This window comes from Spea bombifrons, chromosome 5, assembly GCF_027358695.1.
Source record: "Spea bombifrons isolate aSpeBom1 chromosome 5, aSpeBom1.2.pri, whole genome shotgun sequence".
Classification (NCBI taxonomy): Eukaryota; Metazoa; Chordata; class Amphibia; order Anura; family Pelobatidae; genus Spea; species Spea bombifrons.
Window position 1 is genome coordinate 64,874,210 of NC_071091.1, and position 72,089 is coordinate 64,946,298.

General features: G+C 46.7%; 1 pseudogene; it reads left to right on the forward strand.

Moving 5' to 3' along the window:
- The first annotated feature begins 33,073 nt into the window (after positions 1–33,073).
- On the forward strand, positions 33,074–59,938 carry LOC128497684 (mas-related G-protein coupled receptor member H-like; annotated as a pseudogene).
- Positions 59,939–72,089: the final 12,151 nt, after the last annotated feature.

Here is a 72,089-nt window from a genome sequence, read left to right on the forward strand (position 1 = left end):
ACCCAGGACCTCAAGACACCAAGCCCAACACCTTAGCCATTAGGCTACAGAGACTGAGTGAGAAAAACGGGAAAAACAATCCTTTAGTTTTTCACCCCAATACAGTCCTCTAGGCGGCATCAAACCTCAGGGAATCACCTAAGCCTAAACTAAAATCACGCTAACACCTAAACCAATACGCAACAGAGACAGATGCTATCCAGTATCTCTGACTTGGAGTGGTGGTTAAGGTGCTGGACTTCCACCCCGTTGCTCGGAAGTTCAAATCCAGCTACTGCCGACTCGCTTTCGGTGGTGACTGTTAACCATGTTGCGAATACCTTGGTGCCCATAAATTCAAATGGCAAAAAAATAAATCTCATTATGAATGATTCCTTTAACAATTTAATAAATAATAATAATTCATAAATAATAATAACGTGCCATGCAATATGATGCCTTGCACCAATGCTGAGGGGCAGCCCCTGATTGGCTGAGCCTAGTCAGCTGACTCCAGCAACCAATCAGCAGCCGGCCCAGGTTTCCCTCTCTCTGATTGGTCATCCCTGGTCAGGTGACACCACCCACCAATCAGGAGGCTAGGGCTGAGGGGCAGCTCCTGATTGGCTGAGCCTAGTCAGCTGACTCCAGCAACCAATCAGCAGCCGGCCCAGGTTTCCCTCTCTCTGATTGGTCAGCCCTGGTCAGGTGACACCACCCACCAATCAGGAGGCTAGGACTGAGGGGCAGCTCCTGATTGGCTGAGCCTAGTCAGCTGACTCCAGCAACCAATCAGCAGCCGGCCCCGGTTTCCCTCTCTCTGATTGGTCAGCCCTGCTCAGGTGACACCACCCACCAATCAGGAGGCTAGGTCTGAGGGGCAGCTCCTGATTGGCTGAGCCTAGTCAGCTGACTCCAGCAACCAATCAGCAGCCGGCCCAGGTTTCCCTCTCTCTGATTGGTCAGCCCTGGTCAGGTGACACCACCCACCAATCAGGAGGCTAGGGCTGAGGGGCAGCTCCTGATTGGCTGAGCCTAGTCAGCTGACTCCAGCAACCAATCAGCAGCCGGCCCAGGTTTCCCTCTCTCTGATTGGTCAGCCCTGGTCAGGTGACACCACCCACCAATCAGGAGGCTAGGGCTGAGGGGCAGCTCCTGATTGGCTGAGCCTAGTCAGCTGACTCCAGCAACCAATCAGCAGCCGGCCCAGGTTTCCCTCTCTCTGATTGGTCAGCCCTGGTCAGGTGACACCACCCACCAATCAGGAGGCTAGGGCTGAGGGGCAGCTCCTGATTGGCTGAGCCTAGTTAGCTGACTCCAGCAACCAATCAGCAGCTGGCCCAGGTTTCCCTCTCTCTGATTGGTCAGCCCTGGTCAGGTGACACCACCCACCAATCAGGAGGCTAGGGCTGAGAGGCAGCCCCTGATTGGCTGAGCCTAGTCAGCTGACTCCAGCAACCAATCAGCAGCCGGCCCAGGTTCCCCTCTCTCTGATTGGTCAGCCCTGGTCAGGTGACACCACCCACCAATCAGGAGGCTAGGGCTGAGGGGCAGCTCCTGATTGGCTGAGCCTAGTCAGCTGACTCCAGCAACCAATCAGCAGCCGGCCCAGGTTCCCCTCTCTCTGATTGGTCAGCCCTGGTCAGGTGACACCACCCACCAATCAGGAGGCTAGGGCTGAGGGGCAGCTCCTGATTGGCTGAGCCTAGTCAGTTGACTCCAGCAACCAATCAGCAGCCGGCCCAGGTTCCCCTCTCTCTGATTTGTCAGCCCTGGTCAGCTGACACCACCCACCAATCAGGAGGCTAGGGCTGAGGGGCAGCCCCTGATTGGCTGAGCCTAGTCAGCTGACTCCAGCAACCAATCTGCAGCCTGATCCACCTACTTTTGGGGAAGTGTTGGTGACACTCACATATTTATCAGATGGAGAGGATGACCAAGTGTATAAACCATACAATGGTTCAAATTTGATCTAACATGGCACTTACGGGCATTTTGGATTTTCTTATGTTTCAAATCTGTACTAAATCCCCCCCTGGGTCTCAATCCCAGTACCTGGTTGGCTGGTAGAGTCACTTGACCAGATTCAGCCAATCAGACTCATCTCACTGCAACCACAGCACCTGGATTTCTCAAAGAAAATGGATGAGGACAATACACAAGGGTGTGGGGGGGCAATGGGGCATTCATTTACATGCAGGGCTGGCTGAGGGTCATCACATAAATCAATACACAATGTGGGGCTGTCTGGTGGGATAAATGCACAATGTGGGGATGTATGGTGGGATAAATATACAATGCAGGGGTCATTTTTAAGTTGATGATTTTGTATGGCCTGTGAATGCTGATATAAATATCCAAATGTGGGCAAAATGGCTAATGCTGACAGAGTGACCCAAATCCCTTTGACTAAATCATTCAATTTTAATGCATGAACTGGGTGGCTTGTGTTTTGGTCTACCTGGTTGCTAACAATAGCTTTTTTCTCCCTCACCAAACAAAAAAAAAACACAATGAAGAAGAGAGCTTAGAAGAAGTTCAAGATGGAGCACAAGGGAATTGAACCCAGGACCTTAAGCACTCTAGCTCAGCTCCTTAACCATTACTCTACAAAGCCATATGGGGACAGCACCCAGCTTGCCTCTCACACAAACACAATTAATAAACGAAAGAAGGGTAGCATGTACACTACAGACACTAGAAAACCTGTCCCCTGCAAACAATCCATTGTTTTTTTACCTCATTGCAATCTTCTAGCGTGCCTTCCTCCCAAACAAACACAACAAATAAATCAATTGGAGTGAATTAAACCCAGAACCTCAAAAACTAAATCCAACATCTCAACCATTGCACCACAGAGAACAGGTATAAGGCTCTACAGAAACAATCCTTTAGTTTTTACACCCCTTTAGCTAGCCTGACTCCCAAACAAATGCACTAAATAAACTAAAGAAGGGTGGCTTGTAAGGGCAAAGACAAAATGGCTTACGTTTTGGTCTATGTGCCTACTTAAAAACCAAAAAAAAAAAACAAACAGAATGGACACAGCTGAAGCCTAGGGGAATTGAACTCAGGACCTCAAGACACCAAGCCCAACACCTTAGAAATTAGGCTACAGAGACTGAGTGAGAAAAACGGGAAAAACAATCCTTTAGTTTTTCACCCCAATACAGTCCTCTAGGCGGCATCAAGCCTCAGGGAATCACCTAAGCCTAAACTAAAATCACGCTAACACCTAAACCAATACGCAACAGAGACCGACGCTATCCAGTATCTCTGACTTGGAGTTGTGGTTAAGGTGCTGGACTTCCACCCCGTTGCTCGTAAGTTCAAATCCAGCTACTGCCGAATCGCTTTCGGTGGTGACTGTTAACCATGTTGCGAATACCTTGGTGCCCATGTATTCAAATGGCAAAAAAATAAATCTCATTATGAATGATTCCTTTAACAATTTAATAAATAATAATAATTCATAAATAATAATAACGTGCCATGCAATATGATGCCTTGCACCAATGCTGAGGGGCAGCCCCTGATTGGCTGAGCCTAGTCAGCTGACTCCAGCAACCAATCAGCAGCCGGCCCAGGTTTCCCTCTCTCTGATTGGTCATCCCTGGTCAGGTGACACCACCCACCAATCAGGAGGCTAGGGCTGAGGGGCAGCTCCTGATTGGCTGAGCCTAGTCAGCTGACTCCAGCAACCAATCAGCAGCCGGCCCAGGTTTCCCTCTCTCTGATTGGTCAGCCCTGGTCAGGTGACACCACCCACCAATCAGGAGGCTAGGACTGAGGGGCAGCTCCTGATTGGCTGAGCCTAGTCAGCTGACTCCAGCAACCAATCAGCAGCCGGCCCAGGTTTCCCTCTCTCTGATTGGTCAGCCCTGCTCAGGTGACACCACCCACCAATCAGGAGGCTAGGTCTGAGGGGCAGCTCCTGATTGGCTGAGCCTAGTCAGCTGACTCCAGCAACCAATCAGCAGCCGGCCCAGGTTTCCCTCTCTCTGATTGGTCATCCCTGGTCAGGTGACACCACCCACCAATCAGGAGGCTAGGGCTGAGGGGCAGCTCCTGATTGGCTGAGCCTAGTCAGCTGACTCCAGCAGCCGGCCCAGGTTTCCCTCTCTCTGATTGGTCAGCCCTGCTCAGGTGACACCACCCACCAATCAGGAGGCTAGGTCTGAGGGGCAGCTCCTGATTGGCTGAGCCTAGTCAGCTGACTCCAGCAACCAATCAGCAGCCGGCCCAGGTTTCCCTCTCTCTGATTGGTCATCCCTGGTCAGGTGACACCACCCACCAATCAGGAGGCTAGGGCTGAGGGGCAGCTCCTGATTGGCTGAGCCTAGTCAGCTGACTCCAGCAACCAATCAGCAGCCGGCCCAGGTTTCCCTCTCTCTGATTGGTCAGCCCTGGTCAGGTGACACCACCCACCAATCAGGAGGCTAGGGCTGAGGGGCAGCTCCTGATTGGCTGAGCCTAGTCAGCTGACTCCAGCAACCAATCAGCAGCCGGCCCAGGTTTCCCTCTCTCTGATTGGTCAGCCCTGGTCAGGTGACACCACCCACCAATCAGGAGGCTAGGGCTGAGAGGCAGCCCCTGATTGGCTGAGCCTAGTCAGCTGACTCCAGCAACCAATCAGCAGCCGGCCCAGGTTTCCCTCTCTCTGATTGGTCAGCCCTGGTCAGGTGACACCACCCACCAATCAGGAGGCTAGGTCTGAGGGGCAGCTCCTGATTGGCTGAGCCTAGTCAGCTGACTCCAGCAACCAATCAGCAGCCGGCCCAGGTTTCCCTCTCTCTGATTGGTCAGCCCTGGTCAGGTGACACCACCCACCAATCAGGAGGCTAGGTCTGAGGGGCAGCTCCTGATTGGCTGAGCCTAGTCAGCTGACTCCAGCAACCAATCAGCAGCCGGCCCAGGTTTCCCTCTCTCTGATTGGTCAGCCCTGGTCAGGTGACACCACCCACCAATCAGGAGGCTAGGGCTGAGGGGCAGCTCCTGATTGGCTGAGCCTAGTCAGCTGACTCCAGCAACCAATCAGCAGCCGGCCCAGGTTTCCCTCTCTCTGATTGGTCAGCCCTGGTCAGGTGACACCACCCACCAATCAGGAGGCTAGGGCTGAGGGGCAGCTCCTGATTGGCTGAGCCTAGTCAGCTGACTCCAGCAACCAATCAGCAGCCGGCCCAGGTTTCCCTCTCTCTGATTGGTCAGCCCTGGTCAGGTGACACCACCCACCAATCAGGAGGCTAGGGCTGAGGGGCAGCTCCTGATTGGCTGAGCCTAGTCAGCTGACTCCAGCAACCAATCAGCAGCCGGCCCAGGTTTCCCTCTCTCTGATTGGTCAGCCCTGGTCAGGTGACACCACCCACCAATCAGGAGGCTAGGGCTGAGAGGCAGCCCCTGATTGGCTGAGCCTAGTCAGCTGACTCCAGCAACCAATCTGCAGCCTGATCCACCTACTATTGGGGAAGTGTTGGTGACACTCACATATTTATCAGATGGAGAGGATGACCAAGTGTATAAACCATACAATGGTTCAAATTTGATCTAACATGGCACTTACGGGCATTTTGGATTTTCTTATGTTTCAAATCTGTACTTTGATTACATTGCCTATGGTATACTGAACAAAACATTGTATAATTTATGTGACATGTTTCATTATCTGGAATATGTACAATGATTATTAACTCATGCTGATCCAACAAGATTCTAACAACAAAAACCTCAACAACAAAAAGTTATAAGCCAAAAAAAGGGTAAAAAGTGAATTGCAAACCAGAGAATATGGGTAATAGGAGGAAAACAATGAGAGAGGATAGGCTAAAAGAGTAAGAGATACCGGCCTTGGGAAAAGGGATGAAGACAATGGCGAAAAGAAAAGAAGAAGAATTTTTTTTTAAAAAGGGAGAAACGCTGAAACGACAATTCAAAACCAATGAACTATATGTATCTCTACATGTAAAAAAGCAACACAATTCTCTGCGGAAACTATGAGTACTAGATGAGTTACAGTGAAAGGAAATGGTCAACATACCATTGTAGATAAGAATAATGCAGGCGCAGGAAAACTAGGGAATCTTGATATGTATAAGATTGGAGAAAATACTTGAAATCCTTAAAGGCATTTAACAAATCACAGGAGGGATGTTTGTTTCAAAAGAGGAGAAATGGTTAAACAAGGTCATAATCTGAAACTAGTGAGTTAGAGACTTAGATGTAATGTAAAGAAGTTTTACTCCTTGAGTTGTAGAGAAATGGAACAGCCTCCCAGCAGAAGCGGTAGAGACTAATAAAGTAAGGGAATGTTAGCATCAAAGACACAACATAACAGAAAAGGGATTGAACAGGACACGTTAAAGCTATGGAAAGAAGAAGAACTACTCATGATAAGTGAAGGAAAAGGCATTAGTATTATTGGAGACGATAGGGTCTGAGACACCTTGTGCCTTCAATAACAGCAAAGGTGGAAGCAGGAAAAAAAACGGGACAATGGCAATGCAAAAACAGAGACAGGGGAAATAATGTACAAAGATAAGCCCTGGCCTGGCCTGGCCTGGACACATCCCACTGCAACCACAGCACCTGGATTTCTCAAAGAAAACGAACATCAAAAGAACCAAGGCCTGCAAGTGAAGCTTAAATCCCCCCCTGGGTCTCAATCCCAGTGCCTGGTTGGCTGGTAGAGTCACTTGACCAGGTTCAGCCAATCAGACTCATCTCACTGCAACCACAGCACCTGGATTTCTCAAAGAAAATGGATGAGGACAATACACAAGGGTGTGGGGGGGCAATGGGGCATTCATTTACATGCAGGGCTGGCTGAGGGTCATCACATAAATCAATACACAATGTGGGGTTGTCTGGTGGGATAAATGCACAATGTGGGGATGTATGGTGGGATAAATATACAATGCAGGGGTCATTTTTAAGTTGATGATTTTGTATGGCCTGTGAATGCTGATATAAATATCCAAATGTGGGCAAAATGGCTAATGCTGACAGAGTGACCCAAATCCCTTTGACTAAATCATTCAATTTTAATGCATGAACTGGGTGGCTTGTGTTTTGGTCTACCTGGTTGCTAACAATAGCTTTTTTCTCCCTCACCAAACAAAAAAAAACACAATGAAGAAGAGAGCTTAGAAGAAGTTCAAGATGGAGCACAAGGGAATTGAACCCAGGACCTTAAGCACTCTAGCTCAGCTCCTTAACCATTACTCTACAAAGCCATATGGGGACAGCACACAGCTTGCCTCTCACACAAACACAATTAATAAACGAAAGAAGGGTAGCATGTACACTACAGACACTAGAAAACCTGTCCCCTGCAAACAATCCATTGTTTTTTTACCTCATTGCAATCTTCTAGCGTGCCTTCCTCCCAAACAAACACAACAAATAAATCAATTGGAGTGAATTAAACCCAGAACCTCAAAAACTAAATCCAACATCTCAACCATTGCACCACAGAGAACAGGTATAAGGCTCTACAGAAACAATCCTTTAGTTTTTACACCCCTTTAGCTAGCCTGACTCCCAAACAAATGCACTAAATAAACTAAAGAAGGGTGGCTTGTAAGGGCAAAGACAAAATGGCTTACGTTTTGGTCTATGTGCCTACTTAAAAACCAAAAAAAAAAAACAGAATGGACACAACTGTGCCTACTTAAAAACCAAAAAAAAAACAAAACAGAATGGACACAGCTGAAGCCTAGGGGAATTGAACCCAGGACCTCAAGACACCAAGCCCAACACCTTAGCCATTAGGCTACAGAGACTGAGTGAGAAAAACGGGAAAACAATCCTTTAGTTTTTCACCCCAATACAGTCCTCTAGGCGGCATCAAACCTCAGGGAATCACCTAAGCCTAAACTAAAATCACGCTAACACCTAAACCAATACGCAACAGAGACAGATGCTATCCAGTATCTCTGACTTGGAGTTGTGGTTAAGGTGCTGGACTTCCACCCCGTTGCTCGTAAGTTCAAATCCAGCCACTGCCGACTCGCTTTCGGTGGTGACTGTTAACCATGTTGCGAATACCTTGGTGCCCATAAATTCAAATGGCAAAAAAATAAATCTCATTATGAATGATTCCTTTAACAATTTAATAAATAATAATAATTCATAAATAATAATAACATGCCATGCAATATGATGCCTTGCACCAATGCTGAGGGGCAGCCCCTGATTGGCTGAGCCTAGTCAGCTGACTCCAGCAACCAATCAGCAGCCGGCCCAGGTTTCCCTCTCTCTGATTGGTCAGCCCTGGTCAGGTGACACCACCCACCAATCAGGAGGCTAGGGCTGAGGGACAGCCCCTGATTGGCTGAGCCTAGTCAGCTGACTCCAGCAACCAATCAGCAGCCGGACCAGGTTTCCCTCTCTCTGATTGGTCAGCCCTGGTCAGGTGACACCACCCACCAATCAGGAGGCTAGGGCTGAGAGGCAGCCCCTGATTGGCTGAGCCTAGTCAGCTGACTCCAGCAACCAATCAGCAGCCGGCCCAGGTTTCCCTCTCTCTGATTGGTCAGCCCTGGTCAGGTGACACCACCCACCAATCAGGAGGCTAGGGCTGAGAGGCAGCCCCTGATTGGCTGAGCCTAGTCAGCTGACTCCAGCAACCAATCAGCAGCCGGCCCAGGTTTCCCTCTCTCTGATTGGTCAGCCCTGGTCAGGTGACACCACCCACCAATCAGGAGGCTAGGGCTGAGAGGCAGCCCCTGATTGGCTGAGCCTAGTCAGCTGACTCCAGCAACCAATCAGCAGCCGGCCCAGGTTCCCCTCTCTCTGATTGGTCAGCCCTGGTCAGGTGACACCACCCACTAATCAGGAGGCTAGGGCTGAGGGGCAGCTCCTGATTGGCTGAGCCTAGTCAGCTGACTCCAGCAACCAATCAGCAGCCGGCCCAGGTTTCCCTCTCTCTGATTGGTCAGCCCTGGTCAGGTGACACCACCCACCAATCAGGAGGCTAGGGCTGAGGGGCAGCTCCTGATTGGCTGAGCCTAGTCAGCTGACTCCAGCAACCAATCAGCAGCCGGACCAGGTTTCCCTCTCTCTGATTGGTCAGCCCTGGTCAGGTGACACCACCCACCAATCAGGAGGCTAGGGCTGAGGGACAGCCCCTGATTGGCTGAACCTAGTCAGCTGACTCCAGCAACCAATCAGCAGCCGGCCCAGGTTTCCCTCTCTCTGATTGGTCAGCCCTGGTCAGGTGACACCACCCACCAATCAGGAGGCTAGGGCTGAGGGGCAGCTCCTGATTGGCTGAGCCTAGTCAGCTGACTCCAGCAACCAATCAGCAGCCGGCCCAGGTTTCCCTCTCTCTGATTGGTCAGCCCTGGTCAGGTGACACCACCCACCAATCAGGAGGCTAGGGCTGAGGGGCAGCTCCTGATTGGCTGAGCCTAGTCAACTGACTCCAGCAACCAATCAGCAGCCGGACCAGGTTTCCCTCTCTCTGATTGGTCAGCCCTGGTCAGGTGACACCACCCACCAATCAGGAGGCTAGGGCTGAGGGGCAGCCCCTGATTGGCTGAGCCTAGTCAGCTGACTCCAGCAACCAATCAGCAGCCGGCCCAGGTTCCCCTCTCTCTGATTGGTCAGCTCTGGTCAGGTGACACCACCCACCAATCAGGAGGCTAGGGCTGAGGGGCAGCCCCTGATTGGCTGAGCCTAGTCAGCTGACTCCAGCAACCAATCTGCAGCCTGATCCACCTACTATTGGGGAAGTGTTGGTGACACTCACATATTTATCAGATGGAGAGGATGACCAAGTGTATAAACCATACAATGGTTCAAATTTGATCTAACATGGCACTTACGGGCATTTTGGATTTTCTTATGTTTCAAATCTGTACTAAATCCCCCCCTGGGTCTCAATCCCAGTGTCTGGTTGGCTGGTAGAGTCACTTGACCAGGTTCAGCCAATCAGACTCATCTCACTGCAACCACAGCACCTGGATTTCTCAAAGAAAATGGATGAGGACAATACACAAGGGTGTGGGGGGGCAATGGGGCATTCATTTACATGCAGGGCTGGCTGAGGGTCATCACATAAATCAATACACAATGTGGGGCTGTCTGGTGGGATAAATGCACAATGTGGGGATGTATGGTGGGATGAATATACAATGCAGGGGTCATTTTTAAGTTGATGATTTTGTATGGCCTGTGAATGCTGATATAAATATCCAAATGTGGGCAAAATGTCTAATGCTGACAGAGTGACCCAAATCCCTTTGACTAAATCATTCAATTTTAATGCATGAACTGGGTGGCTTGTGTTTTGGTCTACCTGGTTGCTAACAATAGCTTTTTTCTCCCTCACCAAACAAAAAAAAAACACAATGAAGAAGAGAGCTTAGAAGAAGTTCAAGATGGAGCACAAGGGAATTGAGCCCAGGACCTTAAGCACTCTAGCTCAGCTCCTTAACCATTACCCTACAAAGCCATACGGGAACGGCACCTAGCTTGCCTCTCACACAAACACAATTAATAAACGAAAGAAGGGTAGCATGTACACTACAGACACTAGAAAACCCGTCCCCTGCAAACAATCCATTGTTTTTTTACCTCATTGCAATCTTCTAGCGTGCCTTCCTCCCAAACAAACACAACAAATAAATCAATTGGAGTGAATTAAACCCAGAACCTCAAAAACTAAATCCAACATCTCAACCATTGCACCACAGAGAACAGGTATAAGGCTCTACAGAAACAATCCTTTAGTTTTTACACCCCTTTAGCTAGCCTGACTCCCAAACACATGCACTAAATAAACTAAAGAAGGGTGGCTTGTAAGGGCAAAGACAAAATGGCTTACGTTTTGGTCTATGTGCCTACTTAAAAACCAAAAAAAAAAAAAAAACAGAATGGACACAGCTGAAGCCTAGGGGAATTGAACTCAGGACCTCAAGACACCAAGCCCAACACCTTAGCCATTAGGCTACAGAGACTGAGTGAGAAAAACAGGAAAAACAATCCTTTAGATTTTCACCCCAATACAGTCCTCTAGGCGGCATCAAGCCTCAGGGAATCACCTAAGCCTAAACTAAAATCACGCTAACACCTAAACCAATACGCAACAGAGACCGACGCTATCCAGTATCTCTGACTTGGAGTTGTGGTTAAGGTGCTGGACTTCCACCCCGTTGCTCGTAAGTTCAAATCTAGCTACTGCCGACTTGCTTTCGGTGGTGACTGTTAACCATGTTGCGAATACCTTGGTGCCCATATATTCAAATGGCAAAAGAATAAATCTCATTATGAATGATTCCTTTAACAATTTAATAAATAATAATAATTCATAAATAATAATAACGTGCCATGCAATATGATACCTTGCACCAATGCTGAGGGGCAGCCCCTGATTGGCTGAGCCTAGTCAGCTGACTCCAGCAACCAATCAGCAGCCGGCCCAGGTTTCCCTCTCTCTGATTGGTCAGCCCTGGTCAGGTGACACCACCCACCAATCAGGAGGCTAGGGCTGAGGGACAGCCCCTGATTGGCTGAGCCTAGTCAGCTGACTCCAGCAACCAATCAGCAGCCGGCCCAGGTTTCCCTCTCTCTGATTGGTCAGCCCTGGTCAGGTGACACCACCCACCAATCAGGAGGCTAGGGCTGAGAGGCAGCCCCTGATTGGCTGAGCCTAGTCAGCTGACTCCAGCAACCAATCAGCAGCCGGCCCAGGTTTCCCTCTCTCTGATTGGTCATCCCTGGTCAGGTGACACCACCCACCAATCAGGAGGCTAGGGCTGAGAGGCAGCCCCTGATTGGCTGAGCCTAGTCAGCTGACTCCAGCAACCAATCAGCAGCCGGCCCAGGTTTCCCTCTCTCTGATTGGTCAGCCCTGGTCAGGTGACACCACCCACCAATCAGGAGGCTAGGGCTGAGGGGCAGCCCCTGATTGGCTGAGCCTAGTCAGCTGACTCCAGCAACCAATCAGCAGCCGGCCCAGGTTCCCCTCTCTCTGATTGGTCAGCCCTGGTCAGGTGACACCACCCACCAATCAGGAGGCTAGGGCTGAGGGGCAGCTCCTGATTGGCTGAGCCTAGTCAGCTGACTCCAGCAACCAATCAGCAGCCGGCCCAGGTTTCCCTCTCTCTGATTGGTCAGCCCTGGTCAGGTGACACCACCCACCAATCAGGAGGCTAGGGCTGAGGGGCAGCTCCTGATTGGCTGAGCCTAGTCAGCTGACTCCAGCAACCAATCAGCAGCCGGCCCAGGTTTCCCTCTCTCTGATTGGTCAGCCCTGGTCAGGTGACACCACCCACCAATCAGGAGGCTAGGGCTGAGGGGCAGCTCCTGATTGGCTGAGGCTAGTCAGCTGACTCCAGCAACCAATCAGCAGCCGGCCCAGGTTTCCCTCTCTCTGATTGGTCAGCCCTGGTCAGGTGACACCACCCACCAATCAGGAGGCTAGGGCTGAGGGGCAGCTCCTGATTGGCTGAGCCTAGTCAGCTGACTCCAGCAACCAATCAGCAGCCAGACCAGGTTTCCCTCTCTCTGATTGGTCAGCCCTGGTCAGGTGACACCACCCACCAATCAGGAGGCTAGGGCTGAGGGGCAGCCCCTGATTGGCTGAGCCTAGTCAGCTGACTCCAGCAACCAATCAGCAGCCGGCCCAGGTTCCCCTCTCTCTGATTGGTCAGCTCTGGTCAGGTGACACCACCCACCAATCAGGAGGCTAGGGCTGAGGGGCAGCCCCTGATTGGCTGAGCCTAGTCAGCTGACTCCAGCAACCAATCTGCAGCCTGATCCACCTACTATTGGGGAAGTGTTGGTGACACTCACATATTTATCAGATGGAGAGGATGACCAAGTGTATAAACCATACAATGGTTCAAATTTGATCTAACATGGCACTTACGGGCATTTTGGATTTTCTTATGTTTCAAATCTGTACTTTGATTACATTGCCTATGGTATACTGAACAAAACATTGTATAATTTATGTGACATGTTTCATTATCTGGAATATGTACAATGATTATTAACTCATGCTGATCCAACAAGATTCTAACAACAAAAACCTCAGCAACAAAAAGTTATAAGCCAAAAAAAGGGTAAAAAGTGAATTGCAAACCAGAGAATATGGGTAATAGGAGGAAAACAATGAGAGAGGATAGGCTAAAAGAGTAAGAGATACCGGCCTTGGGAAAAGGGATGAAGACAATGGCGAAAAGAAAAGAAGAAGAAAAAATTTTTAAAAAGGGAGAAACGCTGAAACGACAATTCAAAACCAATAAACTATATGTATCTCTACATGTAAAAAAGCAACACAATTCTCTGCGGAAACTATGAGTACTAGATGAGTTACAGTGAAAGGAAATGGTCAACTTACCATTGTAGATAAGAATAATGCAGGCGCAGGAAAACTAGGGAATCTTGATATGTATAAGATTGGAGAAAATACTTGAAATCCTTAAAGGCATTTAACAAATCACAGGAGGGATGTTTGTTTCAAAAGAGGAGAAATGGTTAAACAAGGTCATAATCTGAAACTAGTGAGTTAGAGACTTAGATGTAATGTAAAGAAGTTTTACTCCTTGAGTTGTAGAGAAATGGAACAGCCTCCCAGCAGAAGCGGTAGAGACTAATAAAGTAAGGGAATGTTAGCATCAAAGACACAACATAACAGAAAAGGGATTGAACAGGACACGTTAAAGCTATGGAAAGAAGAAGAACTACTCATGATAAGTGAAGGAAAAGGCATTAGTATTATTGGAGACGATAGGGTCTGAGACACCTTGTGCCTTCAATAACAGCAAAGGTGGAAGCAGGAAAAAAAACGGGACAATGGCAATGCAAAAACAGAGACAGGGGAAATACTGTACAAAGATAAGCCCTGGCCTGGCCTGGCCTGGACACATCCCACTGCAACCACAGCACCTGGATTTCTCAAAGAAAACGAACATCAAAAGAACCAAGGCCTGCAAGTGAAGCTTAAATCCCCCCCTGGGTCTCAATCCCAGTGCCTGGTTGGCTGGTAGAGTCACTTGACCAGGTTCAGCCAATCAGACTCATCTCACTGCAACCACAGCACCTGGATTTCTCAAAGAAAATGGATGAGGACAATACACAAGGGTGTGGGGGGGCAATGGGGCATTCATTTACATGCAGGGCTGGCTGAGGGTCATCACATAAATCAATACACAATGTGGGGTTGTCTGGTGGGATAAATGCACAATGTGGGGATGTATGGTGGGATAAATATACAATGCAGGGGTCATTTTTAAGTTGATGATTTTGTATGGCCTGTGAATGCTGATATAAATATCCAAATGTGGGCAAAATGGCTAATGCTGACAGAGTGACCCAAATCCCTTTGACTAAATCATTCAATTTTAATGCATGAACTGGGTGGCTTGTGTTTTGGTCTACCTGGTTGCTAACAATAGCTTTTTTCTCCCTCACCAAACAAAAAAAAACACAATGAAGAAGAGAGCTTAGAAGAAGTTCAAGACGGAGCACAAGGGAATTGAACCCAGGACCTTAAGCACTCTAGCTCAGCTCCTTAACCATTACTCTACAAAGCCATATGGGGACAGCACCTCATTATAGATCTCATTATGAATGATTCCTTTAACAATTTAATACATAATAATAATTCATAAATAATAATAACGTGCCATGCAATATGATACCTTGCACCAATGCTGAGGGGCAGCCCCTGATTGGCTGAGCCTAGTCAGCTGACTCCAGCAACCAATCAGCAGCCGGCCCAGGTTTCCCTCTCTCTGATTGGTCATCCCTGGTCAGGTGACACCACCCACCAATCAGGAGGCTAGGGCTGAGAGGCAGCCCCTGATTGGCTGAGCCTAGTCAGCTGACTCCAGCAACCAATCAGCAGCCGGCACAGGTTTCCCTCTCTCTGATTGGTCAGCCCTGGTCAGGTGACACCACCCACCAATCAGGAGGCTAGGGCTGAGGGGCAGCTCCTGATTGGCTGAGCCTAGTCAGCTGACTCCAGCAACCAATCAGCAGCCGGCCCAGGTTTCCCTCTCTCTGATTGGTCATCCCTGGTCAGGTGACACCACCCACCAATCAGGAGGCTAGGGCTGAGGGGCAGCTCCTGATTGGCTGAGCCTAGTCAGCTGACTCCAGCAACCAATCAGCAGCCGGACCAGGTTTCCCTCTCTCTGATTGGTCAGCCCTGGTCAGGTGACACCACCCACCAATCAGGAGGCTAGGGCTGAGAGGCAGCCCCTGATTGGCTGAGTCTAGTCAGCTGACTCCAGCAACCAATCAGCAGCCGGCCCAGGTTCCCCTCTCTCTGATTGGTCAGCCCTGGTCAGGTGACACCACCCACCAATCAGGAGGCTAGGGCTGAGGGGCAGCTCCTGATTGGCTGAGCCTAGTCAGCTGACTCCAGCAACCAATCAGCAGCCGGCCCAGGTTCCCCTCTCTCTGATTTGTCAGCCCTGGTCAGGTGACACCACCCACCAATCAGGAGGCTAGGGCTGAGGGGCAGCCCCTGATTGGCTGAGCCTAGTCAGCTGACTCCAGCAACCAATCTGCAGCCTGATCCACCTACTATTGGGGAAGTGTTGGTGACACTCACATATTTATCAGATGGAGAGGATGACCAAGTGTATAAACCATACAATGGTTCAAATTTGATCTAACATGGCACTTACGGGCATTTTGGATTTTCTTATGTTTCAAATCTGTACTAAATCCCCCCCTGGGTCTCAATCCCAGTGCCTGGTTGGCTGGTAGAGTCACTTGACCAGGTTCAGCCAATCAGACTCATCTCACTGCAACCACAGCACCTGGATTTCTCAAAGAAAATGGATGAGGACAATACACAAGGGTGTGGGGGGGCAATGGGGCATTCATTTACATGCAGGGCTGGCTGAGGGTCATCACATAAATCAATACACAATGTGGGGCTGTCTGGTGGGATAAATGCACAATGTGGGGATGTATGGTGGGATGAATATACAATGCAGGGGTCATTTTTAAGTTGATGATTTTGTATGGCCTGTGAATGCTGATATAAATATCCAAATGTGGGCAAAATGTCTAATGCTGACAGAGTGACCCAAATCCCTTTGACTAAATCATTCAATTTTAATGCATGAACTGGGTGGCTTGTGTTTTGGTCTACCTGGTTGCTAACAATAGCTTTTTTCTCCCTCACCAAACAAAAAAAAAACACAATGAAGAAGAGAGCTTAGAAGAAGTTCAAGATGGAGCACAAGGGAATTGAGCCCAGGACCTTAAGCACTCTAGCTCAGCTCCTTAACCATTACCCTACAAAGCCATACGGGAACGGCACCTAGCTTGCCTCTCACACAAACACAATTAATAAACGAAAGAAGGGTAGCATGTACACTACAGACACTAGAAAACCCGTCCCCTGCAAACAATCCATTGTTTTTTTACCTCATTGCAATCTTCTAGCGTGCCTTCCTCCCAAACAAACACAACAAATAAATCAATTGGAGTGAATTAAACCCAGAACCTCAAAAACTAAATCCAACATCTCAACCATTGCACCACAGAGAACAGGTATAAGGCTCTACAGAAACAATCCTTTAGTTTTTACACCCCTTTAGCTAGCCTGACTCCCAAACACATGCACTAAATAAACTAAAGAAGGGTGGCTTGTAAGGGCAAAGACAAAATGGCTTACGTTTTGGTCTATGTGCCTACTTAAAAACCAAAAAAAAAAAAAAAAACAGAATGGACACAGCTGAAGCCTAGGGGAATTGAACTCAGGACCTCAAGACACCAAGCCCAACACCTTAGCCATTAGGCTACAGAGACTGAGTGAGAAAAACAGGAAAAACAATCCTTTAGATTTTCACCCCAATACAGTCCTCTAGGCGGCATCAAGCCTCAGGGAATCACCTAAGCCTAAACTAAAATCACGCTAACACCTAAACCAATACGCAACAGAGACCGACGCTATCCAGTATCTCTGACTTGGAGTTGTGGTTAAGGTGCTGGACTTCCACCCCGTTGCTCGTAAGTTCAAATCCAGCTACTGCCGACTCGCTTTCGGTGGTGACTGTTAACCATGTTGCGAATACCTTGGTGCCCATATATTCAAATGGCAAAAGAATAAATCTCATTATGAATGATTCCTTTAACAATTTAATAAATAATAATAATTCATAAATAATAATAACGTGCCATGCAATATGATACCTTGCACCAATGCTGAGGGGCAGCCCCTGATTGGCTGAGCCTAGTCAGCTGACTCCAGCAACCAATCAGCAGCCGGCCCAGGTTTCCCTCTCTCTGATTGGTCAGCCCTGGTCAGGTGACACCACCCACCAATCAGGAGGCTAGGGCTGAGGGACAGCCCCTGATTGGCTGAGCCTAGTCAGCTGACTCCAGCAACCAATCAGCAGCCGGCCCAGGTTTCCCTCTCTCTGATTGGTCAGCCCTGGTCAGGTGACACCACCCACCAATCAGGAGGCTAGGGCTGAGAGGCAGCCCCTGATTGGCTGAGCCTAGTCAGCTGACTCCAGCAACCAATCAGCAGCCGGCCCAGGTTTCCCTCTCTCTGATTGGTCATCCCTGGTCAGGTGACACCACCCACCAATCAGGAGGCTAGGGCTGAGAGGCAGCCCCTGATTGGCTGAGCCTAGTCAGCTGACTCCAGCAACCAATCAGCAGCCGGCCCAGGTTTCCCTCTCTCTGATTGGTCAACCCTGGTCAGGTGACACCACCCACCAATCAGGAGGCTAGGGCTGAGGGGCAGCCCCTGATTGGCTGAGCCTAGTCAGCTGACTCCAGCAACCAATCAGCAGCCGGCCCAGGTTCCCCTCTCTCTGATTGGTCAGCCCTGGTCAGGTGACACCACCCACCAATCAGGAGGCTAGGGCTGAGGGGCAGCTCCTGATTGGCTGAGCCTAGTCAGCTGACTCCAGCAACCAATCAGCAGCCGGCCCAGGTTTCCCTCTCTCTGATTGGTCAGCCCTGGTCAGGTGACACCACCCACCAATCAGGAGGCTAGGGCTGAGGGGCAGCTCCTGATTGGCTGAGCCTAGTCAGCTGACTCCAGCAACCAATCAGCAGCCGGCCCAGGTTCCCCTCTCTCTGATTGGTCAGCCCTGGTCAGGTGACACCACCCACCAATCAGGAGGCTAGGGCTGAGGGGCAGCTCCTGATTGGCTGTGCCTAGTCAGCTGACTCCAGCAACCAATCAGCAGCCGGCCCAGGTTTCCCTCTCTCTGATTGGTCAGCCCTGGTCAGGTGACACCACCCACCAATCAGGAGGCTAGGGCTGAGGGGCAGCTCCTGATTGGCTGAGGCTAGTCAGCTGACTCCAGCAACCAATCAGCAGCCGGCCCAGGTTTCCCTCTCTCTGATTGGTCAGCCCTGGTCAGGTGACACCACCCACCAATCAGGAGGCTAGGGCTGAGGGGCAGCTCCTGATTGGCTGAGCCTAGTCAGCTGACTCCAGCAACCAATCAGCAGCCAGACCAGGTTTCCCTCTCTCTGATTGGTCAGCCCTGGTCAGGTGACACCACCCACCAATCAGGAGGCTAGGGCTGAGGGGCAGCCCCTGATTGGCTGAGCCTAGTCAGCTGACTCCAGCAACCAATCAGCAGCCGGCCCAGGTTCCCCTCTCTCTGATTGGTCAGCTCTGGTCAGGTGACACCACCCACCAATCAGGAGGCTAGGGCTGAGGGGCAGCCCCTGATTGGCTGAGCCTAGTCAGCTGACTCCAGCAACCAATCTGCAGCCTGATCCACCTACTATTGGGGAAGTGTTGGTGACACTCACATATTTATCAGATGGAGAGGATGACCAAGTGTATAAACCATACAATGGTTCAAATTTGATCTAACATGGCACTTACGGGCATTTTGGATTTTCTTATGTTTCAAATCTGTACTTTGATTACATTGCCTATGGTATACTGAACAAAACATTGTATAATTTATGTGACATGTTTCATTATCTGGAATATGTACAATGATTATTAACTCATGCTGATCCAACAAGATTCTAACAACAAAAACCTCAACAACAAAAAGTTATAAGCCAAAAAAAGGGTAAAAAGTGAATTGCAAACCAGAGAATATGGGTAATAGGAGGAAAACAATGAGAGAGGATAGGCTAAAAGAGTAAGAGATACCGGCCTTGGGAAAAGGGATGAAGACAATGGCGAAAAGAAAAGAAGAAGAAAAAATTTTTAAAAAGGGAGAAACGCTGAAACGACAATTCAAAACCAATAAACTATATGTATCTCTACATGTAAAAAAGCAACACAATTCTCTGCGGAAACTATGAGTACTAGATGAGTTACAGTGAAAGGAAATGGTCAACTTACCATTGTAGATAAGAATAATGCAGGCGCAGGAAAACTAGGGAATCTTGATATGTATAAGATTGGAGAAAATACTTGAAATCCTTAAAGGCATTTAACAAATCACAGGAGGGATGTTTGTTTCAAAAGAGGAGAAATGGTTAAACAAGGTCATAATCTGAAACTAGTGAGTTAGAGACTTAGATGTAATGTAAAGAAGTTTTACTCCTTGAGTTGTAGAGAAATGGAACAGCCTCCCAGCAGAAGCGGTAGAGACTAATAAAGTAAGGGAATGTTAGCATCAAAGACACAACATAACAGAAAAGGGATTGAACAGGACACGTTAAAGCTATGGAAAGAAGAAGAACTACTCATGATAAGTGAAGGAAAAGGCATTAGTATTATTGGAGACGATAGGGTCTGAGACACCTTGTGCCTTCAATAACAGCAAAGGTGGAAGCAGGAAAAAAAACGGGACAATGGCAATGCAAAAACAGAGACAGGGGAAATACTGTACAAAGATAAGCCCTGGCCTGGCCTGGCCTGGACACATCCCACTGCAACCACAGCACCTGGATTTCTCAAAGAAAACGAACATCAAAAGAACCAAGGCCTGCAAGTGAAGCTTAAATCCCCCCCTGGGTCTCAATCCCAGTGCCTGGTTGGCTGGTAGAGTCACTTGACCAGGTTCAGCCAATCAGACTCATCTCACTGCAACCACAGCACCTGGATTTCTCAAAGAAAATGGATGAGGACAATACACAAGGGTGTGGGGGGCAATGGGGCATTCATTTACATGCAGGGCTGGCTGAGGGTCATCACATAAATCAATACACAATGTGGGGCTGTCTGGTGGGATAAATGCACAATGTGGGGATGTATGGTGGGATGAATATACAATGCAGGGGTCATTTTTAAGTTGATGATTTTGTATGGCCTGTGAATGCTGATATAAATATCCAAATGTGGGCAAAATGGCTAATGCTGACAGAGTGACCCAAATCCCTTTGACTAAATCATTCAATTTTAATGCATGAACTGGGTGGCTTGTGTTTTGGTCTACCTGGTTGCTAACAATAGCTTTTTTCTCCCTCACCAAACAAAAAAAAAACACAATGAAGAAGAGAGCTTAGAAGAAGTTCAAGATGGAGCACAAGGGAATTGAGCCCAGGACCTTAAGCACTCTAGCTCAGCTCCTTAACCATTACCCTACAAAGCCATATGGGAACGGCACCTAGCTTGCCTCTCACACAAACACAATTAATAAACGAAAGAAGGGTAGCATGTACACTACAGACACTAGAAAACCTGTCCCCTGCAAACAATCCATTGTTTTTGTACCTCATTGCAATCTTCTAGCGTGCCTTCCTCCCAAACAAACACAACAAATAAATCAATTGGAGTGAATTAAACCCAGAACCTCAAAAACTAAATCCAACATCTCAACCATTGCACCACAGAGAACAGGTATAAGGCTCTACAGAAACAATCCTTTAGTTTTTACACCCCTTTAGCTAGCCTGACTCCCAAACAAATGCACTAAATAAACTAAAGAAGGGTGGCTTGTAAGGGCAAAGACAAAATGGCTTACGTTTTGGTCTATGTGCCTACTTAAAACCCAAAAAAACAAAAAAAACAGAATGGACACAGCTGAAGCCTAGGGGAATTGAACTCAGGACCTCAAGACACCAAGCCCAACACCTTAGCCATTAGCCTACAGAGACTGAGTGAGAGAAACGGGAAAAACAATCCTTTAGTTTTTCACCCCAATACAGTCCTCTAGGCGGCATCAAGCCTCAGGGAATCACCTAAGCCTAAACTAAAATCACGCTAACACCTAAACCAATACGCAACAGAGACAGATGCTATCCTGTATCTCTGACTTGGAGTTGTGGTTAAGGTGCTGGACTTCCACCCCGTTGCTCGTAAGTTCAAATCTAGCTACTGCCGACTCGCTTTCGGTGGTGACTGTTAACCATGTTGCGAATACCTTGGTGCCCATATATTCAAATGGCAAAAAAATAAATCTCATTATGAATGATTCCTTTAACAATTTAATACATAATAATAATTCATAAATAATAATAACGTGCCATGCAATATGATACCTTGCACCAATGCTGAGGGGCAGCCCCTGATTGGCTGAGCCTAGTCAGCTGACTCCAGCAACCAATCAGCAGCCGGCCCAGGTTTCCCTCTCTCTGATTGGTCAGCCCTGGTCAGGTGACACTACCCACCAATCAGCAGGCTAGGGCTGAGGGACAGCTCCTGATTGGCTGAGCCTAGTCAGCTGACTCCAGCAACCAATCAGCAGCCGGCCCAGGTTTCCCTCTCTCTGATTGGTCATCCCTGGTCAGGTGACACCACCCACCAATCAGGAGGCTAGGGCTGAGAGGCAGCCCCTGATTGGCTGAGCCTAGTCAGCTGACTCCAGCAACCAATCAGCAGCCGACACAGGTTTCCCTCTCTCTGATTGGTCAGCCCTGGTCAGGTGACACCACCCACCAATCAGGAGGCTAGGGCTGAGGGGCAGCCCCTGATTGGCTGAGCCTAGTCAGCTGACTCCAGCAACCAATCAGCAGCCGGCCCAGGTTTCCCTCTCTCTGATTGGTCAGCCCTGGTCAGGTGACACCACCCACCAATCAGGAGGCTAGGGCTGAGGGGCAGCTCCTGATTGGCTGAGCCTAGTCAGCTGACTCCAGCAACCAATCAGCAGCCGGACCAGGTTTCCCTCTCTCTGATTGGTCAGCCCTGGTCAGGTGACACCACCCACCAATCAGGAGGCTAGGGCTGAGAGGCAGCCCCTGATTGGCTGAGCCTAGTCTGCTGACTCCAGCAACCAATCAGCAGCCGGCCCAGGTTCCCCTCTCTCTGATTGGTCAGCCCTGGTCAGGTGACACCACCCACCAATCAGGAGGCTAGGGCTGAGGGGCAGCTCCTGATTGGCTGAGCCTAGTCAGCTGACTCCAGCAACCAATCAGCAGCCGGCCCAGGTTCCCCTCTCTCTGATTTGTCAGCCCTGGTCAGGTGACACCACCCACCAATCAGGAGGCTAGGGCTGAGGGGCAGCCCCTGATTGGCTGAGCCTAGTCAGCTGACTCCAGCAACCAATCTGCAGCCTGATCCACCTACTATTGGGGAAGTGTTGGTGACACTCACATATTTATCAGATGGAGAGGATGACCAAGTGTATAAACCATACAATGGTTCAAATTTGATCTAACATGGCACTTACGGGCATTTTGGATTTTCTTATGTTTCAAATCTGTACTAAATCCCCCCCTGGGTCTCAATCCCAGTGCCTGGTTGGCTGGTAGAGTCACTTGACCAGGTTCAGCCAATCAGACTCATCTCACTGCAACCACAGCACCTGGATTTCTCAAAGAAAATGGATGAGGACAATACACAAGGGTGTGGGGGGGCAATGGGGCATTCATTTACATGCAGGGCTGGCTGAGGGTCATCACATAAATCAATACACAATGTGGGGCTGTCTGGTGGGATAAATGCACAATGTGGGGATGTATGGTGGGATGAATATACAATGCAGGGGTCATTTTTAAGTTGATGATTTTGTATGGCCTGTGAATGCTGATATAAATATCCAAATGTGGGCAAAATGTCTAATGCTGACAGAGTGACCCAAATCCCTTTGACTAAATCATTCAATTTTAATGCATGAACTGGGTGGCTTGTGTTTTGGTCTACCTGGTTGCTAACAATAGCTTTTTTCTCCCTCACCAAACAAAAAAAAAACACAATGAAGAAGAGAGCTTAGAAGAAGTTCAAGATGGAGCACAAGGGAATTGAGCCCAGGACCTTAAGCACTCTAGCTCAGCTCCTTAACCATTACCCTACAAAGCCATACGGGAACGGCACCTAGCTTGCCTCTCACACAAACACAATTAATAAACGAAAGAAGGGTAGCATGTACACTACAGACACTAGAAAACCCGTCCCCTGCAAACAATCCATTGTTTTTTTACCTCATTGCAATCTTCTAGCGTGCCTTCCTCCCAAACAAACACAACAAATAAATCAATTGGAGTGAATTAAACCCAGAACCTCAAAAACTAAATCCAACATCTCAACCATTGCACCACAGAGAACAGGTATAAGGCTCTACAGAAACAATCCTTTAGTTTTTACACCCCTTTAGCTAGCCTGACTCCCAAACACATGCACTAAATAAACTAAAGAAGGGTGGCTTGTAAGGGCAAAGACAAAATGGCTTACGTTTTGGTCTATGTGCCTACTTAAAAACCAAAAAAAAAAAAAAAACAGAATGGACACAGCTGAAGCCTAGGGGAATTGAACTCAGGAACTCAAGACACCAAGCCCAACACCTTAGCCATTAGGCTACAGAGACTGAGTGAGAAAAACAGGAAAAACAATCCTTTAGATTTTCACCCCAATACAGTCCTCTAGGCGGCATCAAGCCTCAGGGAATCACCTAAGCCTAAACTAAAATCACGCTAACACCTAAACCAATACGCAACAGAGACCGACGCTATCCAGTATCTCTGACTTGGAGTTGTGGTTAAGGTGCTGGACTTCCACCCCGTTGCTCGTAAGTTCAAATCCAGCTACTGCCGACTCGCTTTCGGTGGTGACTGTTAACCATGTTGCGAATACCTTGGTACCCATATATTCAAATGGCAAAAGAATAAATCTCATTATGAATGATTCCTTTAACAATTTAATAAATAATAATAATTCATAAATAATAATAACGTGCCATGCAATATGATACCTTGCACCAATGCTGAGGGGCAGCCCCTGATTGGCTGAGCCTAGTCAGCTGACTCCAGCAACCAATCAGCAGCCGGCCCAGGTTTCCCTCTCTCTGATTGGTCAGCCCTGGTCAGGTGACACCACCCACCAATCAGGAGGCTAGGGCTGAGGGACAGCCCCTGATTGGCTGAGCCTAGTCAGCTGACTCCAGCAACCAATCAGCAGCCGGCCCAGGTTTCCCTCTCTCTGATTGGTCATCCCTGGTCAGGTGACACCACCCACCAATCAGGAGGCTAGGGCTGAGAGGCAGCCCCTGATTGGCTGAGCCTAGTCAGCTGACTCCAGCAACCAATCAGCAGCCGGCCCAGGTTTCCCTCTCTCTGATTGGTCAGCCCTGGTCAGGTGACACCACCCACCAATCAGGAGGCTAGGGCTGAGGGGCAGCCCCTGATTGGCTGAGCCTAGTCAGCTGACTCCAGCAACCAATCAGCAGCCGGCCCAGGTTCCCCTCTCTCTGATTGGTCAGCCCTGGTCAGGTGACACCACCCACCAATCAGGAGGCTAGGGCTGAGGGGCAGCTCCTGATTGGCTGAGCCTAGTCAGCTGACTCCAGCAACCAATCAGCAGCCGGCCCAGGTTTCCCTCTCTCTGATTGGTCAGCCCTGGTCAGGTGACACCACCCACCAATCAGGAGGCTAGGGCTGAGGGGCAGCTCCTGATTGGCTGAGCCTAGTCAGCTGACTCCAGCAACCAATCAGCAGCCGGCCCAGGTTCCCCTCTCTCTGATTGGTCAGCCCTGGTCAGGTGACACCACCCACCAATCAGGAGGCTAGGGCTGAGGGGCAGCTCCTGATTGGCTGTGCCTAGTCAGCTGACTCCAGCAACCAATCAGCAGCCGGCCCAGGTTTCCCTCTCTCTGATTGGTCAGCCCTGGTCAGGTGACACCACCCACCAATCAGGAGGCTAGGGCTGAGGGGCAGCTCCTGATTGGCTGAGGCTAGTCAGCTGACTCCAGCAACCAATCAGCAGCCGGCCCAGGTTTCCCTCTCTCTGATTGGTCAGCCCTGGTCAGGTGACACCACCCACCAATCAGGAGGCTAGGGCTGAGGGGCAGCTCCTGATTGGCTGAGCCTAGTCAGCTGACTCCAGCAACCAATCAGCAGCCAGACCAGGTTTCCCTCTCTCTGATTGGTCAGCCCTGGTCAGGTGACACCACCCACCAATCAGGAGGCTAGGGCTGAGGGGCAGCCTCTGATTGGCTGAGCCTAGTCAGCTGACTCCAGCAACCAATCAGCAGCCGGCCCAGGTTTCCCTCTCTCTGATTGGTCAGCCCTGGTCAGGTGACACCACCCACCAATCAGGAGGCTAGGGCTGAGGGGCAGCCCCTGATTGGCTGAGCCTAGTCAGCTGACTCCAGCAACCAATCTGCAGCCTGATCCACCTACTATTGGGGAAGTGTTGGTGACACTCACATATTTATCAGATGGAGAGGATGACCAAGTGTATAAACCATACAATGGTTCAAATTCGATCTAACATGGCACTTACGGGCATTTTGGATTTTCTTATGTTTCAAATCTGTACTTTGATTACATTGCCTATTGTATACTGAACAAAACATTGTATAATTTATGTGACATGTTTCATTATCTGGAATATGTACAATGATTATTAACTCATGCTGATCCAACAAGATTCTAACAACAAAAACCTCAACAACAAAAAGTTATAAGCCAAAAAAAGGGTAAAAAGTGAATTGCTATCAGGGTTACTGGACTGCAACGACAGTAATGGAGCGGAGACCAGTATGCAGGAGAAACAGGCACGGAATAGATAATAAGTTCCAAAAACGAAGTCAAGGAGAAGCCAAAAATCGGTACACGGGTGAAGCAGCCGTTTAGACGCCAAGGCCAAGGAGGAACCGCAAGGATAAACGTAGGCCAGCCGGGTCTGGTACACGAAGGGTCAATCAATAGAGGAATCAAGGCAAGCCGGGTCTGGTACACGAAGGGTCAATCAATAGAGGAATCAAGGCAAGCCGGGTCTGGTACACGAAGGGTCAATCAATAGAGGAATCAAGGCAAGCCGGGTCTGGTACACAAAGGATAGGTAAGTAGAGGAGTCAAGGCAAGCCGGGTCTGGTATACGAAGGGTCAATCAGCAGGAGAGAGCACTCAGAAGGTACGTATAGGAAGCACAATAAGTGAGCACTGAGCAAAGCTCAGTGCTTGGTTTTAAACTTGCCGCTCGGCTACGCCCCACCCCTAGGGGCGGGACAGTCTCCGAGCGTGCACACAGTGTTCCCAGAATGGGAACAATAAAGTTAAGCTAGAGGGCGCGCGCTCGCCCCTAGCTACACACGCCGGAGGAAGAACAGAAGATGGATGTCGCGGCGATGGAACCCGTACCCGCGGGCAGCGGGTACTCCGGTGAGTCGCTGCGGCGAATCCTTCCTGCAGGACCCTGACAGATCCCCCCCCTAACGAGAGGCCTCCGGCCTCTCACAGAACCGGGGCGTCCAGGATGGAGGTCATAAAAAGAAGAGACTAGGTCAGGTGCATGAACTGTGGCGGCCGGTTCCCAAGAGTCCTCATCTGGGTCATAGCCCTTCCAGCGTATAAGATACTGTAATTGGTTGCGGTGGTAACGGGAATCCAGAATTTCTTCTATCTCATATTCCGGAGTGTCATTGATTAAAACAGGAGGGGGAGGAGTGGGATGCCGGCCCGGGAATGGATTGGTCAGCCCTGGTCAGGTGACACCACCCACCAATCAGGAGGCTAGGGCTGAGGGGCAGCTCCTGATTGGCTGAGCCTAGTCAGCTGACTCCAGCAACCAATCAGTAGCCGGACCAGGTTTCCCTCTCTCTGATTGGTCAGCCCTGGTCAGGTGACACCACCCATCAATCAGGAGGCTAGGGCTGAGGGGCAGCCTCTGATTGGCTGAGCCTAGTCAGCTGACTCCAGCAACCAATCAGCAGCCGGCCCAGGTTTCCCTCTCTCTGATTGGTCAGCCCTGGTCAGGTGACACCACCCACCAATCAGGAGGCTAGGGCTGAGGGGCAGCCCCTGATTGGCTGAGCCTAGTCAGCTGACTCCAGCAACCAATCTGCAGCCTGATCCACCTACTATTGGGGAAGTGTTGGTGACACTCACATATTTATCAGATGGAGAGGATGACCAAGTGTATAAACCATACAATGGTTCAAATTCGATCTAACATGGCACTTACGGGCATTTTGGATTTTCTTATGTTTCAAATCTGTACTTTGATTACATTGCCTATTGTATACTGAACAAAACATTGTATAATTTATGTGACATGTTTCATTATCTGGAATATGTACAATGATTATTAACTCATGCTGATCCAACAAGATTCTAACAACAAAAACCTCAACAACAAAAAGTTATAAGCCAAAAAAAGGGTAAAAAGTGAATTGCTATCAGGGTTACTGGACTGCAATGACAGTAATGGAGCGGAGACCAGTATGCAGGAGAAACAGGCACGGAATAGATAATAAGTTCCAAAAACGAAGTCAAGGAGAAGCCAAAAATCGGTACACGGGTGAAGCAGCCGTTTAGACGCCAAGGCCAAGGAGGAACCGCAAGGATAAACGTAGGCCAGCCGGGTCTGGTACACGAAGGGTCAATCAATAGAGGAATCAAGGCAAGCCGGGTCTGGTACACGAAGGGTCAATCAATAGAGGAATCAAGGCAAGCCGGGTCTGGTACACGAAGGGTCAATCAATAGAGGAATCAAGGCAAGCCGGGTCTGGTACACAAAGGATAGGTAAGTAGAGGAGTCAAGGCAAGCCGGGTCTGGTATACGAAGGGTCAATCAGCAGGAGAGAGCACTCAGAAGGTACGTATAGGAAGCACAATAAGTGAGCACTGAGCAAAGCTCAGTGCTTGGTTTTAAACTTGCCGCTCGGCTACGCCCCACCCCTAGGGGCGGGACAGTCTCCGAGCGTGCACACAGTGTTCCCAGAATGGGAACAATAAAGTTAAGCTAGAGGGCGCGCGCTCGCCCCTAGCTACACACGCCGGAGGAAGAACAGAAGATGGATGTCGCGGCGATGGAACCCGTACCCGCGGGCAGCGGGTACTCCGGTGAGTCGCTGCGGCGAATCCTTCCTGCAGGACCCTGACAGATCCCCCCCCCTAACGAGAGGCCTCCGGCCTCTCACAGAACCGGGGCGTCCAGGATGGAGGTCATAAAAAGAAGAGACTAGGTCAGGTGCATGAACTGTGGCGGCCGGTTCCCAAGAGTCCTCATCTGGGTCATAGCCCTTCCAGCGTATAAGATACTGTAATTGGTTGCGGTGGTAACGGGAATCCAGAATTTCTTCTATCTCATATTCCGGAGTGTCATTGATTAAAACAGGAGGGGGAGGAGTGGGATGCCGGCCCGGGAATGGATTGTCGTGCCAAGGTTTAAGTAGTGATACATGAAACACTGGGTGTACAGACATGGAGCTTGGTAATTGTAGTGCTACAGCCGAGGGCGAGATGAGGCGTGAGATGGAGAAAGGCCCGATATATCTAGGGCCTAGTTTTGTTGTGGGGCATGTCAATCTAAGATGTTTGGTAGAGAGCCAGACCTTCTCTCCAAGCTGATAGGTTGGAGCCTCTCGTCTATGACGATCTGCAAATGCCTTATAGGAACGTTGAGCATCGAGTAACGTGGAACGGAGTAACTGGAAGTTTTTCGATAGATGAGTGACGTGGTCAGTAACAGAAGGAACAGTACTGTGAATGGGTGCACCGGGTAACATAGTCGGATGATATCCATAATTAGCAAAAAACGGTGACATCTGGATGGAGCGGTGTAAGTGATTATTATAAGCGAACTCTGCAAGGGGTAAATAGGAACTCCAATCATCCTGTAAGTATGTAGTATAACATCTGAGGTATTGTTCCAGTGTTTGGTTCGTACGTTCCGTTTGGCCATTGCTTTGAGGATGATATGCTGACGATAGGAAACGACGTACATGAAGTTGTTCACAAAACGCCCTCCAGAATCGCGAGGTGAATTGAGACCCCCTGTCGGACACCACTGTCTCAGGTAAACCGTGTAAGCGAAAGATATTCCGGATAAATAAAGTGGCAGTCTCTGTGGCAGAAGGGAGATGATTATACGGAATAAAGTGAGCCATCTTGGTAAATCTGTCCACAATCACCAATAAAGTAGTAAAACGATCAGAGGTTGGTAGATCCGTAACAAAATCCAGAGAAATCTCCGTCCATGGTCTAGCCGGAGCGGGAAGGGGTTGAAGAAGACCTGCTGGACGTTGAGGCATCCCCTTAGAACGGGCACAAGTGTCACATGAAAAAACGTACTTGGTCACGTCATCTTTCAGAGTGGGCCACCAGAAGGAACGTTTTATTAAGTCCAAAGTCTGATGAAGACCCCCGTGACCTGCAACAGGTGAGTCATGGTGTGCTCGTAGGATTTGGAGCCGGGCTGCAGGAGGCACGTATACCCGGTCTTGGTGGTAATAAAACCCCTGTCGTTTCTGTAATCCTGGGATTTTGGAGGAGTCAGCATGAGTGGAGTATCTCCGAACTGACTCCCAAATAGAGTGGGTCAAAGCAAGGAAGTGTGAGGGAGCTAAAACGGTATCTTGATCAGGAGGGGAGACAGGTGCTCCATCAAACATACGTGACAGGGAATCAGCTTTAGTGTTGCGGGACCCTGGGCGATACGTGATGTGCAGCTGAAATCGGGTAAAAAACAGTGCCCACCTAGCCAGGCGGGGTTGCAGGCGTTTAGCCGAGCGTAGGTACTCCAAGTTCTTATGGTCGGTATAGACCGTGACAGGATGTAATGCCCCCTCGAGATGGTGCCTCCATTCTTCTAAGGCCAGCTTAATAGCCAGCAATTCTCTCTCTCCTACACAATAATTCCTCTCAGCAGGAGAAAGGGTCCGAGAGAAGTAAGCCACGGGGTGCAGTTGACCATCAGTCTCCTGCCTCTGTGATAGTACTGCACCTACCGCGGTATCCGAGGCGTCAACCTCGAGGGTAAATGGGTTGTGGGGATTAGGTAGCTGGAGGATAGGAGCAGAAACGAATTTGTCCTTTAGAAATTGGAAAGTCTTTTGAGCACCCTCTGTCCAGACAAACTTATTGCTTGTAGATGTGAGAGCTGAGAGAGGCTGTATGTGCTTTGAAAAGTCTCTGATAAATTTACGATAATAATTAGCGAAGCCAATGAATCGTTGCACCCCCTTCCGGTCAATGGGTGGCGGCCAATTAAGAATCGCCTCCACCTTTTTGGGATCCATCTGGATGTTTGTGGGGGACAAGATATACCCTAAAAACTCGATGCTTTGGACTTCGAACATACACTTTTCAAGTTTTGCATACAGTCCATGGGTTCGTAGTCTAGCGAGTACTTGGTTAACATGTGATCGATGAAGCTCTAGAGATGGAGAAAAAATTAAAATATCGTCCAGATACACTATAACAAAGTGATCCAAGATGTCGCAGAAGACGTCGTTAATAAAATGTTGGAATGTGGCGGGGGCGTTGCATAGCCCAAATGGCATTACAAGGTACTCATAATGACCGTAGCGACATCGGAACGCTGTCTTCCATTCATCTCCTTTGCGGATCCTCACTAGGTTATAAGCTCCTCGTAAATCGATCTTGGTGAAGAAATTCGCAGAACGAGCATGCTCGAGAAGTTCAGGGATCAACGGAAGGGGATATCTATTTTTTACAGTAATATTGTTAAGATCTCTGTAGTCAATGCAGGGACGTAAGCCTCCGTCTTTTTTGTGTACGAAGAAGATGCCTGCACCGGCTGGAGATGTGGAGTGACGAATAAAGCCTCTAGCGAGATTGTCGTCAACGTATTCTTTTAAGGTAGTCAATTCAGGTTCAGACAATGGGTAGATTCTGCCGAAAGGAATGGGTGCCCCAGGATAAAGTTCAATAGGACAATCGTATGACCTAGAAGGTGGAAGTTCCTCAGCGGCCTTCTTTTCGAAGACGTCCGCGTACTGTCTGTATTGGTCTGGTAAACCGGCAGTGGACTGGGTGAGACAGACCGTAGTACGCTGTAAACAGTTCTGGTTACAATGATGCGAGGTAAAACGAAAAACCCCCGTCTCCCAGTTAATGGAGGGATTGTGTAGGCGCAGCCATGGGAGACCGAGAATGAGGGGAGAAATAGGGGATGGAACGACGTCAAAGCGGAGAGTTTCCACATGCTTGTCGCCGATCTTAAGGTGCAGGGTGCAGGTTTCTTGGATGATAGGCCCAGTCTTTAGAGGACTACCGTCCACGAGCAGGATGGAAATAGGGTGTCTCTTGCGATGTGTAGGAATAGAGAGGGACTGAACATATTTTTGATCAATAAAGTTTCCACTTGCTCCGGAGTCAATCATTGCAGAAAGGTTAGCGAAGCCCTTCCTCCACTGTAAAGATACGGAGAGGGATAGGTGAGAAGGGTTACTTGTAGCAGGATCAGAGCGAATGTGCAGGTGTGCTAAAGATCGCTTACCCTTGTTGGAACGGGGTCGAGCTCTACAGTCCTGGAACGCGTGGCCAGCTTTGCCGCAATAGAGACAAAGTCCTAGGGAGCGACGACGTTCTTTCTCCGCCGCAGTTAAGGGACCTCGAACAATCCCAATCTGCATTGGTTCCTCCTGAGGTAGAGACACCAGGGAAGTTGACGAGGATCTGGCCGAAGTCCAGGAGGGAGAGGTGGATAACCGTTCTTTACGTCTCTCACGGAGTCGGCGATCAATGTGAGTGGCCAAGGTGATAAGATCTTCCAAGCCAGTAGGAGTGGTGGTGCGAGCCAGTTCATCCTTCACAGCCTCCGAAAGCCCCCAACGGAACTGATCATGAAGCGCTGCCTCATTCCAGGAGGAGTCAAGAGCCAAACGCCTGAAATCTGTGATGTATTCTTCAACTTGCCGTTTCCCTTGTTTAAGTATTCTCAAGGAGGTAGTAGCAGAGGAAGTACGAAAAGGATCATCGTAGAGAGCATCAAAGGCTTGACGAAATGATGGCCATGAATCCAGGAGAGGACTGCCGGAGTGGATGAGATTGTGGGCCCATGCTTGCGGTTCATCAGACAGGAGAGCAATCACGGTATGAACCCGGATGTAATCAGTAGGAAAAGTTCTGGGTTTAAGTGTAAACAAAATCTGGCAGGAGGTGATAAAAGCACGATATTTAGTGCGGTCACCTGTGAAGCGTTCAGGGAGTGGAATTGGGGGTTCAGGGGCGGAGGCCCCCTCGGGAACTGGAGCAGGATTTGCTTGAGCCGGAACAGGATTTTGTTGAAGTTGCAGCTGAATTTGGTGAATCTGCTGTCTCACATGGTTTTGATTGCTCTGCAATTCTTGAAGGGTCTGGTGAATCGCTGCTACCTGTTGCGTCAGTGCAGCGATAGCATCTGAGACTCCTGCGGCCTCCATCGGGCTCAGTTATTATATCAGGGTTACTGGACTGCAACGACAGTAATGGAGCGGAGACCAGTATGCAGGAGAAACAGGCATGGAATAGATAATAAGTTCCAAAAACGAAGTCAAGGAGAAGCCAAAAATCGGTACACGGGTGAAGCAGCCGTTTAGACGCCAAGGCCAAGGAGGAACCGCAAGGATAAACGTAGGCCAGCCGGGTCTGGTACACGAAGGGTCAATCAATAGAGGAATCAAGGCAAGCCGGGTCTGGTACACGAAGGGTCAATCAATAGAGGAATCAAGGCAAGCCGGGTCTGGTACACGAAGGGTCAATCAATAGAGGAATCAAGGCAAGCCGGGTCTGGTACACAAAGGATAGGTAAGTAGAGGAGTCAAGGCAAGCCGGGTCTGGTATACGAAGGGTCAATCAGCAGGAGAGAGCACTCAGAAGGTACGTATAGGAAGCACAATAACTGAGCACTGAGCAAAGCTCAGTGCTTGGTTTTAAACTTGCCGCTCGGCTACGCCCCACCCCTAGGGGCGGGACAGTCTCCGAGCGTGCACACAGTGTTCCCAGAATGGGAACAATAAAGTTAAGCTAGAGGGCGCGCGCTCGCCCCTAGCTACACACGCCGGAGGAAGAACAGAAGATGGATGTCGCGGCGATGGAACCCTTACCCGCGGGCAGCGGGTACTCCGGTGAGTCGCTGCGGCGAATCCTTCCTGCAGGACCCTGACAATTGCAAACCAGAGAATATGGGTAATAGGAGGAAAACAATGAGAGAGGATAGGCTAAAAGAGTAAGAGATACCGGCCTTGGGAAAAGGGATGAAGACAATGGCGAAAAGAAAAGAAGAAGAAAAATTTTTTAAAAAGGGAGAAACGCTGAAACGACAATTCAAAACCAATAAACTATATGTATCTCTACATGTAAAAAAGCAACACAATTCTCTGCGGAAACTATGAGTACTAGATGAGTTACAGTGAAAGGAAATGGTCAACTTACCATTGTAGATAAGAATAATGCAGGCGCAGGAAAACTAGGGAATCTTGATATGTATAAGATTGGAGAAAATACTTGAAATCCTTAAAGGCATTGAACAAATCACAGGAGGGATGTTTGTTTCAAAAGAGGAGAAATGGTTAAACAAGGTCATAATCTGAAACTAGTGAGTTAGAGACTTAGATGTAATGTAAAGAAGTTTTACTCCTTGAGTTGTAGAGAAATGGAACAGCCTCCCAGCAGAAGCGGTAGAGACTAATAAAGTAAGGGAATGTTAGCATCAAAGACACAACATAACAGAAAAGGGATTGAACAGGACACGTTAAAGCTATGGAAAGAAGAAGAACTACTCATGATAAGTGAAGGAAAAGGCATTAGTATTATTGGAGACGATAGGGTCTGAGACACCTTGTGCCTTCAATAACAGCAAAGGTGGAAGCAGGAAAAAAAACGGGACAATGGCAATGCAAAAACAGAGACAGGGGAAATACTGTACAAAGATAAGCCCTGGCCTGGCCTGGCCTGGACACATCCCACTGCAACCACAGCACCTGGATTTCTCAAAGAAAACGAACATCAAAAGAACCAAGGCCTGCAAGTGAAGCTTAAATCCCCCCCTGGGTCTCAATCCCAGTGCCTGGTTGGCTGGTAGAGTCACTTGACCAGGTTCAGCCAATCAGACTCATCTCACTGCAACCACAGCACCTGGATTTCTCAAAGAAAATGGATGAGGACAATACACAAGGGTGTGGGGGGGCAATGGGGCATTCATTTACATGCAGGGCTGGCTGAGGGTCATCACATAAATCAATACACAATGTGGGGCTGTCTGGTGGGATAAATGCACAATGTGGGGATGTATGGTGGGATGAATATACAATGCAGGGGTCATTTTTAAGTTGATGATTTTGTATGGCCTGTGAATGCTGATATAAATATCCAAATGTGGGCAAAATGGCTAATGCTGACAGAGTGACCCAAATCCCTTTGACTAAATCATTCAATTTTAATGCATGAACTGGGTGGCTTGTGTTTTGGTCTACCTGGTTGCTAACAATAGCTTTTTTCTCCCTCACCAAACAAAAAAAAAACACAATGAAGAAGAGAGCTTAGAAGAAGTTCAAGATGGAGCACAAGGGAATTGAGCCCAGGACCTTAAGCACTCTAGCTCACCTCCTTAACCATTATTCTACAAAGCCATATGGGAACGGCACCTAGCTTGCCTCTCACACAAACACAATTAATAAACGAAAGAAGGGTAGCATGTACACTACAGACACTAGAAAACCTGTCCCCTGCAAACAATCCATTGTTTTTTTACCTCATTGCAATCTTCTAGCGTGCCTTCCTCCCAAACAAACACAACAAATAAATCAATTGGAGTGAATTAAACCCAGAACCTCAAAAACTAAATCCAACATCTCAACCATTGCACCACAGAGAACAGGTATAAGGCTCTACAGAAACAATCCTTTAGTTTTTACACCCCTTTAGCTAGCCTGACTCCCAAACACATGCACTAAATAAACTAAAGAAGGGTGGCTTGTAAGGGCAAAGACAAAATGGCTTACGTTTTGGTCTATGTGCCTACTTAAAAACCAAAAAAAAAACAAAAACAGAATGGACACAGCTGAAGCCTAGGGGAATTGAACTCAGGACCTCAAGACACCAAGCCCAACACCTTAGCCATTAGGCTACAGAGACTGAGTGAGAAAAACGGGAAAAACAATCCTTTAGTTTTTCACCCCAATACAGTCCTCTAGGCGGCATCAAGCCTCAGGGAATCACCTAAGCCTAAACTAAAATCACGCTAACACCTAAACCAATACGCAACAGAGACCGACGCTATCCAGTATCTCTGACTTGGAGTTGTGGTTAAGGTGCTGGACTTCCACCCCGTTGCTCGTAAGTTCAAATCCAGCTACTGCCGACTCGCTTTCGGTGGTGACTGTTAACCATGTTGCGAATACCTTGGTGCCCATATATTCAAATGGCAAAAGAATAAATCTCATTATGAATGATTCCTTTAACAATTTAATAAATAATAATAATTCATAAATAATAATAACGTGCCATGCAATATGATACCTTGCACCAATGCTGAGGGGCAGCCCCTGATTGGCTGAGCCTAGTCAGCTGACTCCAGCAACCAATCAGCAGCCGGCCCAAGATTCCCTCTCTCTGATTGGTCATCCCTGGTCAGGTGACACTACCCACCAATCAGGAGGCTAGGGCTGAGGGACAGCTCCTGATTGGCTGAGCCTAGTCAGCTGACTCCAGCAACCAATCAGCAGCCGGCCCAGGTTTCCCTCTCTCTGATTGGTCATCCCTGGTCAGGTGACACCACCCACCAATCAGGAGGCTAGGGCTGAGGGGCAGCTCCTGAGCCTAGTCAGCTGACTCCAGCAACCAATCAGCAGCCGGCCCAGGTTCCCCTCTCTCTGATTGGTCAGCCCTGGTCAGGTGACACCACCCACCAATCAGGAGGCTAGGGCTGAGGGGCAGCTCCTGATTGGCTGAGCCTAGTCAGCTGACTCCAGCAACCAATCAGCAGCCAGACCAGGTTTCCCTCTCTCTGATTGGTCAGCCCTGGTCAGGTGACACCACCCACCAATCAGGAGGCTAGGGCTGAGGGACAGCTGAGCCTAGTCAGCTGACTCCAGCAACCAATCAGCAGCCGGCCCAGGTTTCCCTCTCTCTGATTGGTCAGCTGACTCCAGCAACCAATCAGCAGCCGGCCCAGGTTTCCCTCTCTCTGATTGGTCAGCCCTGGTCAGGTGACACCACCCACCAATCAGGAGGCTAGGGCTGAGAGGCAGCCCCTGATTGGCTGAGCCTAGTCAGCTGACTCCAGCAACCAATCAGCAGCCGGCCCAGGTTCCCCTCTCTCTGATTGGTCAGCCCTGGTCAGGTGACACCACCCACCAATCAGGAGGCTAGGGCTGAGGGGCAGCTCCTGATTGGCTGAGCCTAGTCAGCTGACTCCAGCAACCAATCAGCAGCCAGACCAGGTTTCCCTCTCTCTGATTGGTCAGCCCTGGTCAGGTGACACCACCCACCAATCAGGAGGCTAGGGCTGAGGGACAGCTGAGCCTAGTCAGCTGACTCCAGCAACCAATCAGCAGCCGGCCCAGGTTTCCCTCTCTCTGATTGGTCAGCCCTGGTCAGGTGACACCACCCACCAATCAGGAGGCTAGGTCTGAGGGGCAGCCCCTGATTGGCTGAGCCTAGTCAGCTGACTCCAGCAACCAATCAGCAGCCGGCCCAGGTTTCCCTCTCTCTGATTGGTCATCCCTGGTCAGGTGACACCACCCACCAATCAGGAGGCTAGGGCTGAGGGGCAGCTCCTGATTGGCTGAGCCTAGTCAGCTGACTCCAGCAACCAATCAGCAGCCGGACCAGGTTTCCCTCTCTCTGATTGGTCAGCCCTGGTCAGGTGACACCACCCACCAATCAGGAGGCTAGGGCTGAGAGGCAGCCCCTGATTGGCTGAGCCTAGTCAGCTGACTCCAGCAACCAATCAGCAGCCGGCCCAGGTTCCCCTCTCTCTGATTGGTCAGCCCTGGTCAGGTGACACCACCCACCAATCAGGAGGCTAGGGCTGAGGGGCAGCTCCTGATTGGCTGAGCCTAGTCAGCTGACTCCAGCAACCAATCTGCAGCCTGATCCACCTACTATTGGGGAAGTGTTGGTGACACTCACATATTTATCAGATGGAGAGGATGACCAAGTGTATAAACCATACAATGGTTCAAATTTGATCTAACATGGCACTTACGGGCATTTTGGATTTTCTTATGTTTCAAATCTGTACTAAATCCCCCCCTGGGTCTCAATCCCAGTGCCTGGTTGGCTGGTAGAGTCACTTGACCAGGTTCAGCCAATCAGACTCATCTCACTGCAACCACAGCACCTGGATTTCTCAAAGAAAATGGATGAGGACAATACACAAGGGTGTGGGGGGGCAATGGGGCATTCATTTACATGCAGGGCTGGCTGAGGGTCATCACATAAATCAATACACAATGTGGGGCTGTCTGGTGGGATAAATGCACAATGTGGGGATGTATGGTGGGATGAATATACAATGCAGGGGTCATTTTTAAGTTGATGATTTTGTATGGCCTGTGAATGCTGATATAAATATCCAAATGTGGGCAAAATGGCTAATGCTGACAGAGTGACCCAAATCCCTTTGACTAAATCATTCAATTTTAATGCATGAACTGGGTGGCTTGTGTTTTGGTCTACCTGGTTGCTAACAATAGCTTTTTTCTCCCTCACCAAACAAAAAAAAAACACAATGAAGAAGAGAGCTTAGAAGAAGTTCAAGATGGAGCACAAGGGAATTGAGCCCAGGACCTTAAGCACTCTAGCTCACCTCCTTAACCATTATTCTACAAAGCCATATGGGAACGGCACCTAGCTTGCCTCTCACACAAACACAATTAATAAACGAAAGAAGGGTAGCATGTACACTACAGACACTAGAAAACCTGTCCCCTGCAAACAATCCATTGTTTTTTTACCTCATTGCAATCTTCTAGCGTGCCTTCCTCCCAAACAAACACAACAAATAAATCAATTGGAGTGAATTAAACCCAGAACCTCAAAAACTAAATCCAACATCTCAACCATTGCACCACAGAGAACAGGTATAAGGCTCTACAGAAACAATCCTTTAGTTTTTACACCCCTTTAGCTAGCCTGACTCCCAAACACATGCACTAAATAAACTAAAGAAGGGTGGCTTGTAAGGGCAAAGACAAAATGGCTTACGTTTTGGTCTATGTGCCTACTTAAAAACCAAAAAAAAAACAAAAACATAATGGACACAGCTGAAGCCTAGGGGAATTGAACTCAGGACCTCAAGACACCAAGCCCAACACCTTAGCCATTAGGCTACAGAGACTGAGTGAGAAAAACGGGAAAAACAATCCTTTAGTTTTTCACCCCAATACAGTCCTCTAGGCGGCATCAAGCCTCAGGGAATCACCTAAGCCTAAACTAAAATCACGCTAACACCTAAACCAATACGCAACAGAGACCGACGCTATCCAGTATCTCTGACTTGGAGTTGTGGTTAAGGTGCTGGACTTCCACCCCGTTGCTCGTAAGTTCAAATCCAGCTACTGCCGACTCGCTTTCGGTGGTGACTGTTAACCATGTTGCGAATACCTTGGTGCCCATATATTCAAATGGCAAAAGAATAAATCTCATTATGAATGATTCCTTTAACAATTTAATAAATAATAATAATTCATAAATAATAATAACGTGCCATGCAATATGATACCTTGCACCAATGCTGAGGGGCAGCCCCTGATTGGCTGAGCCTAGTCAGCTGACTCCAGCAACCAATCAGCAGCCGGCCCAAGATTCCCTCTCTCTGATTGGTCATCCCTGGTCAGGTGACACTACCCACCAATCAGGAGGCTAGGGCTGAGGGACAGCTCCTGATTGGCTGAGCCTAGTCAGCTGACTCCAGCAACCAATCAGCAGCCGGCCCAGGTTTCCCTCTCTCTGATTGGTCATCCCTGGTCAGGTGACACCACCCACCAATCAGGAGGCTAGGGCTGAGGGGCAGCTCCTGATTGGCTGAGCCTAGTCAGCTGACTCCAGCAACCAATCAGCAGCCGGCCCAGGTTTCCCTCTCTCTGATTGGTCAGCCCTGGTCAGGTGACACCACCCACCAATCAGGAGGCTAGGGCTGAGAGGCAGCCCCTGATTGGCTGAGCCTAGTCAGCTGACTCCAGCAACCAATCAGCAGCCGGCCCAGGTTCCCCTCTCTCTGATTGGTCAGCCCTGGTCAGGTGACACCACCCACCAATCAGGAGGCTAGGGCTGAGGGGCAGCTCCTGATTGGCTGAGCCTAGTCAGCTGACTCCAGCAACCAATCAGCAGCCAGACCAGGTTTCCCTCTCTCTGATTGGTCAGCCCTGGTCAGGTGACACCACCCACCAATCAGGAGGCTAGGGCTGAGGGACAGCTGAGCCTAGTCAGCTGACTCCAGCAACCAATCAGCAGCCGGCCCAGGTTTCCCTCTCTCTGATTGGTCAGCCCTGGTCAGGTGACACCACCCACCAATCAGGAGGCTAGGTCTGAGGGGCAGCCCCTGATTGGCTGAGCCTAGTCAGCTGACTCCAGCAACCAATCAGCAGCCGGCCCAGGTTTCCCTCTCTCTGATTGGTCATCCCTGGTCAGGTGACACCACCCACCAATCAGGAGGCTAGGGCTGAGGGGCAGCTCCTGATTGGCTGAGCCTAGTCAGCTGACTCCAGCAACCAATCAGCAGCCGGACCAGGTTTCCCTCTCTCTGATTGGTCAGCCCTGGTCAGGTGACACCACCCACCAATCAGGAGGCTAGGGCTGAGGGGCAGCTCCTGATTGGCTGAGCCTAGTCAGCTGACTCCAGCAACCAATCAGCAGCCGGCCCAGGTTTCCCTCTCTCTGATTGGTCAGCCCTGGTCAGGTGACACCACCCACCAATCAGGAGGCTAGGGCTGAGGGGCAGCTCCTGATTGGCTGAGCCTAGTCAGCTGACTCCAGCAACCAATCAGCAGCCGGCCCAGGTTTCCCTCTCTCTGATTGGTCAGCCCTGGTCAGGTGACACCACCCACCAATCAGGAGGCTAGGGCTGAGGGGCAGCTCCTGATTGGCTGAGCCTAGTCAGCTGACTCCAGCAACCAATCAGCAGCCGGCCCAGGTTTCCCTCTCTCTGATTGGTCAGCCCTGGTCAGGTGACACCACCCACCAATCAGGAGGCTAGGGCTGAGAGGCAGCCCCTGATTGGCTGAGCCTAGTCAGCTGACTCCAGCAACCAATCAGCAGCCGGCCCAGGTTCCCCTCTCTCTGATTGGTCAGCCCTGGTCAGGTGACACCACCCACCAATCAGGAGGCTAGGGCTGAGGGGCAGCTCCTGATTGGCTGAGCCTAGTCAGCTGACTCCAGCAACCAATCTGCAGCCTGATCCACCTACTATTGGGGAAGTGTTGGTGACACTCACATATTTATCAGATGGAGAGGATGACCAAGTGTATAAACCATACAATGGTTCAAATTTGATCTAACATGGCACTTACGGGCATTTTGGATTTTCTTATGTTTCAAATCTGTACTAAATCCCCCCCTGGGTCTCAATCCCAGTGCCTGGTTGGCTGGTAGAGTCACTTGACCAGGTTCAGCCAATCAGACTCATCTCACTGCAACCACAGCACCTGGATTTCTCAAAGAAAATGGATGAGGACAATACACAAGGGTGTGGGGGGGCAATGGGGCATTCATTTACATGCAGGGCTGGCTGAGGGTCATCACATAAATCAATACACAATGTGGGGCTGTCTGGTGGGATAAATGCACAATGTAGGGATGTATGGTGGGATGAATATACAATGCAGGGGTCATTTTTAAGTTGATGATTTTGTATGGCCTGTGAATGCTGATATAAATATCCAAATGTGGGCAAAATGGCTAATGCTGACAGAGTGACCCAAATCCCTTTGACTAAATCATTCAATTTTAATGCATGAACTGGGTGGCTTGTGTTTTGGTCTACCTGGTTGCTAACAATAGCTTTTTTCTCCCTCACCAAACAAAAAAAAACCACAATGACTCCAGCAACCAATCAGCAGCCGGCCCAGGTTTTCCCTCTCTCTGATTGGTCAGCCCTGGTCAGGTGACACCACCCACCAATCAGGAGGCTAGGGCTGAGGGACAGCCCCTGATTGGCTGAGCCTAGTCAGCTGACTCCAGCAACCAATCAGCAGCCGGCCCAGGTTTCCCTCTCTCTGATTGGTCAGCCCTGGTCAGGTGACACCACCCACCAATCAGGAGGCTAGGTCTGAGGGGCAGCCCCTGATTGGCTGAGCCTAGTCAGCTGACTCCAGCAACCAATCAGCAGCCGGCCCAGGTTTCCCTCTCTCTGATTGGTCATCCCTGGTCAGGTGACACCACCCACCAATCAGGAGGCTAGGGCTGAGGGGCAGCTCCTGATTGGCTGAGCCTAGTCAGCTGACTCCAGCAACCAATCAGCAGCCGGACCAGGTTTCCCTCTCTCTGATTGGTCAGCCCTGGTCAGGTGACACCACCCACCAATCAGGAGGCTAGGGCTGAGGGGCAGCTCCTGATTGGCTGAGCCTAGTCAGCTGACTCCAGCAACCAATCAGCAGCCGGCCCAGGTTTCCCTCTCTCTGATTGGTCAGCCCTGGTCAGGTGACACCACCCACCAATCAGGAGGCTAGGGCTGAGGGGCAGCTCCTGATTGGCTGAGCCTAGTCAGCTGACTCCAGCAACCAATCAGCAGCCGGCCCAGGTTTCCCTCTCTCTGATTGGTCAGCCCTGGTCAGGTGACACCACCCACCAATCAGGAGGCTAGGGCTGAGGGGCAGCTCCTGATTGGCTGAGCCTAGTCAGCTGACTCCAGCAACCAATCAGCAGCCGGCCCAGGTTTCCCTCTCTCTGATTGGTCAGCCCTGGTCAGGTGACACCACCCACCAATCAGGAGGCTAGGGCTGAGAGGCAGCCCCTGATTGGCTGAGCCTAGTCAGCTGACTCCAGCAACCAATCAGCAGCCGGCCCAGGTTCCCCTCTCTCTGATTGGTCAGCCCTGGTCAGGTGACACCACCCACCAATCAGGAGGCTAGGGCTGAGGGGCAGCTCCTGATTGGCTGAGCCTAGTCAGCTGACTCCAGCAACCAATCTGCAGCCTGATCCACCTACTATTGGGGAAGTGTTGGTGACACTCACATATTTATCAGATGGAGAGGATGACCAAGTGTATAAACCATACAATGGTTCAAATTCGATCTAACATGGCACTTACGGGCATTTTGGATTTTCTTATGTTTCAAATCTGTACTAAATCCCCCCCTGGGTCTCAATCCCAGTGCCTGGTTGGCTGGTAGAGTCACTTGACCAGGTTCAGCCAATCAGACTCATCTCACTGCAACCACAGCACCTGGATTTCTCAAAGAAAATGGATGAGGACAATACACAAGGGTGTGGGGGGGGAATGGGGCATTCATTTACATGCAGGGCTGGCTGAGGGTCATCACATAAATCAATACACAATGTGGGGCTGTCTGGTGGGATAAATGCACAATGTGGGGATGTATGGTGGGATGAATATACAATGCAGGGGTCATTTTTAAGTTGATGATTTTGTATGGCCTGTGAATGCTGATATAAATATCCAAATGTGGGCAAAATGGCTAATGCTGACAGAGTGACCCAAATCCCTTTGACTAAATCATTCAATTTTAATGCATGAACTGGGTGGCTTGTGTTTTGGTCTACCTGGTTGCTAACAATAGCTTTTTTCTCCCTCACCAAACAAAAAAAAAACACAATGAAGAAGAGAGCTTAGAAGAAGTTCAAGATGGAGCACAAGGGAATTGAGCCCAGGACCTTAAGCACTCTAGCTCAGCTCCTTAACCATTACTCTACAAAGCCATATGGGAACGGCACCTAGCTTGCCTCTCACACAAACACAATTAATAAACGAAAGAAGGGTAGCATGTACACTACAGACACTAGAAAACCTGTCCCCTGCAAACAATCCATTGTTTTTTTAGCCGGCCCAGGTTTCCCTCTCTCTGATTGGTCAGCCCTGGTCAGGTGACACCACCCACCAATCAGGAGGCTAGGGCTGAGGGACAGCCCCTGATTGGCTGAGCCTAGTCAGCTGACTCCAGCAACCAATCAGCAGCCGGACCAGGTTTCCCTCTCTCTGATTGGTCAGCCCTGGTCAGGTGACACCACCCACCAATCAGGAGGCTAGGGCTGAGGGACAGCCCCTGATTGGCTGAGCCTAGTCAGCTGACTCCAGCAACCAATCAGCAGCCGGACCAGGTTTCCCTCTCTCTGATTGGTCAGCCCTGGTCAGGTGACACCACCCACCAATCAGGAGGCTAGGCCTGAGAGGCAGCCCCTGATTGGCTGAGCCTAGTCAGCTGACTCCAGCAACCAATCAGCAGCCGGCCCAGGTTTCCCTCTCTCTGATTGGTCAGCCCTGGTCAGGTGACACCACCCACCAATCAGGAGGCTAGGGCTGAGGGGCAGCTCCTGATTGGCTGAGCCTAGTCAGCTGACTCCAGCAACCAATCAGCAGCCGGCCCAGGTTTCCCTCTCTCTGATTGGTCAGCCCTGGTCAGGTGACACCACCCACCAATCAGGAGGCTAGGGCTGAGGGGCAGCTCCTGATTGGCTGAGCCTAGTCAGCTGACTCCAGCAACCAATCAGCAGCCGGACCAGGTTTCCCTCTCTCTGATTGGTCAGCCCTGGTCAGGTGACACCACCCACCAATCAGGAGGCTAGGGCTGATGGGCAGCTCCTGATTGGCTAAGCCTAGTCAGCTTACTCCAGCAACCAATCAGCAGCCAGCCCAGCGTTAAACATATTTTAGCACACAGCAAGCTCAAGAACCACATTCAGAGTAGAAACTCTTGTGCAAGCAAGCACTAGAGCCAACTGGTGTTGAGTACAGCAAGCACAAGGCTGTCTTTAACACGGGGCAAAAGGGGCGGGTGCCTTAGGCTCAGTCAATCCTGGAGGGGGGCTGAGCAGCTGCCCCTGAGCCTGTAACTACCACGGTCGCAGATGTTGGAACTCTCTCGGCCCCGAGCAAAACCCTGCGACCACTTATGCATGGATCTGCAACTTTTCTCTTTGAAAGAGAAAGCTGCAGGTGAGGTTGGGGGTGCAGGCAAACATGCCACAAATATGCGGTTTGGGGGCAAATAAGACACAGGAAGGCTGTTTGGGTAGGCTGTTTAAGAGCAAATATGGTGCGGGCAGGCGGTCTGTTTGGGGGCAAAGATGGCACAGGCATTCTGATTCTGGGTGCCAGAGCTGGCCTTTGGGGTCTGAGACCTGTGATCTATGTCTGCAATTTAGGGTTTGAATGCATTATTTATTTGATTTATACATGTGATTTTCAGTTGATATACTATATACCTGCAAGACTGAGTTTGTGTGTTATTTTGTTGCTCTATACCTGCAATGCTGTTTCCATGTGTATTTATACCTGCAAATACAGGTGAATACAGGGTTTGTACGTTTTGTTCAGTTGATCTATAACTGCAATGCAATGTTTCCATGTGTTTATTTGATCAATGCCTGAACCACATGAGGGAGAAAAAGAGAGGTGTAGCACAGTGAAGGAGAGGACAAAGGGACTCTGGAGGTGATGAGGGTGGAGGGGGTACCACGGTGCGCCTAAACACCTAAATCCAGATCTGTTACGGGTCATTTGCTATGTGATCAGCATAGTATTGTGCTCGTCCCCTGCACAGGGCATGTGGCATTGTGACATCCCGCATACAGTCACCATGGGTCAGAAAGAGGGAAGACCGCACTGACTCTGACAGTCTCCTTCTAATCTGTATAGTCATTGTGTTTTTTGTGTTTTTTTTATGTTGGGATGGAGGGCTTGATTACATGCAAGGGGGCGTGGGGAGACAAGCAAAACCATGCCCAGGGTCCAATCAATATTATCTAGTTTTACATGCATTCGGCCTGGAGCAAAAATGTTCTAGATAATGAACTAACCATGCATGTGCCAACAGGTGTACAGGAATAGGTCAATTATGCAAATATGGAAGAGTGAACTTTCACAGTGAGCTTCCTAGTGCAAAACGTGCCCAGACATCAAACGTCCCAGATTAAATCAAATTCAATACATTAACATACCATAAATTGTATTGTTAAACTATATTATATAGTAATTTATATGATTACCATGCATATTTTGTCATGTAATGTACTTTGTAAATTCTTTTCATTTTTTTTTGATAGGTGGACAAAATATGGAATTAAACAATACAGACCCTAATAGTACTGACTGGTGTGATGGAGGATATGCTGAGAATCCAGTCATTAATTTTACTATAGCCGTCTCTGTTGCCATAGCCCTCTGTCTGGTTGGAATGGCAGGAAATATTATTGTATTCTGGCATCTTTCCTTCAAGATCAAGAGGAACAAATACACAGTTTATATTATCAATCTGGTGGCGGCTGACTTAATTTTTTTAACGTTTACTGCAATTTTAATGGCACTACATATTTATTCACTAAATGGACCTGATATTTTTAGTACTACATCTTATTTAAATTGCCATCGTTTTGTGGAAATATGTTACAAAAGCTCTCAATATTCAGGGATGTTCTTCCTCACAGCCATCAGCTTGGAAAGATGTCTGTCTGTCTTTTTTCCCATGTGGTATCATTTTCATCGACCTAAGAACCAATCATCCATCACATGCTTCCTACTTTGGATAACTGGATTTGCACAGAGTCTCATCGAAAGTTTTGTGTGTCCGCCAGAGGAGTTAATACCGCAGACAAGAAACTGCACAGGAGTTAAATTAATGACATTTATTATAGCCATCGGTGTCTGCCTGCCATTGATGGTCCTGTCTAGTCTCACCCTACTAATCAACATCAAACAGACTTTCAAGGATCAGTACCCTTCAAAACTTTATATCATAATAATTGTTGCTGTCATTGTATTTATCTTGTCAGTCATGCCATTACATATTTTATGGCTTTTAATGTATTTCAAACTTTTTCCCTTAGATGTTTACCCCATGGGTCTCTTTTATGCCACTGTATACGTCACATGACTAAACAGTATTTTGAACCCATACATTTACTTTGTTGTAGGAAAACAATGGAAACAAAAATCTCACCATTCCATACATGATATTCTTCAAAGAGCTTTTGCAGATGATGGAGAAATAAAGGGAGAGAGAAAAATTTCACAAAGCAATGAAGCAAACATTTCATCGTGTCAAACCTAGAATTCAGACATGGAAAGACAATCTTAAAAAATCAAATACTATTACTTCAACTATTTTCTATGAGCTTGTATGTCAGTGGTCCCAAATGCTTATCTCCAAGGCCCCCATAGTTTCAGAATATCCTCACAATGTTCCAGGATGCTTTAAAGTAAACTTGAGCGCCGGCAAAGTCTACTTGTACGAATATTTGACTGTCCCCTTGTTCATTTTGGGAGAATATTTGTATAAGTTCATTGTATTTGTTTGTTTTCTTTGTTTTTTGCCGGTTGCCATGGAAATGCAGTAAAACGGTGATGAAATCAATAAATGAATGCGTAGAAGAAGTTGAATAGGGAATTTTAAACACATTTGACATACTTGCCTAACATTTGCAACTTACCTACAATGGCATACTTACCTACAACCTCAATTTGATGGGGCGGGACTGACAAAAATAGGACTGTCTTGGGGAATTCTGGACTGTTGGCAGGTATGCGGATGGAAGAAAGTGGATAAGAAAGCTAAGACTTAGAGTTATAGAGTTAATGTAAGGTTAATGATAGTAGTAGTGTGCTGGTTTGGGTAAATATCTATTATTATTTTATCTAATTTTACATTTAATATGTGTTATTAAAAATGAGAGGTTAATTTCTTATATTAAAATTATTTAATTTATTATATTTATTTATTCTACCTACATTTGCATACCTACTTTACCTGAATTTGACAGGACAGGACAGGACGGGAAATTCGTGACTGTTGGCAGTTATGCGGATAGAATAAAGTGGGTCAAAAACTCAAAATAAGCTTAGACTTAGAGCTATAGGTTTAACGTAAGGTTAAGGTAGTAGAAGTGCACCAGTTTGGTTTAAGATCTATTATTATTATCTAATTTTAAATTTAATTGGTGTTTTTAAATGCATTATGTCACATGATGACAAAGGAAGATCAGCTCACTCAATCAATGTCTCTCCTCCTCTTTCAAGAAAAGCGGGCACAACGTGAAAATGAAGACAAACGCGAAGAAATTAAGATTCTTTGTGTTGTACGCTTATTTGCGCCATATTAGTTTATTCGGCATTCAGTTTGAGCAACAAAAACGCAACATTTGTGTACGTTTTCATGTTCTCCTGAATACAAATGCACAAGTCTACTTTAAACTGTTTAATAATATATTGCATGAATGTAAATTGTTCACCCTGCCACCCACGTTCCCCATAGTCTGTCTGTCTGTCTTCCACTCTCTCTATAAGAGGATAACTCTGCAGGATGCTTCCTTTTGAACCTTGGTTCAATTAACAGTACTTCAAATATTTATTCAAATATTTGACATCTGTCATCAATAGCAGGCCTATGTAAAACTCCTGGGTGTTGCAATACTTGATGTGTTAAGACAATTATGATTGATTTTCCTGAATGCATAGTAGTATAGCATGTAATTAAGCTGGTGTAAAAGAACTCCACCCTTTTTGGATTACAGTTTTAATATTATAAACCTGGGGATTCCTCAACATTTATATCAAGACAGAAAGAGCAGGAAACTGTGTGTGGAGAAACAGAACACAAGTTGTGACACCACAATCCTCAACAGGTCAGACCTATTAACTGTCTGTATTATGTCACATTTTCATTTCTCTATACAATTTGTCGTATTTCATTAATGTACATTACAATATTTTTTATTTAGTTATGTATTCATACTCACATTTCCTGTGCAAGAACACTTTATTGGTATTTCGTACCATGTTCTTATTTTACATACCCTGTTGCTGCTCTCTGCAATATACATTTGGACTTCATTTTGCGGTTCTTTTACATACAGGATTTAAATTCAAATCTTGTGATTTAGTGAACATGTATGAAAACTTGCAGTACAGGGTCTCTTCATTGGTTCTATTTAATTACTTTTAATACCTTTGCATATTATTTCATTGTTTTGCACTAATATTCATGGTTTGCCTTAAGTATTCAAAATGTGTATATGGGTTTATATACTGATAGGGTTTAGAATACAAATATCAGAAGTGGGGCGCATAAACGTGGGGAAAAAATTACAAAACAAGATAGTGTAATAAGTTCAACCACAAGTGATATGTATATGTGTAAAGTGCACTCACAAGTGCATGACTGATGTGGTCCCCCTAATGCATAATGAAGTGCAAGTCACCAGTAAGCTCCCAGTTTAGTGAATATGTGTTATACACCCATCAGGCTGTCAATTGGCTACAAGCTCTTCCGAACCTAGCTTCACTGTAACTTCAGTAACAGGAACAACATAGTTTGGTAGGCCTCGTATTACACATTTGTATTAATTGAGCCTGTGACTAGCTTAGCGCACCGACATTTTTTCTTTTCCCTGTTTGCACATATTTGAGGTTGTTGGCTCCTCATCAGTCTGGTTGCAGCTTGCTGTCCAGGGGTTAATAGGGAGGAGGTTTAATTGCACCTCCCCCAACACATTAATAAGGTTTTGGTAGCAGTATAAACTGCTTTGTGTGCCCACTATGTAGGAGGTGAGAGTAGGTTCTCACCCTATTGAGAGTGTGCCTTGACGTGGCGGGTGAGCTTAATTATGCTTTGGCCAATTCATATAACCAAAACCTCCCATTTAATTATGTTTATATATTTGTTGCCAACTTTATTAGGGTAAGAAGCGCAGTCAGGTTTTGTTTCTTGTATACATTGTACAGCCAACACACTGTTTCTTGCAGCATGCTTACACCTGTTTGGTAGGCCTCGTATTACACATTTGTATTAATTGAGCCTGCGACTAGCTTAGCGCACCAACATTTTTTCTTTTCTCTGACATCCTTGGACAGCTCTGTGGTGGAGAGTTTGGAATCTGATTGATTGATTGCTTCTGTGGATAGGTGTCCACAGGTTTTATACAGGTAACAAACTGCTCCTAATCTCAGCTTGTTACTTGTATAAAAGACACTTGGGAGACAGACATCTTGATGATTGATGCTTATTTGCAAATTAATTTATAACTTACTTGAAATGCATTATTCTGGATTTTTTGTCGTTATTTTGTCTCTCACTGTTCAAATAAACCTACCATTAAAATTATTGACTGACCATGTCTTTGTCAGTGGGCAAATGTACAAAATCAGCAGGGGATCAAGTAATTGTTTCCTTCGCTGTACACACTCTCTCACTCTCTGTCCCTTCATCAATGCAGCTCTTACAGCTTACCCCTTCCCGCATGCAGAGTCCCATCTACACTTGACCTTGCACACCCCTGTATGAATGACTTTATGTGCTAACATCTCTATATAAATGTATTGGGAGTGCTTATTACAGTGCAGTTCACAAATATTGGCATCCAACAAATATTGGCTGTGAAAAATTGTCTTCATTGTTTAACCTTTTGATCTCAACTTCAAACAATACACAAAAATACTCTGCTGTCATGGATGTGAAACAATTGCAAACACAACACAGGTTTATGAAAAAATAAATATGTGCCACAATTATTGGCACCCCTATGGATGGTAAAATATCTGATTGTTGTTTTTTAAAGGTGCTTGTTCTTAAAGGATCTGATGAGGTAATTTATGATTAAATAATAGGGTTCAACAATACAGTTCTTCATAAATACATAAACCTGCTATGATAGAGCAGGACCCACCAAGTCCTAAAAGGCATTTAGCAGATACTAAAGGATACAGCCCATTTTATTTATTTCACTCACACTTAGTTATAACATACATGTACATTTTATTTCGTATTATGTACAGTGAAAAGAAATCATCATACCCTGAAAAGAAATAAAAGCAAAGGGACTTATATTTACCATGTTATGAAGCAATGATTCAGTTGTAAAGGTCCTCAAAGGCATTTAACTTTTAAGATAATCCAGGCAAAGGATGGGCAGTGAGGCAGGGGTAGAACAAGGTGGGGCCCTGAAGCAAAACCTTGGACAACAGAAGATGGTGTCTATGGTAAGTCTTATTTATGTATTTTTAGTTTGAAGGAATATACAGTTTTACAAAGTAAATACACAGTCCATTCAAAGACATTAATTGTTCAGGGGGTCCTTGGAAAATTGGAGTGTTTCTTTAAGGGAACAGGAAGTGGGCCACAGAAAACGCTTTGGGAACCACAAAACTGTGTGAAAGTTAGTTGCATAACTGAAGTAACCAATTACTATCATACTTTGGAACTCTCTGGGTTCAGACTAATTTTTTTGTTTGTTTTTAGCCCATTCATTTTTGGGCAACGAATTACATTTTCTGCCCATTTGCTTTGGTCGAAAATTTGGTGACATTTCCACATTTTCTTCCTCTTCATCTTATATCTTTTATTTTCTACTCTACTCTTCTCTCTTCTATCTTCAATCTGCTATTGTCAATCTTCTACCTTCGTTCACATGTCTGCAGACATAACCTGGCTGGAACTTCTGCCAAAATGGCTGCGCTTCCAGAGACATCCTCTCCCAAATCCTCCAAGAGGATGTCACCAAAAGTGCCGTTATTGTGCGCTCATCAAAATGACAGTACTTTCAGGAAGCTCCTGCTAGGTAATGCCTGCAAAGATAGCAGATTCATGATCGCAGGTTGGAGGTAAAAGATAAAACATAGAAGATGATAAAAAGAAGATGCTGAAGTGGTTGGCAGTGAATGTGGCTCCATATAATTTTGACAAATTCTGAGCTTTTTGTTTTGTTTTTTTCCAAATCATGGGAGGCCTGTTTTGTGGTGTTGTACTAATCATTGAATTTACCAAAATGTGGTAAATTTGCAAATAATACAAATCCACATTCATAAGTCTAATGTCTACATTGTATTTCTGATCCTTTAGATGGACAAATTTCTTTAAAAAACAAGGACATTTCTAAGAGACCGTAAACTATATTGACATGAAAAAAGCATGTGCATACAGTGGGGCAAAAAAGTATTTAGTCAGTCACCAATTGTGCAAGTTCTCCCACTTACAAAGATGAGAGAGGCCTGTAATATTCACCATAGGTACACTTCAACTATGAGAGACAGAATGGGGGGAAAGAATGCAGTAAATCACATTGTAGGATTTCTAATGAATTCATTGGTAAATTCTTTGGTAAAATAAGTATTTGGTCACCTACAAACAAGCAAGATATCTGGCTCTCACAGACCTGTAACATCTTCTTTAAGAGTCTCCTCTGTCCTCCACTCGTTACCTGTATTAATGGCACCTGTTGGAACTTGTTATTAGTATAAAAGACACCTGTCCACAACCTCAAACAGTCACACTCCAAACCCCACTTTGGCCAAGACCAAAGAGCTGTCGAAGGACACCAGAAACAAAATTGAAGACCTGCACCAGGCTGGGGAGACTGAATCTGCAATAGGCAAGCAGCTTGGTGTGAAGAAATCAACTGTGGGAGCAATTATTCGAAAATGGAAGACATACAGGACCACTCATAATCTCCCTCGATCTGGGGCTCCACGCAAGATCTCACCCCATGGTGTCAAAATGATCACAAGAACGGTGAGCAAAAATCCCAGAACCACACGGGGGGACCTAGTAAATGACCTGCAGAGAGCTGGGACCAAAGTAACAAAGTAACAAAGTAACACACTACGCCGCCAGGGACTCAAATCACGCAGTGTCAGATGTGTCCCCCTGCTTAATCCAGTACATGTCAGGGCCCGTCTGAAGTTTGCTAGAGAGCATTTGGATGATCCAGAAGTGGATTGGGCGAATGTCATATGGTCAGATGAAACCAAGGTAGAACTTTTTGGTAGAAACTCAACTCGTCGTGTTTGAAGGAGAAAGAATGCTGAGTTGCATCCAAAGAACACCATACCTACGGTGAAGCATGGGGGTGGAAACATCATGCTTTGGGGCTGTTTTTCTGCAAAGGGACCAGGACGGCTGATCCGTGTAAAGGAAAGAATGAATGGGGCCATGTATCGTGAGATTTTGAGTGAAAACCTCCTTCCATCAGCAAGGGCATTGAAGATGAAACGTGGCTGGGTCTTTCAGCATGACAATGATCCCAAACACACCGCCTGGGCAATGAAGGAGTGGCCTTGTAAGAAGCATTTCAAGGTCCTGGAGTGGCCTAGCCAGTCTCCAGATCTCAACCCCATAGAAAACCTTTGGAGGGAGTTGAAAGTCTGTGTTGCCCAGCGACAGCTCCAAAACATAACTGCTCTAGAGGAGATCTGCATGGAGGAATGGTCCAAAATACCAGCAACAATGTGTGAAAACCTTGTGAAGATTTACAGAAAACATTTGACCTCTGTCATTGCCAACAAAGGGTATATAACAAAGTATTGATATGAAATTTTGTTATTGACCAAATACTTATGTCACGGAGCTGGCTAGTCCGACCGACTACCTCCACTGTCTTGTGCTCCCTTAGCCTGGGACAACACACTTTCCCCGGTTCCCCAGTCATTAGCCGAGACTCAGTGTAGGGTAAAACCAAAGACTGAAGACTGACTTATTTCTCACACACAGGACTGGATATATTCAGCAAACCACACATTAACATAAAACAAGATATTGGGACACAAACCGCCCCCTTAATATGGACTTTATTGTCTTATTCTGTCTCTCATAGTTGAAGTGTACCTATGGTGAAAATTACAGGCCTCTCTCATCTTTGTAAGTGTGAGAACTTGCACAATTGGTGGCTGACTAAATACTTTTTTGCCCCACTGTATATTCCCATGACAGGAGTAGCCTCAACTCTTGGGCTATGGCATGCCCAATTCACCCCCCAAATAAGAACACAGACACTGATGTGGGATGAAAAGGCCACAGCAAATGTATTAAAGTCATTGCCACATAACCTGTGAAGACAAAAGGTGAGTTAACACAACAATAACTTAAAACCATTTACATAGTAAAACCGAGCACCAAGCTTGCCACGTTCGACCGGGCCAGACCATAAATGTCGTGAATCCCAGCCCGTGAAGCCCAGCCCGTATCCGAGGTTCCAGCAAACACTCCCAGCCAGAAACCTTCCACCAACACTTTACCACCACTGGCTATAACACCACATTTCACCCCTCGGCTACTTGGCAAGCTACCAACCCCAGCTATGAACAGAAAACAGAGAGAAATTATTAAACATGAATACTAACCAGAAACATAGCAACAAGAAAACAACCCACAAAAATAAAAGAAAGGGAGCAAGGCACAAACACATGAGGTAAGCTGGCACAACAAAACAGCCCAGAACCCCCTTTACGTAATCTTATATACCCCCTTCACTTCCTCCCCATCCCATCTGACTTTTACATGTCCCCTGGCTTAGCCCTGCGCTGCATCCCTGTCAAGACCCCCTCTATTCTATGCAGACCCTATGGGCATCAATATGAAAGTTGTCTTATTTCATAGAGAAAACATTTATACCCTACCTCAATTCAAAAATGGGGAACTCCTGTGACGTTCCCAGTGGCATCAACAAAGCTAGGTGTGGAAGAAGCATTCCATTTGTATTCTGTTGCTACCGATATGTATTACACTTTGCAGCTATGTCGAAATTTTGGTAGACAAGTGTAAATATGAAATTTAAATGAACACCATTTTATATTCAATATACATGTTGTTGTAGACACTTTTTGCCAACGTAGACAAGTCTTGTCAATGATTTCTTTCTCCTCCTTAAGTAACGAGATAACATACGTTTACCTGTCTGTATACTAGGAACATATTTACTCTTGTGTAAATAAGAACTTTTTACCTTAGTCTGTGTTTGATGTGGATTAGTGGTACCAACTATATGCTGAGTGTTACATTTTTCTTTGTGAATGGTTTTGTCTCCCTGAAATAGTATTTAAACCCGCTCGCAACAATGAATAAATTGAGAAGTGACTGAGAACGAACACCTTGTGTGTGTCTGAATTATTTACTTCTCCCAGATATCTGCGCTTGCCACTCTGAAGGTTCTGCAGATTTACTCAAGAGCTCCCGGGAGGCTTTCGGCTCAAGAGAGGTGTCCCCCATAAGAGGAGGGGCGAAAACATTTTCAGCTGGTGTCAGAAGTGGGATACAGACGCATCGGGTGAGTACGTGATATTTTGTCCGTATGACTCCCGGTGTCTCTATATCTATTCTCAAATTATAGTTTTCTTCCTCTGAGCCGAAAGTATTGTGGCAGTGAGTTAAAGTCTCACTGGTGTATACAGGGTTAGAGTCCCTGGCGTTGCAGGGTTAGAGTCCCTGACGTTATACAGGGTTAGAGTCCCTGGCGTTGCAGGGTTAGAGTCCCTGACGTTATACAGGGTTAGAGTCCCTGGCGTTGCAGGGTTAGAGTCCCTGACGTTATACAGGGTTAGAGTCCCTGGCGTTGCAGGGTTAGAGTCCCTGACGTTATACAGGGTTAGAGTCCCTGGCATATATAGGGTTAGAGTCCCTATAGGGTTAAATATTATAAGTATAAACATAAATCTGCAGAACTGAACGAGGTCAATAACTAACGGTATTGATTTGCAGGATGAAAAGCTTATAACGTTTGCTTCTTTGCTTCCTTAACCTTTTTGCTTGCTGCAGCATTGTTTCTCGCTTTTTGTTTGTGTGTATTATTTGTTGTATTTTGTTATGGGTATGTTATTGAGTAAGGATATGAAAAGGGGTGGGAAAAAGGGCAAAAGTAAGACTGCCATAGTAACTAAATCTAATTTGTTGGTGGTAAAATGTAAATTTGATCCTGTAGTGGACACACCCCGAAGTTATGTTTTAAAATGTACAGAGGATTATTATGTTGTTCCATTCACTGATTTGCTGGCACAGTGGACTAGGGCAATGAATTCTGATAGCCCTTTTCCTAATGAGGGTTCTTTTAAACTACAGCATATGATGTTAATGAGAGGATTGTGTTTAGGAGACCCTGAGTGGACTGGTTATGGACCAGATCCTATTTGGGACATGGATTATATGTCCAAGTGTGCTTCTGTATGGCTCAAAATTTGTCCGATAGAATTTAAGCATAAGGAATCTGATCAACCTAAAAATAATGAGTGTACTGTATTTAATACCCCTAATAATGAGGTATTCCCACCCCCATACAAACAGTCCACTAATATGTATCCAAGTTTAGACCCACAAATTCTTTCAGCAGTGGCTTATCATATGTCCCAAACACATGACCAGACACCCCCAGTGCCTATACCGACCCCAGTAATTCACCAGGAACACCCGTAATCATACAACCTATTCCTATGGTGCCCGAATCACAGGGTTCAGAAGCACCACAATCTGACTCTGATTCCTCAAAATCATTGTTAGATGTAGATGTAAGTGTTGGTGGAGCGAAAATACCTGCCTTAGTCACCTCACAAGATACACCAGTTGCAACACATATAAGATCTAGACAAATGCCACAGTTAACTCCACAAGGTGTCAGGGACACATCAGTTTTTGGTACACTAGGCAAATATGCTCCAGACTCCCCAATACACCAAATGCCTTTTATGACTATTGGAAAGGATGTACTTATTCAGTCTGTTGATACTAAGATGCTTCAGGAATGGGCTAAAAGTTGTCCGGACCCCTACACTAATCCAGAGGGGGCCATTAAGTATATGAAAAGAGTAACTACTGGATATTTGTTTACTGGCAATGATATAAGATTCTGTCTTGACTGTTTAACAGGACATCAGGGGATAGAATGGGAACTTAAATGTCCCACAATGAGCAAAGATAATGATGCACCTAAGCCAGATGGTTCCTTCCAGTGGAACAGGCCTAATTTTGTAGAATTAATGTGGCAACAAATATCTAGATATTTTCATGAGCAGGGAAGGGCTAAGAAAAATGTGGGTTTGATTATGGCTATTAAGCAGAAGGATGATGAAACCGTTAGTAGTTTCTGTAAACGTTTTCAGCATGAGTGGACCACAGCCGCAGGCATGACTTTACCAAGAGACCCGGATTATTCTGTATCCCATGACTGGTATGAGACTCCCCTAATCACATTATATGTGAATAGGCTGCCCCACACAATTTCTAGTTGATACGGGAGCCACTCGATCATGTCTCAATAAATTATCATATACGGGTCCAATGAAAGAGGCAGACGAGTCCTCCATGGGTATAGCGGGCGTTCTAACGAAATCTTATGTTACCCCAGTTTTAACTGTCCAGATATCCAAGGATAGCACAATGTGCTGGAAACATCCTTTTCGAGTTATTCCACAGTGTCCAGTGAATTTGCTAGGAAGGGATTTACTTGCTAAAATGGACATAACCATCCGAGTGACTGAGAAAGGTGGCATGACTATTGATTCACCCTACATGACGGACAATGCTGACAGAGAGGGCTATTTTGTCTCGTATGACGTAGGTCGATTAACAGTAAGGAGTTTAAATATACCCAAAGAGTTACTGTACCAGCTCCAGTCTTTAACTAAATTTGCACTTACCCACAGTGCTTATCAATGTTTACAGTTCATGTTATCTATTGAAAGTGCCACTAATGACTCTGAGCTGGAAATGCATGACATGGACATGTCATATAGGGTTGTTATAGAGGGAATATGGATTATGCCCACCCGTGTGTACATCTGCACGAGTAAAGGTGCTTTTCTATGGGCAATGGGTCAGCAATTAGTTTTTCAGGATAAATATCTGTCCTTAAAAGTCTGGGAGCTTGAATACAATCTGGTTTCTTTAGATACACTACCTAATGTTATGGAGGGTGTTAATCCTAAAGTATGGGCTACCTCTAATACTGACCCCGGATTTATACACTGTACACCATATGAGGCTAACCTTAAACCTGGCACACACCCAGTTTACATCAAACAATACCCATTATCACGGGATAAAGAACAGGGTTTAGAGCCTATCATACAGGATCTTTTGCAGAAGGGAGTGATAGAGCCTACAGTGTCACCTTACAATACACCTGTCAACCCTATACCTAAGCCAAATTCTACGCAATGGCGATTCACTCAGGATCTTCGTGCAGTGAATGTACTAGTACAACCTTTAGCTCCAGTAGTGCCAGACGTTACTTCTATCATCACTGTCATACCAGCAAATGCTACACATTTTACTGTTATTGATCTAAACAGCGCATTTTTTAGCATACCGGTACACCCGAACACAAGGCCTCTGTTTGCGTTCACGTATAAAGGGAGTCAGTATACGTGGAGTAGATTACCACAAGGTTATTGTGACTCCCCTACCGCCTATTCCACAGTAGTCAGACAAACCCTGATGGCCTGGCACCCGCCCCGTGGCTCTGTTTTGCTGCAACATGTGGACGATTTGTTGCTTTGCAGTACTTCAGAATCTGATTGTATCATAGATACCAAAGACTTATTGAATTATCTTGCTGCTACAGGACATAAAGTCTCACCTCACAAGATTCAGATTGCACAGCAGTCTGTCAAGTACCTAGGATTCCTTCTTCAGCCAGGTGAAAGATTGTTGTCACCAGAAAGGGTAAAAGTGATTGCCAATTACCCTAAACCGAAGACCAAAGCAGCCTTGCTTTCGTTCCTAGGGATAGTCACGTACTGTCGCCAATGGATCCCGAATTGTTCACACTGGGATAATATCCTTCGACAAATGACATTACAAGCACAGCCAGATATGCTGCAATGGACTCCGCACGCTGAACAAGCTTTTAAGGAGCTCAAAACAGCTCTGTGTAATAGTCCAGCACTTGGACTGCCTAAGTATGAACTGCCTTTTCATCTGTTTACTAGCGAAACAGGAGTGGCGGTGGTGGCGGTGCTAGCACAGGAACATGGCTCGGGATACAGGCCGGTAGCGTATTTGTCAAAAAAGTTACCTGAGATTGTGCAAGGTTTTCCGGCATGTTTAAGACAAGTGGCTGCATGCGCAATGATGGTTGAGGCAGTACAACCTATCGTTCTTTCCCATGCTCTAATTTTACATACATCACACCAAGTCATACACGTGTTAAAGAATCTTACCACTCAACATATGACAGCGCAAAGACGAACAGGCTATGAGACTATTCTTACCTCTACTGACAATCTCACTATCAAATATCACTCACCACACACGGGCCCTGCCCAGGCCCTTAGTAAAATGTTGCTATATAATGCTGAGGATAACGACTGTGAACACGATTGTTTGCAGAACATACAGACAGCCACATCAGTAAGGGCTGACTTGTCAAGTACACCCCTTAAGGAGGGGAATGTAGTGTTTGTGGATGGGTCATGCTACAAACCTGCAGATGGTGTGTATTTAACAGGATTTTCAGTTGTTTCACCCCCAGACAAGATATGGTGCTCAGGTGCACTACCTTTTGTGTCTGCACAGGCCGCAGAACTTGTGGCCCTAACACAGGCGTGCAGAATATTTAAAGGACAGGATGTCACCATTTATACAGATTCCAGATATGCATTTGGAGTAGTACATGATTTTGGTGTAATTTGGAAGAACAGAGGGTTTGTGAGTGCAGATGGAAAGGGAATTTCGCATGCTGACCTTGTTAATGATTTACTTGAAGCCCTGATGCTGCCCCGAAAAATAGCTGTGGTAAAATGTAAAGGTCATGCAGTAACTAATACGGAAGAAGCACAGGGTAATAATTTTGCAGATGAATGTGCAAAGCAAGCAGCACAGCAACAGATAATGTTCCCTGACTATCACACGACGATAGACACGCAATTACAAATGGTTATGACATTTTTTACTCCAGACTATGACATTAAAATCTTACAGAAAATAGCTGATCCACAGGATATACAATATTGGCAAGAACAAGGATTGACTCAAGATGATAAGGATTTGTGGAGAAAAGAAAGTAGAATAGGTTTCCCTAAGACTGCCTGCCCAATATTAATATCACACTTTCACGGGTTGGCCATAGAGGAAAAAAAGCAACACAAGAATCGATTGAAAAAGTTTTTGTAATAAGAGATTTATCTCAAGTAATAGAACAGCAATTATCTCGATGTCTTATATGTATTAGGAATAATACACAAGGCATTAGACCAGCTAAGCATGAGCACTTACCCCCTCCTACAGGTCCAATGGAACAACTACAGATTGATTTTACACATATGCCCACGGCAGCAGGGAATTTAAAATACCTTCTGGTAATTGTGGATCAATTCAGTAAATGGGTGGAAGCGTTCCCTACCACAAATGAGAATGCAAAAACGGTGGCTAAAATACTATGTAAAGAAATCATCCCACGATGGGGATGTCCACTACAGATAAACAGTGATCAAGGAACTCATTTTACCTCTAAGCTGATTCAAGAGATAGCTAAGCTTCTGGCCATAGACTGGAAATTTCATATCCCGTATCACCCACAATCCTCTGGTCAGGTAGAACGCACTAATAGAGCCATCAAAGACAAACTGCGCAAAGGTACAAATGGGACCTTTCATAGATGGCCTGACCATCTACCAGCCGTATTGGCCGAAATAAGAATGACCCCTAATAGCACCACCAAATTAGCACCTTATGAAGTGTTAATGGGGAGGCCGTTCCCAACACCCTGGGCTAATGGTAAGTATTGCCCAGTGGAGTCTGGGGACGTAGGACAGATGCAGGAAGGTTATGTACAACATTTGATAGAGAAATTGAATGGTATCTATGGTGATGTTTCTCTGTCTCTTCCTTTACCTTCAGGTCAACCGACACACAGTTTCAAGCCTGGAGACAGAGTGGTCGTAAAGCAGTTGACGAAAACCAATAAGACTCTGGAACCACCCTATGGAGAACCAACCATCATATTGGCTGTAACAAGAACTGCTGTCCTTACAGAAGAGTCACCATCATGGATCCATGCTTCTCGAGTCAAAGGACTTCTACCATGACAGAAAGGGATAAGAGACTTTCGAATTACGTCATCTGGACAATCAGTGGGACGCTATCATAATTGTGGCTATTGTTATGGCCAACCAGGAGACGCTATCCATAGACTGAACCAAGAACAAATCCAAATTAGGACAGTAGCTTTACAGAATCGATTAGCCCTAGATTATTTATTGGCTGCAAAAGGAGGGGTCTGTGCAATGATTAAGCAGACCTGTTGTACCCTAATAAAAGACGAGGGTAGTAACATTGAACATGATTTGGAAGAAACAGGAGAAATCCAAGAGAGATTAAGATCCAAAAAAGACCAATGGGATTTCTTCGGTATGGGCTCCAGGCTAGGAGATTTAGGCAAGAAAATATTATTAGGCTTCATTATAATTATATGTATTTTCGCAACTATTTATGCATTAGTTTCACTCTTTAAATGTATGTGCTCAGCAATAGAGAAATCTCTGACTCCCAAAAAGAATATTGACGAAGCATACCTTTCAATAAGTGATAATCAGCAGGATTATAGTATGATACCTATTAAGGACCCAAAAGTTACATTTGAGGACATTATGCTTCAATACGATGATAGAGAGTAACGTTATCACGTTGTGATAAAAGGAGGGATTGTAAATATGAAATTTAAATGAACACCATTTTATATTAAATATACATGTTGTTGTAGACACTTTTTGCCAACGTAGACAAGTCTTGTCAATGATTTCTTTCTCCTCCTTAAGTAACGAGATAACATACGTTTACCTGTCTGTATACTAGGAACATATTTACTCTTGTGTAAATAAGAACTTTTTACCTTAGTCTGTGTTTGATGTGGATTAGTGGTACCAACTATATGCTGAGTGTTACATTTTTCTTTGTGAATGGTTTTGTCTCCCTGAAATACTATTTAAACCCGCTCGCAACAATGAATAAATTGAGAAGTGACTGAGAACGAACACCTTGTGTGTGTCTGAATTATTTACTTCTCCCAGATATCTGCGCTTGCCACTCTGAAGGTTCTGCAGATTTACTCAAGAGCTCCCGGGAGGCTTTCGGCTCAAGAGAGGTGTCCCCCATAAGAGGAGGGGCGAAAACATTTTCAACAAGTTACTTATTGCTAAATTAAATTCATGTGATGTAATCACGGAATTGTGTTGCTTCCATTGGAAAATATTATCACCCTGTAATAATTGAGCACTAATTATCTTTTCATCTCTACATACGATACATTTTTTTAACCAGGATCTGGTGCTCCTGCAGCCCTATGTTTCCTGATCCTATTTTAAAAGCTCATTGTGAGCAAAGTTTGTTAGAGCTCTCTTTCCTTACTAAAGCTCCCAGGTGCCCTCCTTTCTTGCAGTCTTTTGAACATTTTAGGATACAGTTATTAAGGAAACTCCAACAATCTTATGCATTTTACTGCATATGATAGGTGCTTTTATAACATTGATCCTGCCCTCATGTAATGATCCAGCCACTTATGTTCCTATTCCTTCCTGTTAATGCTCCTTCCCTACCAGACCAGACCCTTCCTATTAATGCCCCTTCCTATTAATGCCTCATTCCATAATAATCTCAGCAAACATTTTATTAACTGCATGTCCACTTGCTCCATTATAGAATTAATGATTAATGCCAAAACATTACTAGCTATATACAGTTTAATAAATGATCCTGCCAAAGCCACGTGATGTGGCAGACCAAACATGTGGTTACAACTTAACCCCTTCGTGACAATTACTGATTTTATTTTTTCTACCCTCGTGACAATGCGGTGCTCATGTTTAGCCGTAATTTTCTTTTTTCTCATTTACTAAACACACACAAGTTTTTACAGGACAAGAAGGGATTTATTTGGATGTCATTATTTTGAATGAATCATATAATTAACCATAAAAAGTATAAAATATGGGGAGAAATTGAGAAAAAAATTACTTTTTCTGGCCTTTACTTCAAAAATATTTTACTCATCTACAAAAAGCTTATGAAAAAAACTGTTAATTAGGTTCCACTATTTGAACTGAGTTTAGAAATACCCAATGTGTTAATATTTTTGGCTTTTTTTGCAAGTTATAGGGCAGTAAATAAAAGTAGTGTTTTGTTATTTCAAAACCGTTTTTTCCAAATCTAGTAATTCTGCCCTCATGTTCTATTTGGGACATCTTTGAAGCCAGACAATGCAATTTATCCCACCAAACCATGTATTTTGAAAACTAGACACCCCAGGGTATTTCAAATGCTAGTAAACCACTAGTCTATTGAGGTATGAATTTACCTCTCCTGGTATATGGACTATTTTTGGATATACAGTTGTCAAAAGTTTGCATACCCTGGCAGAAATGGTGTAATGTTGGCATTGGTTTTGAGAATATGACTGATCATGCCAAAAAGCACTCTTTTATTTAAGGCTAGTGATCATATGAAGCGGATATCACCCAAATGACCCTGATCAAAAGTTTACATATCCTTGAATGTTTGGCATTATTACGGACACACAAGGTGATACACACAAGTTAAAATGTAAATTAAAGGTTAATTTCACACACCTGTGGCTTTTTAAATTGCAGTTAGTGTCTGTCTTAGCTCTCATGTGGATGCACTGAGCAGACTAGATCTTAAGCCATGAGGAACAGAAAAGACCTGTCAAAAGACCTGCGTAACAAGGTAATGGAACTTTATAAAGATGTAAAAGAATATAAAAAGATATCCAAAGCCTTGAAAGTCCCAGTTAGTACTGTTCAGTCACTTATTAAGAAGTGGAAAATCCGGGGATCTGTCGATACTAAGCCAAAGTCAGGTAGACCAAGAAAGATTTGAGCCACGACTGTTAGAAGAATTGTTTGGGATACAAAAAAGACCCACATGTAACCTCAGGAGAAATATCGGCTGCTCTGGAAAAAGGTGGTGTGGTTGTTTCAAGGAGCACAATCAACGAAGATACTTGAACAAAAATAAGCTGCATGGTCAAGTTGCCAGAACAAAGCCCAGTTACAATATGTCCGAGACAACACCTTGACACCCCTCACAGCTTCTGGAGCGCTGTAATTTGAGTGACTAGACCAAAATAGAACTTTATGGTCACAACCATAAGCGCCATGTTTGGAGAGAGGTTAACAAGGCCTATAGCGAAAAGAATTCCATCCTCACTGTGAAGCATGGTGATGGCGCTCACTGATGATTTTTTTTTGGGGGGGGCTCTAAAGGCACAGGGAATCTTGTGAATGGCAAGATGGCAAGATAAATGCAGCATGTTATTGTAAAACACTGGCACACAATAAAGGTATGGAATTCACTTCCAAGGGAGGTGGTGTTATCCAATACATTGCATACTTTCAAAAGGGGCCTCGATATTTTCTTAGAAAGGCATGACATTCAGGGATATAAATAGAATAACATTAATATTTTAGAGCTTCTTGATTCAAGGAGAAATCCTATTGGCTCTTGGAGTCAAGAAGGAATTTTTTTCCCTGATGGCAGAATTCAAAGTAGCTTAATTAGGGGTTTTTTGACGCCTTTTGGATCAAGAATAGGAAGGTTAGGTAGAAGGGTTGAACTTGATGGACTTAGGTCTTTTTTCAACCTAATGAACTATAAAAATTTACATTCTTCCTCACGAAAACTGTGTGAGAGACGGTTGGGCAGACGGGATGGGCCGTATCGTTCACTTTGTATGTTTCTATGTTTTTTTGGACTTTCTACCACAATCTAAGTACAAGGACAAATTGACCCTCCAGTGGTTACAGCAGAAAAAGGTGAACGTTCTGGAGTGGCCATCACTGACCTTAATATCATGGATCCGCTCTGGGGAGAGCTCAAATGTGTGGTTCATGCAAGACGGCCAAAGACTTTGCATGACCTATAACACCTGCAAGAATTTGGAGCCTCATTGACAACTATTACAAAAGTCTGCACTTTGTCATTGATGTTTAAGGGGGTAATACACAGTATTAAGAACTAAGGGTATGCAGACTTTTGAACAGGGGTTATTTAATCTTTTTCTTTGTTACCATGTTATGGTTTATGATTGTGCCGTTCTGTTATAACCTACAGTTGAATATGAATCCCATAAGAAATAAAATAAATGTGTTTTGCCTGCTTACTCATGTTTTTTTTTTAATTGGAACATACCATATATGACTCCAAGGGTATGCAAACGTTTGATCACAACTATACCCAGATGCACACTAACATACGCAGAAAAACACACGCAGAATGTCCACAACGTACCCAAACATACACACGCTAAAGTATTCAGACGCATTCAACAAACTCACGCCACTCTCTTATCTGCTTCAGCCTATTCTTCAATGTAGCCAATCTACAACTGTGGGGTCACATGACCCTGCTCTGCCTCCTACTCTGTACAACGTCCGTACTGCTCAGTGCTCTGGTTCCTGAATGTCACTGTGTGCACCACCTCCCTAGCTCATACACTCTAACACTATATGCAAACACACATTCTAAGGTCATACACTCAAACAATACACTAACACACTTTTCGTGGACACTCCATCCAGTCTGATATTATACACCCTGTAATGGGTTGCTTAGTTAGGGTTATAGATACCCTATGAATCCTTCGTCTGTCCCTCCAGGATAGTCTCCGGCCTCAAAAGGCTAATAGATGGATCTTTGTCTTAGATCACAAAAGTAGTCACGACCACCATGATTGTGAAGAACAAATGGAACATTTTATTGTTGTAAAACATAGCCTTATATATCCACATAATTGAATTAACATTAATAAACAGGTACATGTAGACGACCCAACCTTTAATCCCCTTTGGCTACTGAATATCCTCCTGGCAGTAATCCTGTTAATGGGATTTGTTAACACAATGGAGTAACTGCTTGAGCCATGTTTGTTATGCAGCCAGGCTGGAGCCATCTCTGTCTACCTTGGGGCCCTGTATGACAGGTCGTTCTGTCACATCACTTCCCCCTTTTGGGAGAGCCAGACCCGGGGTTACTCACACGAGTAAGTTCGGGGGTGGCTTACAACTTCAACAATGACAAAACATTCAGGGTAAAACTTATACATCCAGTTGTCGGGATAGTCCGTCAGCATTCTGGTTTTGCCTCCCGGGGCGGTATTGTACCGTAAAGTTGAAGGGTTGGAGTGAGAGACTCCACCGTAACAAACGTCCATTTTCTCCGCTCACCCGGTTGAGCCAGACCAGGGGGTTGTGGTCTGTAAGAACGGTGAATTCCCTTCCGTAGAGGTAGGGTTGAAATCGTTTGAGGGCCCACACGAGTGGAAGGCACTCTTTTTCAATGGTCGCATACCCTACCTCCCGGTCCAATAGCTTGCGACTTTGGTATGCTACTGGGTGCTCTTCCCCTTTGTCGTTAACCTGGCTCAATACAGCTCCGAGCCCGAACATGGAGGCATCTGTGTGAACCAGAAAGCGACGGTTAAAATCAGGAGCTGCTAAGACTGGGGCTTTTCCCAGTGCAGACTTAAGTTGGTTGAAAGCTTGGCTGCACTCTGGCGACCACAGTATTGTCTTGGGCCGGGCTTTCTTGGTGAGGTCTGTCAGGGGCTTAGCTATGGAGCTGTAGTGGGGTACGAACTTTCTGTAATACCCCGCTGTTCCTAAGAACGCCAAGACTTGCTTTTTGGTCTGTGGCACCGGCCAGTGGACTATACTGTCTATCTTGGCAGGGTCGGGTCGGTGTTTCCCCCCCCCACTCGGTGTCCTAGGTACTGTACCTCCCCCATACCTAGCTGACATTTATCCGGTCTGATTGTCATCCCTGCCTGCTGGATACGGTCTAATACTTGAAGACCGCTTTGTCGTCCAGGTACGCACATGCAAACTCCTGCAGCCCCTCGAGGAGTTGATCTACCAGCCTCTGAAAAGTAGCAGGGGCGTTCTTCATCCCAAAGGGCATGACCTTAAACTGGTACAGTCCGAACGGGGTGATAAACGCTGACTTAGGGGCAGCGTCTTCGGTCAGAGGAATTTGCCAGTACCCTCGACTTAGGTCGAGGGTGGATACCCATTTGGCCCCGGACAGTTTGTCAAGGAGGTCATCTACTCGGGGCATCGGGTAAGCATCCGTGACAGTCTTTTCATTAAGTCGTCTGTAGTCTACACAGAACCGGGTGGAACCATCCTTTTTGGGGACGAGGACTACAGGGGAAGCCCATGGGCTGCAGGAGGGTTCTACGACTCCCAGTACCTTCATTTCCTCTAGCTCTTTGTGAATATGTCCCTTAACTGCTTCAGGTACCCGGTAAGCGGGTTGACGTAGTGGTGTCTGGCCGGGGGTCTCTACGGGATGTGTGGCCAGGAAGGGCTGAGAATAGGGGGCAACGGGCTTGGAGCATCTTTTGTAATAGGGTGACCTCCTGGGGTTGTAAGGTCGGTCCGATTTGGACCTGATCAAGGGAGCTAGGGGCTTTGGTTTCGGCCAGTAGGTCCGGCAGCGCCTTATTTCCTTCTTCCGTAAAGGAGGGGGTGCATATGGCCGCTATATCCGCAGGTCTTTCGTGGTATAGCTTGAGGGCATTTATATGGGACACACGTTTGACCTCAAGGTGTGCCCCTTTTGCTACCACGTACGTGGTGGTCCCTTTCTTGGCGACTACCTCGTATGGTCCTTCCCAAGCTGTCTGCAGCTTATTCTGTCGGGTGGGACGATGTAGGAGTACCTTCTGCCCTAGCTGTAGTTCCCGGGGGGTAGAGTGGGCATCGTAGTACTCTTTCTGTCTTTTCTGTGCTATTCTGAGGTGCCCCTGTGCTAGATCCATGAGCCTGGCCAGCTTGTCCCTAAGTTCTACCACATAGGTGACCACCGGGGTCTCCTCGGGATCGCCCTTTCCTTCCCAAAATTCTCTCAGAATGTCCAGGGGCCCGCGTATGGGTCTACCATACAGTAACTCAAATGGTGAGAACCCTGTTGATTCCTGTGGAACTTCGCGGTAGGCAAAGAGGAGATGGGGAAGAAACCTTTCCCAATCGGTGTGCTGGGCTATGAAGACTCGGATCATCTGTTTGAGTGTTCCATTAAAGCGCTCACAGAGTCCATTACCCTGGGGATGATATGGGGTGGTGCAGAGGGTCCACACCTGCTGTAGCAGATCTGAGAGGAACTGGGTGCCTTGGTCGGATAAAACCTCTCGGGGAAAGCCTACCCGGGTGAAGATTCCTATTAAGGCATCAGCCACCGTTTCAGTGGTTATGTTGGGGAGGGCTACTGCCTCAGGGTATCGGGTAGCATAGTCGACCACTGTGAGGATATACCTCTTACCAGACCTGCTTGGTTTAGCCAGTGGTCCTATGAGGTCAATCGCCACCCTCTGAAAGGGTTCGCTGATCAGGGGTAGGGGATTTAGGGGCACACGGGAAGAGTCTCCTCGCTTTCCTACCCGTTGGCATAGATCACAGGTGCGGCAATATTGTGCAACATCCTGAGACAATTTCGGCCAGAAAAATGTTTTTGATAGCCGGCGACGGGTCTTGGTACTACCTAAGTGACCGGCTAAGGGGGCAGCATGAGCTAGGGCGAGGAGGGGAACTCTGTAGGGAGCGGGGACGACTAACTGTAGGGGTGTAACAGTGTGGGGATCAGAGGTGTCTTCTAAGGGTGACCGGTACAGGAGCCCATCTTTCCATAGAATGCGGTCCTTGTGTTTGCCTATTTCCCCCGTGGCAGCCCTAGTACGGTAACGTTGTAGCGTGGAGTCAGACAGGAGAGCCTGCTTGAACACGTCTGGATTGGGCCAAGCAAGGGAGTCAGTCAGGGGTGGGGGGTCAGGGTCAGAACTTACTGGGGTTCCCTCAGTGCGTGCTTGGGCTTGGGTTACAGCAGAGCAGGTGGCTGTGAGATCTGGATTGCGAGGTACAAAGCGGCTTTCTAGCAGTCCCAAGTCATTGCCCAGGAGCACATCGGTGGGGAGTCCGTGCATAATGCCCACATCCCGGTATCCATTTTCTGCACCCCAGTCCAAGTGGACCCGTGCCATGGGAGTTTCATGGACTTGTCCCCCTGCTACTCGAACGTTGATTTTGTAATCCAGGGGCTCTATGTTTTCCAGTACTCCAGGTTGTACGAGTGTGAGGGTAGCCCCAGTGTCCCTCAGACCCTCGACCTGTCTCCCGTTTACAAGGACCGGCTGATAGTGGTGCTCTCTATTATCCCTGTTAGGCTGTTGTATGAGGGATACATCCTGGGTATAGCCCCAAACAGGGGTACAATCCTCAGCTGGGACAGGGTTATCAACAGGGTCAAAAGACATCAGGTCCCCAGTAACCACAGGGGGATGGCTCACACAATGAGCCTGCCGGGGTAGAAAAGGAGTTGTGGTGCCAGCATAGCGAGGCCCGGAGGGAGCTGGCCGGGGACATAGGTTTGGGCAATTCCGCTTGATGTGCCCCGACTGCCCGCACTGAAAACATCCAGTGGCAGGCTTAAGGATCCGGGGGGGGCGTGCATAAGAACGTGGGATGGGGGTGGAAAACAGTCTCTGGGGTCCCGGGGCAGGGGAATGCGGTTGTGCCATGGTAGGGTTTGGCTGGGTAGCGGGGCAAGGGTAGTGAGTACGGGTCAGAGGGCGGCGGATGTCCACATATTTGTCTGCTAAATGAGCCGCCTATTCCACAGTGGTAGGGTCATGGTCTCTTACCCAGTCCTTGATGTCTCCGGCTGCCAGTTGAAAAAATTGCTCCATTAAAAATTGCTGGATCACTTCTTCGGCTGTGACTGCCTCGCATCCCTGCAGCCAGCTGTGGACTGCCCGGCTCATCCGGTGTGCCCATTCCACATGCGTATCTTTAGGACCCATGCGTTGTTCACGGAACCTCTGGCGGTAAGTCTCGGGGGTGATAGCATACCGTGCCAAAAGTCGTTGTTTGACTTCAAAGTAGTCCTTACTGCATTCGTCGGGTATGGCACGATACGCCTCAGCGGCTCTCCCCGTGAGCTTCCCCGCTAGGACAGGAACCCAATCTCGGTCCTCAATGTCATGGAGCTTGCACTGACGTTCGAAGTCTTGCAGGAAGCCATCGATGTCGCCCTTCAGGTCATCAAATGTCTGAAAGGACTGATGGGTAACCTTTAGTCTGTGCTTGGTGCTTGTGCTCCGAACTGATGGAGAGTCACCACAGCTGTTCCCGCTGGGTTGGACCCGCAATTCCTCTGCTCTTTCCCTTTCTGCTGCTTGTGTGATGCGATCCACCACCTCGAAGGGAGGGTTAGCCCCATAGTTGGCTAGCCTCCTTTTCACCCTCTGGTCGACCACATCATGTTCCTCGGGAAGGGGAGGCGTATGACCTGTCGAGAAGCTGGGTATCATACCCTGGTCCAAGGGGCTGATCGGTCTTTCGTCCTCCTGATCTAGGTTTACCAGGGCTGCGATCAATTCACTCTTTTTCATTCCGGCAGTTTCTCTGCCTCGGCGGGCCAGTAGGTCCTGCAGGACTGGTACGTTGAGGACCCGATAGTTATCTGCCATCCTTCTGGGACAGTAAGAAGAAGGTTTCCACCGCTTGCCACCAGTGTAATGGGTTGCTTAGTTAGGGTTATAGATACCCTATGAATCCTTCGTCTGTACCTCCAGGATAGTCTCCGGCCTCAAAAGGCTAATAGGTGGATCTTTGTCTTAGATCACAAAAGTAGTCACGACCACCATGATTGTGAAGAACAAATGGAACATTTTATTGTTGTAAAACATAGCCTTATATATCCACATAATTGAATTAACATTAATAAACAGGTACATGTAGATGACCCAACCTTTAATCCCCTTTGGCTACTGAATATCCTCCTGGCAGTAATCCTGTTAATGGGATTTGTTAACACAATGGAGTAACTGCTTGAGCCATGTTTGTTATGCAGCCAGACTGGAGCCATCTCTGTCTACCTTGGGGCCCTGTATGACAGGTCGTTCTGTCACACACCCCTACACACATTCACTCTAACACCATACACGGATGCCAAAGACAGTCTAACACTATATACCACACTGTACACTAACACACACTCACTAACACCATAAACTAACACCCATTTTACACTGACATAACCCAAAAACAAACACACTTAAAAGCTGTACACTGCCACACGCAGTTTGATACTATACACTGGCACCCCACACATACTCATTCATACATACAACACCCCACACAGTCTAGCATTGTACGGACATTCCAATTACACACACATACTATACATATTTTAACCGTCACCCACACACACACTTATTCTAACCCTGTATACTGACACACATACTTACTTTAACCCTGTAAACTGACACCCACACACACACACTCATTTTAACTAGGGATGGTCCTGGACATGGTTCACAGCAGACACTTTCACAGTTGTTGGACTCAGAGAAGGACACTATAATTTTTGATAAATGCAAATCTATGCGAAAGTTCAGCATAATACAATACCTTATGTATTAAGACAACAATGGCTGGCTGGCCTTGGCATGTCGAACAAATGCCCAGGGGGCATCTGGCCGTTAGAGGTACTGCAATGTATGGTCACTGGATGGATGTGCCTGGCCACTCACTTAATGTGATTATAAAAATGTAACATGTAGCATTGTATATCCAGATACACTTTTGGACTTTAGTATTTAAATCATAACTCTTGGAATTCAAAACGTAAGAATGTTTGAGCTTAGTGAATTGCTTGAAGTAGGGTATGAGGGCAAACAACAAAATCCAACACAGGCAGTGCTTCACTTTAAATACATTGTCATTTTACATAAATGCTCTGGATCCCTTTGTGTACGTTAAAGTGTGGTATGCCTGTATATCTAAATATATATTTTTGTCTTTAGCTCAAGGCCTCTTGTCAAAAAATGTTCCACATTTGCATAAAAACTACAGCGTGTCATAACTCGGGCATATGCTATTAATAGATTTAATGTTGATGTTGCTTAAATGCCTCCGATAATTACGTTTTATTGTGCACTATAAATAGTACTGAATGTGAATAGGAAATGGGTTAATATGGAGATTATAGAGGAATGAGAGATCTGTATACAAGATTATATTAACTTAATGTGTCATAACTAGATTTAGTAGACGTTATTTATATCTTTCTACATTCCTTGGAACTTTCTAGGGTTGAATACTTGGTGTTTGCTGGGTGTGGATTCATTCAAGGAGTAGGTTTAGCAGCAAGTAAAGAATGGGGCTAAATATACATAGGGTGGGGATATTCCCAGCTATAGCTTGTGTGCAGTAGTTTTGCACATGGTGTAGATGGCAAGTGGGAGGAATCTATACACACAGTGGAAGTAACCTGTGACAACCCATGCAATGAAGTCAGAGAAGAGCCTAGCTGAAGGGGATATGAAGGACTCTGTCTTTACCCCAAGATGCATGATGAATTACTGTAAGGTGCAGCCAGCAGTGGAGCGTACAGACAGAACTAATAAGTGCAAACAGGACTGGATAACACAGACAGGACCAAGCAGTGAGAAAAGGCAGGACTGCGACTATCCAGGCAGGCAGAACAGACTAGAAACTCACAGACAGGGCAGAAGCTGGATAGACTTGGCAGGATAGTCCTCGGACAGGGCCCTTGGCTGGACAGACTTCAAGGTAGGGCCCTCGGCTGGACAGCTCTCAAGCTAGGGCCTTTGGCTGGATAGCCTTTACGGTAAGGCTCTTGGTTGGATAACCTCAAGGCAGGGCACTGCAAGAAGCTACAGATCAGGAAGATAATGACAGAGTCAGAACACTGCAATACATCCACAATCCAAAGGCATTGTTTGCAGAAAACAGCAGCTACTTATAAGGCAGGGCTGAACAGGAAAAGGTTGAAAAAAGACTGAGTAATTTGATGCATATCAGTTCTAAGGTGAAGACAAATAAGTCAATGGGGCCAGATGGGATAGACATCAAGTTATTAAAAAAAAGCTTAGTGGTGTACTAGCAAATAATTAATTGATTTATTTAACCAATCATAGTTAACGGGGGTAGTCCCAGAAGATTGGAAATTAGCAAATGTTGTTCATCCACAAGAAATGCAGTAGGGAGGTGCCAGGCAACTACAGGCCTGTGAGTCCTATATCAGTAGAGTGGGAAATTAATGGTATAGTATAGTATTGTTGAGCATCTAAAATCCAATGGGTGTCAAGAACAAAAACAACATGGGTTTACTTTAAAAAGATCATGCCAAACTAATTTTATTGAT